This window comes from Artemia sp. Qi Xiang Cuo, chromosome 17 (genome assembly GCF_049724085.1).
Source record: "Artemia sp. Qi Xiang Cuo chromosome 17, ASM4972408v1, whole genome shotgun sequence".
NCBI lineage: Eukaryota > Metazoa > Arthropoda > Branchiopoda > Anostraca > Artemiidae > Artemia > Artemia sp. Qi Xiang Cuo.
The window spans coordinates 4,972,195-5,044,283 of NC_142810.1; the positions used below are offsets into that span (position 1 = coordinate 4,972,195).

The 72,089-nt window shown below is 35.8% G+C and overlaps 3 protein-coding genes across 4 annotated transcripts in view; 1 reads left to right on the forward strand and 2 right to left on the reverse strand.

Annotated features, from left to right (window-relative positions):
• sea (mitochondrial citrate transporter scheggia) overlaps positions 1-6,467 on the reverse strand; it is a 103,352-nt gene extending 96,885 nt beyond the window's left edge. The window contains exon 1 of the mRNA XM_089103707.1: positions 6,267-6,467. Coding sequence (XP_088959833.1) covers positions 6,267-6,378 — 112 coding nt within the window. The 5' untranslated portion in view covers positions 6,379-6,467. The remainder of the gene's footprint in view (positions 1-6,266) is intronic.
• Positions 6,468-18,543: 12,076 nt separating this feature from the next.
• On the reverse strand, positions 18,544-58,077 carry Ctf4 (Chromosome transmission fidelity 4). Its single transcript, XM_089103767.1, has 5 exons — positions 57,907-58,077; positions 35,844-36,020; positions 32,277-32,488; positions 25,954-26,459; positions 18,544-20,855 (listed from the first exon to the last, which is right to left on the reverse strand). The coding sequence occupies exons 1-5, from the start codon at positions 58,075-58,077 to the stop codon at positions 18,844-18,846; spliced, it is 3,078 nt and encodes a 1,025-aa protein (XP_088959893.1). The 3' UTR covers positions 18,544-18,843.
• Positions 58,078-69,268: 11,191 nt separating this feature from the next.
• LOC148941827 (uncharacterized) overlaps positions 69,269-72,089 on the forward strand; it is a 42,204-nt gene continuing 39,383 nt past the window's right edge. The window contains exon 1 of one of the 2 annotated variants that reach the window (XM_089102984.1): positions 69,269-69,525. In XM_089102984.1, the coding sequence (XP_088959110.1) occupies positions 69,376-69,525 (150 nt within the window). In that variant the 5' untranslated portion in view covers positions 69,269-69,375. The remainder of the gene's footprint in view (positions 69,526-72,089) is intronic. The other variant, XM_089102985.1, reaches the window with a different exon arrangement.

Consider the following 72,089-nt stretch of genomic DNA (forward strand, 5'->3'; position numbering starts at 1 on the left):
ATGTTGCCTTAAGATTAAATCAAAATTCACTGTGATAATGCTAATTCCCAATAAGGCATCTCAGCAGTATCCCAAGAACGACTGAGGGTCTTATGTTCGAACTTTCGAGGCTACTTCTGCTCTTAAAATTTAACCAAATCAAAACAGTGTAAGTGTAACCAAGCTATGTAAACAGATTTTTTTGCGATTGGTATCAAGTTTTCCATTTCAGGTCAAGAAAAGGAGGTATGAAACTAAATTAAAGAGTACTATTTGTGTCCAGATTTTTAAAAGGGTGTATGCTGTTAAAAATTGCTGAAAATTTTTCTCCAGTATACAAATAGCAGGCCAAACTATAAAGTCTTAAAAAACGAAAAGATTTAAAGTGTTATTTTCTTTTTCCCTGAAGAGACTATGTCAATACAAAACGAACAGAAATTAATTAAAAAAAACTTTTTCCACAAAATAAGTATTTTCTTATCAACACACTCAAAATAAATAGCTGGTCTATAGCATTATATTCCCGATAAATAACCGATTCAAACCCAAAACGAGCAGAAATTAACATAAGTTGGGCGCAAAACTCCTATGCCTTCCCAAGGCCAGAACAAAATTTGCACTTTACTGAAAAAATACAAATGAATGTGCATTGTCAATTTAATATATATATATATACTGATATTTAGTAATCAAAATGTTAAAATTATTTGATTTATTAAAGTTATAAAAGTAGAAACATTTATATTTTTTTCAGTAAAGGTTAAATTTTGTTCTGGCCTTGGGAAGGCATAGGGGTTTTGCGCCCAACTTATGTTAATTTCTGCTCGTTTTGAGTTTGACTCGGTTAATTATTGTAATTTCTGTTCGTTTTGAGTTTCATTTATCTATCGATGCTGATTTGTGGTAGTTTCACGCTTGGTAGATTATTTGATTTTATTTTTGCTCATTTTTTGTTTAATGGAATTCTTTACTTTTCTTTGAAAAACTTGTTTTGTGGAAAAAGTTTTTTTTAATTAATTCAAAGAAAAAAAAAGTAAGTTTAGGTTAGAAGAAGCTCATAGGATTAAGGAAGAGTTTAGTAAGACGGACTCTAGAGAATTTCAGAAGCTTGTGAAGACTTCCGTTGGAGGGACACGTGGTGTTGGTTAAGTCCCCCCAGCTGAGAGTTGGGCTGAATATTTGGAAGGTCAGTTTCAGGAAGTAGAGGAAGGTGAACCGCTAGATAAGAAGTTTTCAGATTTAGATAGTCTTATGGATTTACTATTGAGTGAAGATGATTCAAAGTTAGTTATTGAGGTGAAGGATAATGAACTGTGGGAAGAGATGAAGGAAATGAAGGGAGGATCAGCGCCGGGAATAGATGGAATTCTGCTGAAAGTGTGGAAGAGGAATAGAGTATGGATTATTTCGAATTTAATCCTTTTGTTTTTGGCATTTCTGAGTAAAGGGTGTTGGCCTATGGAATGGTCGACATCTATTCTGGTGCTGTGGCATAAGAAAGGAGAAAGGCCAGTCCATAGTAATTATAGATGTATCAGTATGGGGAATAGTATTAGTAAGCTTTTTTGTAAGGTATTATGTTCAAGGTTAGATAAATGGTTAGAATCACAGAAGAAGATGAAAGATATACAGGCAGGTTCCAGGAAGGAATATAGTGCTATAGACCCAATGTTTATTTTGAGTGGGGGAGTATCCTCCTCAAAAACATATTTTTATCTGTAAATCAACTACGCTGAACAAAATGGCTATCTAAAGATTTTTATTGGATGTGTTTGGGGGAATGATGGGCGGGGGGGCTAGTTGCCCTCCAATCACTTTTGACTATTAAAAAGGGCTCTAGCCCTTTGAATTTTCAATTGAATGAGCCGTTTTTAAGTTTCTTAAACAACACCTTATATAAAAACCTTATTTGTCCCCTGGGCATGACTTAAAAACCTTACCCTTAGTGCTGTGGGGGAGTTTCCTTCGCAAACACATATTTTATATATAAAAATCAACCATGTTGAACAAAATGGCTATCTTGATTGGATATGTTTTGGGGAATGATGGGCGTGGGGGGGGGGGGTTAGTTGCCCTCCAATCACTTTTGACTATTAAAAAGGGCACTAGCCTTTTTAATTTCCAATCAAATTAGCCTTTTTTGAAGTTTCTATGACAACGCCTTCAATAAAAACCTTATATACTCCCAGGGCATAACTTAAAACCATTGCCCTGAGGGTGTGGGGAAGTGTCCTTCTAAAAACATATTTTCTATCTGGAAATCAACTAGCCTATGCTAAAAAAAAATGGCTATCTCAAAATTTTGATTAGATGTGTTTGGGTGAATGATGGACGTGGGCGGGGGGGCTAGTTGCCCTCCAATTACTTTCAACTATTAAAAAGGGCACTAGCACTTTGAATTTCCAATTAAATGAGCCCCTTTTGAAGTTTCTATGACAACGCCTTCTATAAAAACTTTATATACCCCAGGACATAACTTAAAACCCTTGCCCTGAGGGTTGTTGGGAAGTGTCCTGTGTGTTGATAAGAAAATATGCTAGAGGAAGAGAAAATAGGTTATATGCAGCTTTCCTGGACTTGAGAGGAGCTTCGATGAAGTAGTTAGGAAGCACCTTATTGAGAATCTGCTACAATTAGGATTGCCCTGGAGATTCGTAAGGATATTAGTAGCTATGTATAGTGTAGTTAGGATCGTAGTTCGAGTTGGGAAACAGTTTTCTAGGGTAATTAAAAGTATTATGGGGGTTCAGCAAGGCTTTAGTTGATCTTCTAGGCTATTTTCTTTATTTATAAATGATATAGAGGATTATTTTAGGAGTAGGGCAGCACCATGTATTGAGTTATCGCGTAAATCTTTGTTTGCTCTCCTTTTTGCAGATGATATAGTGTTGGTTGCAAAAAATGGTAAAGAGCTGCAAAGATTGTTAGATCTGACCAATGATTATTTAGTTGAGAAGAAGTTAATTGTTAAATGTTGAGCGGGAGTTGTATTTGGAGAAAAAGGGGGACAAAGTAAAATTTTTAATCTGAAAATTTTTAATATTAAAATAAAAATATAGAGGAAACTTGGCTTTAAATGAAAAGGTGTTTGTGTAGACAACTGTAAAATATACAACAACCACTTGGAAAGTAAGGCCAAGAACACTCCTTCACATGTTCTGAGAAATCAGGCTGGCAATCTGAAAAATAAGAAACTGGAGAAGGTACAAGGGCATTTCAACACAGGTAAATTATGACAATTTTAAACTGATGCAAAATAAAGTCCAGCACCTTACAAGAGAACTTACAAGCAGTATGAGGATACCTTAGCATCAGCTTCAAAAATCAATTGAATGAAGTTTTAAAAACATGCCTCAATTCAAAAGCCTGGTAGACAAGCAGTAACAGAAATCTTAGTTAATAAGAATAGTATAGCCAGTCCTGGAGATATTGCCAAAGTCCTGAATAAGCAGTTCAAGTCAGTTTTCAAACATCCTGATAATGCTCCATTGTCAGAAATGCTGGATTACAATATTGACAAACCTATGCAAGTTATCACCATGAAACCTGTGGACATAGGACTGCAGCTCAAAATATTGAATCCAAATAAGTCTGTTGGCCCTGATGGAGTTCACCCTTGGACCTTGCCCCTCCCTTAACAAAACAGTTTCAAAAGTCTCTTGATACCAAAGCAGTTCCTCAAGATTGGCAAAATGCAAATATTATGCCTGTCCACAAGGGCGTAAGTAGGACTAATGTCACCAATAACCAACCCATTAGCATTACCTAAACAATTTGTAAAATTCTTGAAGGAAATGTATATACCACCATTACAAAACGTTCACTTGCCAACAAACAGCCAACATGGCTTCAGATCTGGGCACTAAGTTGAGACAAATCTTATAGATGCTTATGACTAAATCACTAAGTTGCTAGATCTAATACTCCAGTTGACATGATCTTTTTAGATTTTGCCAAAGCATTTGATAAAGTCAAAAATGCTTGAACCAGACCAATCAACAAGAACTAGCGGACATACCATGAAGCTGTACTGCAAACAATCAACACCAGACTACAGAACAACTTCTTCCCAAATAGAGTCATGGGGCTCTGGAGCTCCCTAAGTGGAAAAGCAGTCTCTGTCCCTAATGTGGAGGCTTTCAAGTGGAATGGAGTTAAAAGTGGAGCTGTGCACCTGCACCTGCAGGATAATACCTTATTTGCTGGACAATGGGATTTAAGGTAATCACCAGCTGAAGATAAAACTAATAGCTATTGGCATCCATCTGGAGGCTGTAGAATGGATGATGCAGTTTCTTTCAGCAAGAAAGCAGAGAGTCAAGGTACTTGGAGACAATGGGCAAGAATTCTTCTCCGAATTTGACAGTGGTGTGCCTCAGGAAACAATCCTAGGTCCAACATTGTTCAATGTTTCTATTAATGATGCTCCAGAAGCTGTAAGAAATAATAAGAGCCTTTATGCTGATAATTCTAAGTTTATTGGATCTGCCAAGTCATCAGTTACAAGAGCTTCCACATAAGAAGACCTGAATTTGATTTCACTATGGGCCAGTAAGTGGAAACTTGAATTTAACATTCAGAAGTGCAAGTCAATAAACTTTGGGAGAAAGAACATAAGGTGGCAGTACCATATGATAGGAGAGGATGGTTCAAGACAATTGATTGACTCTTCATAGAAAAATCTACACAGGGTAAAAAACCAGTATGCAACTGAGCAAAATCATGTAAAACCCTCACATCTTGTTACCAAATAGGTATTGAGAAGAATTGAATATGTCAAATGACTAGCTAAAAATCTAAGCTATGCAGCAATATGGTTATTATTAAAATTCATTAAGATTAAACACTTGAAATTATTAGTTTATTGACTTACATAGAAGGACTGCTTTTTGGAAATACCAATTATTCTATTTTAATGCATATATCCTTTTAGTGTTCCAGTTTTATTCATATATTAACAAAAAGCTGATTATTGTCTGATTCTAAGAATATAACTTTTATTGCTTAATCTGTATTCTATAAATCACAAATATTAAATACATTTTTTGCTTTTCAATTGCTTGTTAAAATAAGGATCACTTTTAGAATTTATGATGACAAATTACTCTCACTGGACTGGCTCCAGTGATAGGTGATTGGGTCTACACTTGCATTGTGTCAAGCTGTAGTATTATATGGGACAGGTCCAAAGACCTGTCTCTATTTTTTTAGAATGCCAAAGAAAAGTGGCCTTTCCCAAAAATTAACCAGTAAATTTTTACCAAATTATATTATTGACTTACAAATAAAGTGAATATACAACTTGATGCCTTTTTTTATGCTCTTTCCAAATATAATAATCATTTTTGTCAGAAATGTATTTCACCCCCACCCCTATATATAACAATTAAGGGTATATATTTGCACATTAGGGGGGGGGGCAAATTCTATTTCTGATGTAAATGGGATGTAAGTTTAAACTTTACCCCCACCCCCCTAATGTGCAAATATATACCCTGAATTGGTAGCCTATATAGGGGTGGGGGTAATATTCATTTCCTACAATAATAATTATTATATTTGGAAAAAGCATAAAAAAAGGCATTGAGTGGTATATTCACTTTATTTGTAAGTCAATAATATGATTTGGTAAAAATTTACCTTTTACCCTAGCCTATGTCCCTCACTCCTGAGAAAAAAAAAATAGATCTAGCTCTGGATACCTAGGCCTAGCCTGTATTCCAGTTTTAGCTAGCAAATCATAAAAAATCCCAAATTTAACTTTATTCCTCATCAATAACTGGCTTGTAGCCTAAATTTGTAAAAAAAAAAAAAAGGTAAAGTTATACCAAATCATATTATTGAGTTAGGACAAACGTGAATACACCATTTGATGCCTTTTTTTATGCTGATTACAAATATAATAATCATTTCTATCGGAAATGAATTTCAGCCCCCCTTTATATACCAGTTCAGGGTTAGGTTAGGTATATATAGGGGGAGGGGGACTGAAGTTCATTTCTGATAGAAATGATTACTATATTCATAATCAGCATAAAAAAAAGGCATCAAATGGTGTATTCACTTTATTTCTAACTCAATAATATGATTTGGTAGAACTTTACCAAAAAAATCAAAGTATATAGGCTAGCCAAGGCTATTTGGCAAGTGTTAAATGGGGAAATAGGCCTAACCTGAGCTTTTCAGTTATAATTATAGCCTAGTGTTTGTGAGAAATCTCACATAATGATTGCCCTATAAGATATTAGGTTTTTTTGTCAAAGCATAATCTAATTTACATATCTTACCTGCAATAACACCCTTAAGCCCCTTATTGCCACCTCCAGCACTGGCTGCTGCACCGTTCTGAGACATCCATTTTCTATGGCGGAAAGGAGAGCTGAAAATGTTGGTATCCATAGTAGAGCAGGTAGAAAATGTAAATGAGATAAAGGAAAGTGGTTAGGGGGAAATTTCCAAAATACAGATCTCTTATCTTAATTCTGGGATTTTTGAGAAATTCTATTGCTATACATAGAAGAGTCATCTATGAAATTAAGTGTCAAGAGTGTGCTAGATGCCGCATAAAATCTCTAAGGCCGATTCTCACGATGATGAGGGAGCCAATTTTCACAAAGATAAGATCTGGATAGAAGTTATCCATTAACGTGAACCGGCGTTTTGCTCCGAATTAGTTGAATAGGATTGTGTTTTGCATCAATTCTCCTCTAATTCATCTCTCGTTGACCATGACAAAGAGCTCTAAGGATTTTCATCAGGGTTGCCACCGAGGTTACGTTCGCACCGTTTTTGGTACGTTTTAATAAAACGGTACGTTTTACGTTACGGTCCTAAAAACGTTACATTTTTGTTATGTTTTGAATTTATGGTACAATTATGTTACGCTTTTAAATAATGAACAAGTTTCACATTTTCTGAGCAATCTATTTTTCCCCCCTTGAAAAAAATCCGCTGCACCCATTTTAATTATACTGACATGAGTATCGACATTCTTTCACATCGCGGTCATTTAGTCTTGTTACACAATCACTCGGCTATTCGAATGAGAAAATACCCTCTTCGCATACTAAGTTAAGAACATTCTCTCATGATGAGCATAAGATTATCATTTGCTTAGAGACAATCTGACAAGTGACAAAATTGAGTTAGTCACCAACTTTCATCAGTTGTTTTTGAACTTGAATCTTGTTGCGTAAGCAGTCATATTGAAATTATATTTAGAAGTAACAAACTGAAGCCAGGAAGGAAAATTTTTAATAAAAACAGGTAAATAATAGAAGAAGCTATTTTCTTTATAATTCCTTCTTGAATATGTGATAATATATGCATTATTATTTGGGTAACAACCTCACTCCCCCCCCCCCCCCAAGGCCGTACCCAGGAGTTTTTTTTCGGAATGGGGGTTTAATCAAATATTTTTTTCAGGGGGGGGGGGGGTTACACAAAAAAAAACTCAAAAAGCGCATACAAAATTTGTTTATATCCATTTTTGTTACGTTTTTACGAGTCAAACAAACATTTCGGTGGGGGGGGGGCAGTTTGTACCCCCCGACACCACCACCCCCCGCTGGGTACGGCCGTGTCTCCCCCCGTCTGGTTGGTTGGACATAATATCTGGTTATACACAAAATTTGGTCTTTTTATATGGGATTATGAACAGCTGATATTAACAAAATATATGAAACTGTAAAAATGAGGCTTTTTTTGGTTATAACCAAGGCTATATCTAAACATTGAAGAGGGTATGGGTTAGTTGAGCCAGAATTTTCGATTTCATGCTAGACTTTTTCCAAGTATCGTGGTCACTTTTTTGACACTATACCCCCCTCCCATTCTGAGGTCCCATATATAACTGTATAAATAAATTTCATCGTTGTGTCGAATCTTGTGATGACATTCTTACTTGCAATATTCTTTCATTTTCTTTTATATTGTAAAGTAAGAATTTGATTGGTTGATTTTTTTAATATATTCCTAGGGTTTCTACTCGTTTTTGAATAATTTGATTTTTTTACTTGTCTTCCTCAATTCATGGACTTTTTTCGTTTATGCAATTAAAACCTAGATAAATTTGTTGTTTATGTTATGTAAAACCCAACACTTTTTGTGCCCCTCGTGTTCATTTATATTCATATATTCTTGAGAAAAAAATTCTCTGATTTATAGTTCAATTTGAAAATTATTTTTTTTTTTTTTTTTTTTTGACCTCCTCCCCAAAAAATTATTTTTACGTACCTGAACTTTTTAAACCCATCAAAAAAGCTTTAGGCTAACATTGTTGGGGTTGAACTGTGTGGTTGAAGAAATAACCTTCTTTTATTTCTTGCTTTCTTTTGGTTGGGAGTTATGATTCAAATTACAAACAGAAAAAAGGCATTTTATGTAAAATAACTGCTGTTTCGTATAGGAACTGAAGACAACGATTGAAATACTTTTTGTTCGATAAAGTAAAAATTTTGTTCGAAGGGAGTGATTAAAATAATTTTTTGGGTCTTTTTAAGAAGCTGGATTTATTAAAATCGGTGTTTATTGAAGTTTAACAATAAAAAAAAACTAGTTGGTTATCTTCTTTTCCGAAAAACTCTAAGCTTCCTTGTGTTTATTGATTTACCCTTTATCCTGTATGTATTACTCATCAACTTTTGGTTTTAAACATCAATCCTTGCAATTAGAAAAAACAACAACAAAATAATTAAAACAGTAGCTTGGGGTTATATACACGCATCGAACAAGGGGAGGGGAGGTGTCTTTTTGTTGTGCAGGTAAACCGGAAGCAGAACTTGCAGTTGAATAAATAGGAATTCCTTAAAGGTAAAGAAGCATAAATTGTTATTATTGTATATTTTTAGTTCGGTAGGGGACATAAGCCAAGCCTAGACCGGTGTCAAAAACTGAATGGTAGCAAAGTAAATAAATCAGATCAGGAAAAAAAAATGATCTCTTAAAAACCAAAGCAAGCTTTAAACTTGGGTGGAATGCACTATAGTTGGGGTAAAATTAAAAAGAGGAGATCTCAAGCCTTTGAATGATTGAGAGTGGGGATGCTGAAGTCAAATAAAACATGACACATCACTATTTTATCCCTAATACATCACATTATTCAAGAAAATTCAAATGTAGTGTATGAAAGCCGAACTAACTGATCATTAACGGCTTAAATCTTGGAGAAGGGAGGTCCATATTTTTCGACCCGTGCTAAAGGACAGGCAAAGTATGAAAGAGAACGGGGGTCATTGTGAAAATAAATCGGTTTCCGGATGCCATTGGTCTGAGTAATCCACCCTTTTCGTGGTTGCTGTTGCGCTCTGAAAATGTCTGTTTACCATTCAGAGCAACTGTGAATTCTCAAATTAAATTGATTAACTTTACCGTTCACAAAACAAATAATACTTGTAATACGAGTAATATTACTCTTATTAGTAATGTAATGTAAGTAGTAGTAGTAGTAATGTAAATACTGCTTCGTATGTATTACTCCGAATCCGAAAAACGCGATCTTACCCTTTTTACCTAATATTACTTACAACTTAAGTGACCCATACAGAGAATCCTAATATTCATTCCAAATATTTCGGTCATTCCTAATATGAATGACCCGAAAAGTTATTTATTTTGCTGTGTATAAATATGCTAGTTTCAATTTTATTGAAACTTGTTTAAGATACCATTCTTAGAAGGAAAGGACATGAGCACTGTAAATCTTTATTTGGGTTTAGTGAATCCAAAAGTAAAATTGTTTTATTTGTTTCTTAAATACGTTTTACCCATTGTTAACAGACTTAACGTCGAATTTCAGAGCGTGGACGTAAAACTCTATAAATTAAAGTCTAGTGTTTCATCCCTTCTTCAAGAAATAGGATCGAATTTCATTAACGAGAGTCAGCTGAGGCCTGGAAAAACTTGTCCATTTACAATGGATTTTTCTGATCCTCGAAATTTTAGGAGTATACAAGATATGCATTTTGGTGCAGAATTTCAACTATACGAGCTTGAAAGCATTGAAAAGGGTGCGGCCGAGGTGCGCCAAGTGCAAGAGGCAAAAAAAGCTGTTTAGCATTTTATATCAAGCTACAGTCCGAGATACAATTGCGAATAAACCCAAAAGACCCTTTATTGGATCTAGTTCAAAGTCTATATCCAAGTGTAGCAAAGTCCGGGCAAGTGAAGTCAATTGTCCCTTTGTTTAAGATGTTTAAAGAATGCTTTCCTTATGTTGATCTTGAGACGCTAAACACAGAGTGGAGACGTCTTCCTGTTATAATAAGTGAGGCAAATTTAGATGTTAAACTGTTTGTAGTAAAGTTCTGGAAGTGTGTTGCCAATTTAAAAGATGGAGCTGACAATCCTTCCTTACAATTTTTACCAAATTTCATTCTCACATTGACGCGTCTATCCCATTCCAGTGCTAGACCAGAGTGACAATTTTCTGAGTCAAAAATGATAAAGACCTCACTTCGTAATAAACTCAATCCGAAAACTGTTTCTGATCTTATGCATATCAGAAGAGCAATTCCTGACCCAAGTTCTTGGGAGATCCCGGATACTCTTGTAGGGAAAGCAAGAAAGTGGAAAAAGTGAACTCCCACGTTAAGCATGTTTCCTAATTGATTTTGCTTGCTTCCTTGTATAAGTGTATAATATGTTGTGTCTTATATCTACATACAAAGTAAGCTTTAAATTAAGCCCTAAACGATTATCTGAGCTGTTTATCTAAATTTTGCTAAAAAACATGCAATCTTTGCTCGTCTCTTTCTTCAAAGTATCCTAAATTACATCCAAATCAAAGACAAATTGAGAACAAACTAAGGCACGCCTTGTCAGAAATTGAGTAAATGCACATTATGCATAATATAGCCTACGCATGATTTTTTTCATTTCTCCACATCCTCGAGGATTTTTTTTTTAAGTGAAAGAAGATCAATTTAATGGTTTATTTTAATTTTTCTTGCGTGAAAACAAAGCGTCATTCAAACTTGCTAGATAAAAAGGCCAAATTGCACCCGAATCAACTCAATTTTTTCATTGCATAGCTGTTTGTGATGCTAAAGTAAAAACGTGTCCAATTTATTAATATTTAGAAAGGAGGAGGGTGGTTTTATAAAAATTTTAATTAAGATACAAAAAAGGCACCTTTTAGAAGTTGGAGAGGGGATTAAATAGCGACGAAGACAGTGACGAAGACCACACTGCCTTTCCATCATAAACAATAAGTTGAACAATAGGAAATTTTTTATATAAAACAGTAAAACGCATGATAGAATTTTAATGTGAGTTTCTTTTATATTGTTTTTTTCTTCGTGTGCTTTTCTTAGGATAGCCCTTTGATATAGGGTCGAAATACTCATTTGAAGTTGCGTTCCAGCGTCTTATATAAAAATTTTCCTATTGTTAATGAGGGGGGATTTTTAATGAGATTACGGGAAAATATATTTTAAAAATTATACAGGCAGCAAGTGCCCCTCCCCCCTTTAAGTACTGCCTTTGATAACACAATTAGTGCACCCAGCCTTGAAAAGAGACTGTGCTATCAAAAGTTACGAAAAAGGTACGTTTTAAGAGTTTGGACGGTACGAAATTTTTTGGTCTGGTGGCAACCCTGATTTTCATAAGGATGAGAGCTGAAGGACAATTCAGGCTTTACGTGGATCTGTGTTTTCGCACTGTATTTGTTCAACAAACGTATGCTTATGCTTCCATCCTCTTCTCCTCCAACGAAGTAGATTTTAATTTTTGATGGATAAATATTGTTACTTTTTACTTACTTACTTACTTGCTTTTTAATTGTTTACTTTTTACTTACTTACTTAAATATTGAAACTTACTTTTTGATGGATAAATATTGTTTTCACTAGGATGGTCAACACGACTTCACCACAATCCTCGTGAAAATGGCCCCCAGAGTAGAACTGGAACGAAAAGTCCATCTTTAATTGAACAAATAGTTGTCTTCATGTGAACAGGAGGTGGACAAATTTTAACTATTATCCTCATTAAAATGGATCCCTGGATGAAAATCCAGGGATCTTAACAAAAGCTCTAGTTCAAAAAGCTTTAAGTCAACTATGCCTTGAAAATAGAATACAGCTGGATAAAGAAACCGACCTTTTAATTAATTAAATGTTCTTTTTCATTGAGAATTAGAGGAGAACAAAAGCTTAAATACCATCTTCCTAGAACTAGGCCCCTAGACAAACACTCTGCATGGCTCTTAAATTAGTCCTTTTGTTTTTTTTTTTACACTTTCGGGGCCTTTTTTACACTCCTGGGCCAAATTCTGGTGCTTTGTACTCAAAAGAATTTTTTTTAATGATTTTATTCAGATTCTAATTACATTCAGAGCTTGAAATTAAGCTGAAATTTAAATTTTGCCCTTAAAAAAATAAGAAAATAGTTTTTCTAACGGAAAAAGTAATCTATTCAAACTATTTGCCGTTAAGCGTAACATTTTGTATAAAATATTTAAATTTTCGGATGATGGTGATGAAATGGTGAACCGGCCCCATAGCAATTCACTAAATTCATTTAAGGTCCACATAAATTATACCTACTAAGTAGCCTACATGGATTTTTAAGGACTGTTTACGGTTTGACAGTCTGAGAGCTAGAATTAGAATTTTTTTAATTGAAAAAGCCGTCAGCCTGACAAGGAATTTAGACTGGCATTTGTTCTTGCCTGTTTTTATAAATTCAAGTAAAAACTGCATCAAAGTCAATGGGAGGCTACTTCCTACCTGGATCCTCAACAGCACAGAAAATTCATACAACTAAATTCAACTGTTTTGTAAAATTTTCGCCCTTGTAATAGGGATGAGGTAAGTCAATTTTGAAAGTCCCTTTCCACTGCTTGGTCCAATGTTGTGTTTTTTGTGTTTTTACATCTAGCAGTATGTATTTCAATCTTTCCTTCTGTTTTAAAGCACTTTCTAAGGTTTATAATAAATCTAGACTTAACAGCAAAATAACAGCAAGGCCTTTACACTAACAGCAAAATTTGAACCATATTGATATAATTGCAATTAATGAAGTCCAGGCACATAATCCAGATCTCCTTGAAATAACTGATTTTCAGGTGTTACCACCCACTAGGAAAAAAAAAAATAGGAGTAATGATTTTCGCAAAGAGATCATTGTTTCGCAATGATTTTCGCAAAGAGTAATGATTTTCCTACCCTTCTCCATGTGCCAGGACTAGGCGATTGTGAAGAAATCATTTGGATATCTACTAAGCCTGAATGCCTACTGCGGCCTTGCACTAATTTCATCATTTACTCATTTTGTTATTCACACGGACAGAATTCTCGTTCTTGTCGTAATTTTCAAGATAGGCTACAAGCAAGTCTTGTCTTTGTGAAGACAAAGTTTCCAAGTAATTGCAATTTTATAGCAGGAGACGAAAACGAACCAAGTCTTAATTATCTGTGCAAAGATCAGAAGCTTAAGTAAATTGTTGATTTCCTTACTACAAAAGGTGGAACCAGTTTGGATATTATTTGCACCAAGCTTTAGACCTTTTACAATACTACAACTAACCTTCCCCCCTCGGTGGTAGCTATCATTCATGCTGAAATTGAAACCGCTGCTATTTTTTAAAACAAATCACTCAGTTTCTGAATTTTCGTATCGGCAAATAAAAAGTCAAGGCCTTTTTGATTTTGGATCTTGAATTACGTCTGAGAGTTGAAATGATGTTATGTCATATCTAAATCTTGATACAAAGGTTAGTTTTTTTCTAACAAATCTAATGAAAAATTACCAAAATGTTTCCCGGAGGTTACCAAGAAGGTATGTTCCTTAGATAGACCTTACATTAATAAAAAACTGAAAAGACTAATCCATTTGAAACTAAAACTTTTTCGCCTTGGAAAGGAAGATGATGCCTTAACCCTCCCTAAACGTATAAAGAAAGAAAAACGTCGTGCTGCTTCTCGTTATGTAAGAATAAATTAAATTGCTTAAAAAAGAGCAAACCACAGCAATGGTATAAGAAAGTGAAAGAAATAGGGGGTCGGTCGTGCAAGAACCTTGATTTTCTTCTAGATGAACCGCCTGAAGAGACAGCCAAAGAGTTTAATAAACACCTAGCTAGCATTGTGCAAACGCCACCCCCTCTCTCAGAAAACCATCTAATCCCTGAAACTTCAAAAGGTTAAATCCCGAAAATTTCAGCGAAGCAAATAATAGAAAAAAAATACAAAAACTGAAAAAAAACTAAAAGGCTATTTGTCCCATTGATATCCTAATTGATCTAATAAAAGCATTCCCTGATAAACTATCAGCACCCCTTATTAGTATTTTTAATGATATTAGTAATTCCGGATGTTACCCGTCGTGCTGGAAGCTGGGATGTACTGCTCCAATCCAAAAGAAGGGAGGCCTGAACGATTTTACTTGAGTATGACCAATCACCATGGCCCCAGTTTTCTCAAAAATGTACGGTTGTTTCTTAGCTAATTGGTTAAAGGCAGAAATACTTGAACTTATTGACTTAAAACGGTTAGGAAATAAGAAGGAGACATCTACTTCGCACTACCTTGTTAGTCTTCTTGAGACCATTCTTAAAAACCTTGAAAACCCTGATACTTGGTTGAATTTTTTATTAATTTATCTCCAGAAAGTGTCCAACCTAATTGACCGCAATATCCTTGTAAGTAAACTTCTAACGGAGATTCAAGTGAGTCCTTATCTAGTTAAAATTGTTGCCTCTTTTTAAAAAACCGTTCTCAAGGGCTAAAATATAAAAATATTTAGTCCGATCCCCTTCCTATCTTTTGTGAGGTCCCCCAGGAAACCCTGTTCGGTCCCATTTTATTCCTTATAATGGTTAATAGCCTCATGACTGACAACACAGAGCGATGGAAGTATGTGAACGACATGTCTGCACTTGAGGTTAGTCGACGAAATATTAAAAGCTCAATTATGACATTTCTTGACGATGTCGCACAGGAGGCTTCTTTGTCGAAGCACAAAGAACTATTTTAACGCTAATAAATAGTCAGTTATGATAGTTAATTTTCTAAAATCACCCCTTTCTTTCACAAACCCCATTCCTCCCAAAATCTCTGTCACATGCATTAAACTACTTTGGGGGGACAATTACAAATGACTTGAAGTGGGATGCCCATGTTCAAAACATCCTCAAAAAAGCTTTTTTGATAAAATTCTCTTGCCCCCCTAAGGATCTTCTCCAACTTTTTGTTCTTTTATTCGGCCAATACTGGAGTTTGCTTGTCCAGTGTGGCATTTAGATCTTTCTTCAGAGCATATTTATAAGATTGAAAATGTCCAAAAACGAGCACTTAGAATCACAAATGATGAAGGGAAGGTTCCATATCATTATCCTCTAGGTAAGGTCATGCTCACAGCGTTGGCCGTAAGAAGGAACCTCCTTCTCAGCGTTTTGGTACCAAGACCCTGTCTTTTCCCCGATTACGCTCCATCACACCCGAACCCTACCTTCTCGCCCGCAGCAGACCGTCCCGCATAAAATCCCAAAAAGTCCCAGAACTGACTCCCATTCTCGCTAAACATGAAAGATATCGGAAGTGTTTTGTTGAGTTGTATAATAGTCAGAAAACTAGTCATTAATTTTATTGTTGTCTATTTATTTTTCTTTTTGACTTTTCAACTAAGTTTTGACTCATCTTTTTTATTTATTTTGTACAATGGATTATGTTTGACGTGGAGGTCAAATTCTTTCGATAATTCGGCAACCATGCTGTGAAAAAAAATTTTAAATTAAATTTTATTCCCTCTTCTCTCTCTAATAGTTCAGGACTTATCACTTTACTCGATCGTGAATTCTTTCGAGTGCATGCTTCACTTTTCACTCAGCTGGTGACCTCCTCAAAACCTGAATGTTCCGCCTCCTCTTAAAACCGGTCCAATTATTCATTATCTTCGTGTTACAAATCACAAATTACTTCCTCTGTAAGGTTAGACTTCAATTCTCAATAGTTAGTCATGTTGTATGGAATTAGATGCCTGAATCAGCTCGAAAGTTTCATTTGCTTTAGATGAGTTTTTTTTGTTTGATTGATCGGAGTGTATTTAAATTTTATCTTCTATTTTTTATTCGCTGGGTTATTTCATAAACTTAAAAATACAATTTTTTCTCTTTCTCTAATTTAGTACTTAATGATTCTTATGTCTTCTCCTCCTTTGCAGGCCTGGAAAAACATTTCTTGAATAATATCGTATATATGTATCTATAATGTATGTTTAGTTAATTATGAATTATTTGTATTTTATATTATAAAATCTTAATATTTCTGCTGGGTAAATTTTTGCATTGTATCTTAAAATTAGCGCAAAATTGAATTTAGTAAGCTCTTCTATTGGTGTACAAGAGTTTACCAAAAAAATTATCTCTTTTACCTCGTTTTTTTTTTTCTATTTTCATTTCTTTTGTTTCGTCTCTTACCTTTGCCTTATTTATGTTTGGCCTGGTTTTCTAATGTTTCTCTTTGTTTTGACTCAAAACATAAATTCAGCCCGTCAGGACTTATGACAGGTCATTTAATTCAATAAATCATACCTTATGTAAACAACTGAAAGACCTCCAAAAGGCCCTGATTCCCCCATGTAATCAGTCATGCCATCTAGGTGATGCAGAGCAAAAACTTTTCAGATACATTACTCGAATGTTCGAAACTTTCAACATCTTATGATTCCGCATAACGGATGCATCATAAGGGATCCCTAAGGAGCCCAGGTGGCATTATTGCTTATGAAGAAAAAGAATATATAATTTGCTTATATATATTTGAATATTATATTCTAGATATATTTTAGTCAATGCTAAAAAATTCTCATAAATTGACCAGCCCAGTGGGACGATGGAGATTATCAGAGGTCCGTCTGACAAACAATAAATCAAATTAAACCCCCTTTTCCAACAAATGTCCTCCAAAATTTACCACAGAATCCAAGCAGGCTCAAAAGGGTTAAACCTGCAGGTTTTCTCCTATTAAACTCCAAATTCAAATGTTCTAATCCCCTCCCTGTTTTTCCCTCCTGAAAACCTCCCTATTTTTCAGGTATTGCAATATAAGGAGTGAAACAATTGACCAATGCCTATTTGAACGTAATATGCTAACGCATGCACATCATATCATTCAAAGTAAACTGTTGAAGTACTTCAAATATCACAAAATCCCACCATCAGTCAAAAGTCTCGCAGACATAAACTGCATAAGGAGTGCTGAACTCAAAATATAAACATTGATTATCCAGGTATATTAGGTTGGGATACCTACATGATGACAGGAGATTAAAACAGGACTGATTAAAACGTTTTTTTTTTCTCCTTCTTTCCAGATAATAAAGTGTAGCTACGCAATATAACAGAAATTTCACGTTTAGTTCTTTTTTTAATTCATGGTTTCCATTTAGCATGATGTAATTTACTAAATTGTTATGTGCTAAAAATTAAGGCTGCTAAGCAACATTAATTACACGTCCAATTATCCAGTTCCTGGAATCGGAAGAGCTACTGCAAGACATATAATTAAACCCGAGCCATTTCAAGACAGAAAACTAGCAGTAATCCGTAATAGTTTCTACAAAAAAGCACACTTCTCACCTAGCAGAAGAAGAAGATATGCGTAAGCCTCATGAACGATTTTCTGTTTCAGAATACTAAATATTTAAAACAACTGTTTTCTCTTTAAATATCAAGAAGTTTTAACTCAGACAGAATAAGAGGATTTAGCAAAAACTAAGTTTTTTTTTATAACCATGAAAATTGCAATTTTTTTTAAATTTTACCCATTAATAATTTTCAGTTTTCAACCTAGAAAAGCACAACTCAATAGCCCACAAGGTGGTCAGAAAAAGAATAAACATTCCCGATAAGAGTAAGAAGAGACTATAAGAATCTCAGTCCGTTTCTCTGAAGGCACCAAAGTGTGGAGGGGGAGTTATTGCTAGCATATGGCCTAAAGCCACCAGTATAAACAGTATTAATATCGATTATTAGATTAACCAGGGTTTTGGCACAAGACCTTATCACAAGGCCTTGTTACTGAAATTGTTTACAAATTTTTTATCAGTATTTTCTTAATGAAGAAAACACTAATTAAAATCAAGTAGTTGCGGGCATCAAACCATGGGCTAATTGTAGGAAGAGCCAAGACAGATAGTCTGAGTGAGTGAGAGGCAAATCTGGCATGAGCCATTTTACGATTGTATAAAAATAATGTTATTTCACTAGCTGATAGATAACATGAATAAATATAACTGTAAAATAAAGAGAATTGACTGAAATTGTCACTTAGGTTTTCTATCTTCTATCAAGTACCTAGTATCGTAAGTTGTGAAGTCTCAAAGTATTTAACCTATTTGAAAGTATTCGAAAGTACCCGCAAAATTCTAAAGTTTTAAATTTCCTGCCTTTTATTCAATTTCTGTGCAGGCAACTTAGTTTGGTAATTTAAGGCATATGCAACCAATACCATCAAGTGAGTTCTTGCGTCCTTGCTGGTTCAATACAAGTAACACAGTTATCGGCCTCATTCCCTAAATAATACACGACAGAGAAGTCATTCAATTCAAATAATCTAGAATTAAGGATTTTTATTGATGAAGTAATCACTCGCTTCACTAAATATACAAATTAGTAAATAAAAGGAAATAAAAAAGGGAGAACTGAAAAAAAAGAAGAACAAATGAAAAAAAAAATAAGTTCAAGGGCAGTCCAAAGGTCAAGAGTCAGCACAAAGTCTGCGGTTCGTAACTGTAATGTCTGAATTATTTGAAAATTTGACTTCTCGACACATCGATTTAATTTCTACAAGGCAGAAGAAAAAATTGACGACTTTTATTAGCAGGGACAATCAACTATTATACAAATCGAGATATTTTTCCTCAATCTTCATCTTCTCGAGCAAATGATTTTAAGCCACTAAACCCTTTTGTACGTTTTTGATCACTGCAATCATCTGATTCTAGCGTTTTTCGTTTCTTATTGGTGTTTAAATATTTTGCCTTTTCTTCGGAAGGTAATTTACGGAATCTCTGAACGGCAACTTTTGTTATTTCTTCTTCAAGGGAGTCTGGAAGTTCTTCCATTAGTGAAGCCCGATTCTCGTTCAAAAATAGTGCAAATCCACTAAGTTTCGGTTGCTCAGCATTTCCTTCTCCATTTTTAATCGTTTCGGTTGCTACTTCACTGTTCCCACTTTCCACGTTTATCGTTTGCTCCATTGTTACTGTTTCTGTACCGTTTGTTTTAGATTTATCCAAAAAACGATCTTTCAGTGTCATCTGCTTTGGCTTTTGCGTCTTTTTTGATGTTTGTAACTCTGTTGGCAAAGTTCCAAACTCTTTGGGCTTATTTTGCTTTACAGTTAAAGTATCTAGTAAGTTCATGCTGGGTTCAACAGTTTTTTCTTGCTTTTTAGCAAATGGGTTCTTTTTCCCCAAGCTTAAAGGGGTCATTAAAGAGGGAACGGTTGACGGGGTTTCCTCTATCGACTTAGCTTTAAGTAGAGGATTTTCAGCTATTGATCTTCTGACAGGAGTAACATCTTCAGAGATACTAGACTCTTGTTCAGTTGTTAAACTTTCCAAGTCAGCATGCGCTTCTTCATCTAATTTTTGATTAGCAAGTTGATGGAGTTTATCTGCTAACTTTCGATGTTGTGTTCGTAACGCATATTTGGCCGCAAGCTGCACTTGATGCGCCGTGTTCATCAGAGATGCCACAGAATACGCTCTCGTATCTCTATCAGCAGCAGTTGAAAGGGCAAACAATTTCATCAAGCCTTCTCGAATTTTCTTCACTGCTTCAGTTGCTTCTCTGCAGTCTTGTGGAACAAGTTGCTCCACAAGTGACCATCGCAATAAAGCCTCTTCTTGCACCCCTTTGTCAGTATCCATGTCACACAATGGCATTTGCCAACTGATGAGCTGCACAACTGGAGTGATATGTGCAGCAGGATATCTGCTGCCTTTGCAGAGTATAGCTCTTATGTTCTGTTCCCTTTCACTAATACCAACAATAAAATAGTTATCACCTTTGTTTGATAGTTTTCTTCGAGTTTCAAAAATAGGAATCCAAGAGTTTCTATAAAGGATATTCACAACTCCTGTGGAGTCCATTATAACTGGATTACCGTCATCACTAAAACCTATCCACTGTAAAACTGACTCTGGCTTTAATGGCAGTGGTTGAGGGGTTTCACACCAAAATGGAGGTACGAAATTATACGGAATTTCACCAATACAAAAGCCCAAAGCTGAGTCATCTTTAACTCCTAGCGCCATATGAAAAACAATAAACAATTTATTTCCTCTTGCACTTGCACAGACGACGCGACCTGGAGCTGTAAGTAAACCTCTTTGCACACCAGTCACCGTAAAAAGTCTAATCAAGTTTGTATCCGTAGCAACAGCAGCAAAATTATCTCCTGTAGCAACACAAACCGGTTCTTCATCAACAAAATCAACACTCCACTCCTGATGCTGATCCCAAGAATTTAACTGCAGCACAACAACTTTTCCCGGGGTTTCCCCAGACCTTTCAGCACCCAGAATACAACACTGTTCACTCAAGTCTGCCATTATGTGTCCATAAGTATTAGACATGTGAATATTATGGTGGACTGTCACATCGTGAAACGCTATGTCAATGATCGAGTCTTCGAATTCCTGTGACCGGACATAACCAATATAGTTGTAAATCATGTAACGGTCGTTTAGGTGAACAGGAGTTGAGCCAGGTTGAAATGGCGCTTGGATCGATTTCTCTGGCAACGATGTTTTACTAACTTCTCGTTTCACTGAAACTATTGACTCAGTCTCAATTTCGTCCTCGTTTACCATAGCCAAAATATCATCAACATCAACTTCGTTCCTTGATGATGCCATTCTTTTTCCTGGAATGAAAAAAAAAAAGGTGTTTAGAGCCAAAGCCTTTGTACATCATTTAGAGCCAAAGACCCTTAAGAGCTCTTAACAAACAGATCCTTTAGAGCCAAAGCCCTTGTACATCATTTAGAGCCAAAGGCCCTTAAGAGCTCTTAACAAAGATCCTTTAGAGCCAAAGCCCTTGTACATCATTTAGAGTCAAAGACTCTTAACAAAGATCCTTTAGAGCCAAAGCCCCTGTACATCATTTAGAGCCAAAGACCCTTAAGAGCTCTTAACAAACAAAGATCCTTTAGAGCCGAAGCCCTTGTACATCATCTAGAGCCAAAGCCCTTTTACATCATTTAGAGCCAAAGACCCTTAAGAGCTCTTAACAAATAAAGATCATTTAGAGCCAAAGCCCTTTTACATCATCTAGAGCCAAAGACCCTTAAGAGCTCTTAACAAATAAAGATCCTTTAGAGCCGAAGCCCTTGTACATCATCTAGAGCCAAAGACCCTTAAGAGCTCTTAACAAACAAAGATCCTTTAGAGCCGAAGCCCTTGCACAACATTTAGAGCAAAGACCCTTAAGAACTCTTAACAAACGAAGATCCTTTAGAGTCAGACGGCATTTAACTGCTACATTTTATAGTTAATGCACGTATATAGTTAGTGCATTAGTACATTTTATCCTAAACACACCAATAAAGTATCGATTAATACTAAATACTATGGAGACATTAAAGCATGTGCTTTCAGCCTGTTTCAACATATTGCCTCTTTGTTCGGCCCTTAACGGAGATTATTCTGGAGGGGAGGGGGTTGAATTCTATCAAGGCAAAAAGCCTGTTAGACAAAAATGTCGGAGGGGGAAAGGTTCAAATCAGGTAACCCCTTCCCTGAATACGGCCCTACCAAAATACTTCAAAAATCGTGCCGAACTGAAAAGAAAGACTGTACCATCGGAAACTGAAACCACAATAACGAAAAAAAAACCCATATGGGAGAATTATAGCCCCCCCCCCCCCTTTGAGAAAAAAAGAAAATCCCCTTTTCGCATGCGAACAAGTTACATGTCTCCTTTTTTCACCAGGGGTACTCGTGCCGAACCCGTGGTCGTTGAATGTTGGGAGAGGGCTCATTTAACACATAAGAGGTAATCATGTTTTGAATAACATATATTCCTTGTTCAAAACAGATTTATTTCATGTAGACTCCAAAATTAGTATGATAGTTAAACCAATTAGGTTTTAAGAAGACAAGGCCGTCTCCAAAAAATAAACCAATGGAATAAAACCACTTGATATGGAAGTATAGGGCTGTGATCTCTCTTTCTTTTATCGTGACAACGCAGATTTAAGACTAAAACGGTGTTGTCTGACTCAACTACTAAAACTACTCACCGCAGCACCAAGCCGCCTGAGGCCAATACAGCCACACACCCTTCTCCTTCATCCTGATCTTTTCAAAGCCTCCCTCTTTACACTCTATCAGGAAGTTCTCATTTCTCTTAAATCTATCTTCGTGACATCCTCCCACCCCAACTGCGGACGACCTGCTTTCTGATTAGCCCTAGAAGGAGGGCCGAAAAGGACAATCTTCGGCAATCTGTCATCGTTCATCCGCAGAACGCTCCCTAGCCATCTAAGCTTAATGCTAAGATAACTTAAGCATTAACAAAACCTTATATATATAAAACTTTTTTTACATTCAATTTTTTATTATTTATGTAATTAATACTATTTATAGTTAATTTTTTATTTTAATTATTAATAATGATATTTATTTGCTTATAATAAATTATTTATACTAATTATTTATTTTCTTATCCCACTATTTAGGTTAACTTATCATTTGTTAGTGGTTGGACTACTACTACTACTATTAACAACGCACTGCAGCACCAAGTCCCCTGAGGCCAACACAGCTGTGCACGCTCCTCCTCCATCTCCATCTATTCAATTCTTTACCGCCTCCCAAGAACTTCCAATTTCCTTTAAATCCTTTCTTATGACCTCTCCTCACCCCATACGAGAACGACTTGCTTTTCGTTTAGCCGTAGATGGATGGCCAGAAAGGACGACTCTTGGCAATATGTCGTCCTTTATCTGTAAGGCGTGACCAAGCCATATTCACCTTTCTTTCATTATAGCCATAGAAAGTGCAAATGAACCAGAATGGTTAATGGTCTAATTGTTCCTAAATTTTTAAAATTTTACAAATTTTTAAAATTTTTAAAGTCAAATTTAGTTTTATTATTTTGTTTTGATTTTAATTTCTCTAATAAAAAAACCACATCTTCGGTGGATTTTTCCCACCGCATCCGTCCGTATCTTTTCGAACGATGAAAACGCTACGTTTTCATCGTTTATCTTTTAAAACACTTATCGTTAAATGCTTGTTTTTGGAACACTTTATCTTTAAACACTTATCGTTATTTAACGATAACGATGGTTTATCTTTTAGAACGCTTAGCGTTAAACGCTTATCTTTAGAACGCTTTATCTTTAAACGGTTATCGTCTATCGTTATTTAAAGATATAATTTATCTTTAAATGCTTATCGTTATTTTTCAAACGCTTATCTTTTAGAAAACGCTACGTTTTAAGGCACAATTTTGAAATAAATGCATCGGCTTGATCCTCCACTGAAAGCTCTTGAACAATAGAAAGCCAAATGACACCATTTTTCTTAGTTTTCTTATAGCCTGGGTGAGCAGTACCACACAAGCTGGGGTAGCCTTGAACCAATGCAATAACATCATGAAGTTTTTGATGATTCATAGTCATGGTTTTACTCATTTAAAAACCATGCCAAGAATCTGTTCTGATTTTACCAAATCTTTGCGGAAAGCTAGAGTTTTTCAAGCACGAAAACTGACGGAATCTCCGCACAGATTGCTAAATCTGGATAGATTCCCGTTATGTGTAAATACACAATTAATGCTGATGTGATTTGTGATCTTCAGCTCAAATTGGTACAGAGATCATCTCATTTAAAAACGATAATATTAAACAGGAAACAGTGTGGTATTGCCTAATAATCTAAATACGATAAATCTATGAATAAGGCATAAGAAAAGGAAAGGGACCAGTGCCTTCCTTCTGATCCAAAACAAGGAACTGACTCAGATGCTTTCATGCATGCTGCTTGCTTGTGTACGAAAGCTTGGAAAGGTAAAAGATGCGAGAGGCAAAAATTAAACTACATCATCAGAAAAAAACTGACGAGCCGGAGGGCTGAGAACTGGGGCAACAGGGACGATCTGCTTTTTGTTTGGCCCCAGATGAATGGCTAAAAGAACAGTCTTTGGTGGAGAACCAGGACAACAGGGACAATCTACTTTTCGTTAGGCCCCAGATGAATGGCTAAAAGAACAGTCTTTAGCTGAGAACTGGGGCAACAGGGACGATCTGCTTTTCGTTTGGCCCCAGATGAATGGCTAAGACAACAGTCTTTGCCTGAGAACCTGGGCAACAGGGACGATCTGCTTTTCGTTTGGCCCCAGATGAATGGCTACAAGAAGTCTTTGGCTGAAAACTGGGGCAAGAGGGACGATCTGCTTTTCATTTCGCCCCAGATGAATGGCTAAAAGAAGTCTTTGGCTGAAAACTGGGGCAAGAGGGACGATCTACTTTTCGTTTGGCCCCAGATGACTGGCTAAAAGAACAGTCTTAGGCTGAGAACCGGGGCAACAGGGACGATCTGATTTTCGTTTGGCCCCGGATGAATGACTAAAAGAACAGTCTTTGGCTAAGAACCGAGGCAACAGGGACGATCTGCTTTTCGTTTGGCATCAGATGAATGGCTAAAAGAACAGTCTTTGGCTGAGAAATGGGGCAACAGGGACAAACTGCTTTTCGTTTGGCCCCAGATGAATGGCTAAAAAAAAGTTTTTGGCTAAAAACTGGGGCAACAGGGACGATCTGCTTTTCGTTTGGCCCCAGACGAATGGCTAAAAGAAGTCTTTGGCTGAGAACTGGGGCAACAGGGACGATCTACTTTTTGCTTGGCCCCAGATAAATTGCTAAAAGAATAGTCTTTGACTGAGAACTGGGGCAAGGCCAGGACTAGCCTGAGATTATTTTAAGAAGTGCATAAGGAGCAACTAGGATATATTCTGTATATTCTCTGCACAAAGTAAATATACTACTCAAACTGATAAATCGTCAAAAAGTTTAGTTCAAATCACAAAAAAATATTTAGCTTTTTATTTCAAACACAGCAAACATGACTTTGAGGATAGTTCTAAAACTGTAACAAGAGGAGAAAGAGATGACAACCCTTACATTAGGTCCAAAAGCTGAACTCTTTACATCACTCCTCCCTAACAAGGCAAGGTATGGAAAGATAGGCATACACAGTGGCAAATTACATGGTGAGAAGCTGCGTGGCAGTGCAATATAACTGCAGAATTATAGAGACTCAGTTGAATAATAGAGAGATGTAAATGGCTTGGTTATGTGCAAGTACAATTAAGCTTCAGCAATTACCAGGGAAATTAAGGCTTTTATCTGCACTAATGTACATGGTATGGCACAAGTCACTTTACGATTTTAAAATGAAATACCCTTTTTTCAATGAATTAATTTTCCTTTTGCTGATTATAAAGTTAAATCATTGGAAATTTGAATAAGAATCATTTCACAACCGAAGAAAGGGTCAGGATAATCGAATTTTATTTTGAAAAATGCTCAATTATTGGAACGTAGAGATTTTAATTGCACACTTTCAATGTTAGCCCCCCCCCCCTAATAAGCCTAAAATAATTGACCTGGAGAAGCGTTTTCAAGAACTTGCTTCCTTTGGTGATAGGTCTCAACCTGGATGAGACCGTTCAGTATGTACGCCTGAAAATATGCGGCCTAGCATTGAGGATGACCAAAGCACATCCATATTTTTCATGCATAAAACAAAATAATATTCCGATAGTTAAACGTTGTAACAAAAAATAATTGATTAAGTACAATCATTGGCAAAAAAAAAATTCTAAAGTAACATATGCGCCACCCTGTATAATTCACAAGAAAACCCGTCGTGTCCAACTTACAAAGACATATTCCATCAATCATAAAACATGATTAGTCTTTCGAGAAAAGAAATAAAAAAGAAGTAAAAAAAAACCTGTGAATGTGTCACCATCTTCAGTCATTGAAAATCCTACTTCTGCTTTCAATTTAGATATTGAAATTGCACCATCATCATCATCATCATCAGCAACCATTGGCTTTCGCGCAGGAGTTATAGGCAAGCTCTTGTTTTCTTCTACTACTTTCAGGCTTCCAAAAACAACTTCAACAGACCCCAAATTCCCCTTAATATCAGTATATATTAATTCCTTTTCATCTGTCCCCCAAATGAATCCACATATCTTCAGCTTTTTACTTGTCTGACAATAAAACTCGGAAGAGCCGTCTAAAGAAAAAATGACAAATTCACCGTGGTTAGTAGCGCAGGCAATATATGAACCGCCAGGACTGAATTTTACTATAGATGGAAGGCCCTTCCAATTTTTGAAGGCAAAAGAATTTGATGACTCAAACGGATTTACTTGGTTTGTTGTTTCATAAACTAAGACAGATTTCATGGTTGGTACGGCTAATAAAGTCCCATCTTTAGACCAGTCAAGCCTAAAAGAGAGAGATAAATTAACGTTATACCTAAACATTGACATAACATAGACATAATACCGTAATACTGACGTAATGACGCCTAAATATTGACAAGACATAAAATCGCGAAGAAAGGAAGAAAACGAGACAATTAACAGCCAGTGAAAAAATTTTTAAAAATTATGCAAATATTTCGGCCAAGACCTCCGCTTGACCGTCCTCAGTGCAGAATAAAACTGATAAAAATATAAAAACCAAACCTTAAAATAAAAACACCAAACTAAAATTGGATGACCCTTTCTTAGTAACGGTGAAAGGGTAAATGAATAAAAAACATAAGTCTAAATGGTATTTCACAATTTAATTTTACGTAAAGCACTCTTAAAAGCTAATCGCTTTCCAGTTTGATTATTATCGGAGAATCTGTTTGATTGCAAAATATAATTTTGTGGATGTATGTAAAAACGATCAGAATTAATAATTTCATCATAAATGGGACTTAGAAAAGTTTTTCCAGTGTCTCAATTGAGGGCGACCTTTAGTTGAATGTGCTTCTTTATTTCAGCTTCCTCCCTGAAAACTTGCGTGAGACCTTTAACGGGGGCAACAATGGAGGTTTCGTCAAACAAAATGAAATGGTGTGGACTCTCATACACATGTTTCGCCAAGGCGGAATCAAAAATGTCAGGCCTTTGGCGCAACCTCATGGCCTTGTCGATTGACAACCTATGTTCAGATAACCTCTCCCCCAATTGCTGTTGGGTTCTACCAGCATAAAAACAGCCACAAGAACAAGGAATTCTATAAACACCAATACCCAGACGTAATAAAATCCTATCTTTAGTCCAGTCAAGCCTGAAACAGAAAGGTGAATCAACGTTATACCCAAACATCGACGTATTTATGTAATATAGATGTAATAACGTAATATTGAGACTCATAGACATTGACGTAATAAAGTCCAATCTTTTGCTCAGTCAAGCCTGAAAGAGAAAGGTCATACCCATGTATTGACGTACAATATACAACGTATCTACAACATACACGAGCACCATAAAGAACAGGGAATAATGAAAACAAAATGAAAATATTCAAAACGGGTAAATTTTTTCCATAAGATAATGGCAAAACAAAAACTTGTTCATACAAACTAATGTGTATTAAATTTAGACTAAGATATTTGGTCCTAATTGCCATTCAATTTTAGACCAAGTTCGAAAAAGAGATATATAAATTGGTCCTAGGTTTGACCCTACCGATGATCAATTTTTTTGAGAATTGGATTTTCGTCACTAAAATGAAGTTTGCAACTTATTTGCACATTTTGTATACATTCTGGACTCAGTTATGTAGTAACATATCTTAGCATATTTGTATATACCGTTTCCTTGGTAAATACAATACTTGCGTGCGTTTATTTTAAATTAAGATATATGGTCTTAATTTCCCAACGATTTTAGGCCAAGTTCAAAAAGAGATGCATAAATTGGTCCTAGGTTTTACCCTACTGATAATATATTTTTTTTTTTTAATTGAAGTTTTGTCACTAAAAGGAAGTTTACAACTTATTTGCACGTTTTTAAATTTTTCTTGGTAGATAAGAAATTTGTATGTATTAAATTTAAACCAAGACATTTGGTATTAATTAACCAATTAATTTTAGACCAAGTTCCGAAAAAGAGATACATAAATTGGTTCTAGGGTTGACCCTACCGATGATCGATTTTTTTTTAAACTGAAGTTTCGTCAGTAAAACTACAAACTATCGATAACGAATTTTTTAAAACTTGAAGTTTCATCAGAGGCAACACTGTAGCGGTGCCTATAGTAAAGGCCATACGGCTCCAATGTTTTATTATTTACTTTTTATTATTATTTTTTTTCCCAGAGACAATTCATATGGAAGGGGTCGTCTTAGAAACTTCAAAGGGGGCTCATTCGATTGCAAAATCGAGAGTTCTAGTGCCCTTTTTAATAGTCGAAAATGATTGGAGGGCAACTAGCCTCCCCCCACGCCAATAATTCCCCCAAACACATCCAATCAAAATTTTTAGATAGGCATTTTGTTTAGCGTAGTTGATTTCCAGATCCAGTGCCGCTTCGGTTTTCTAAAGCAATACAATTCAGTCACATTTCTAGCGGACACTGAAAAACCAAAGTATCGACGTCGTTATTATTCCAAATTAGACGAAATGAATAGAAGAATTTTATGACCATGCTGTTTATCGAAAAGATCCTAATAATCGCCGAATTACTCGTGACAGTCGTCATGTTGCCACATATAAACCTCATATACTTAAAAAGTACTAGAATCATATAAATGTCGAATATGTAGGAAATATAGGTCCAGTGAAGTATTTATATAGATACACCTACCAGGGAAATGATTTTGCTTCAATAAAGATTGTCGAAAATAAACAGTGCATGGTTTACAATGTAGCAGAAACCTATGTAGAAGGACGCTGCATTACACTCACTGAAGCATGTTGGCGACTATTTAGTTACGATATCCAGAAAAAGAGCCATGTCGTTCATCGTTTAAATGTTCTCTTGCCACGAAGTTATCTGATGCAAAATAACGTCTGAGCCCGAGAAGATTTGGTAGATATTGGACAACAAGGCTCAATGTTGGAAGCGTTTTTTCAACTCTACAAGGCGCTGCAACAAGCGAAAAATAAGGAACCTCTCTATTATTGGGAAATGCCCGAACATTATAAATGGGATGGCAATACCAGTGCATGGGAACAAAGAATCCATAGATTACGCGTCATTGGACGAATTCACAATGTAAATTTTGCAGCATTTCCCGAGTGGTTCTATCTCGAGTACTTTTGTATCGTGTGAAGAATGCAACAAATTTTGAAGATCTTAAAACAGTTGATAACGTTGTATATTCCACATACAAAAAAGCATGCCTGGCTCATGGCCTTGAATTCGACGAGAAACAGTGGTTCAACGCCCTAGAAGAATCGGCACTGTCCAAAATGCCTTCTGTAATGCGAATAGTCTTCACACAAATTCTTGTTTTTAATAATCCTGTAGATCCAAAAGCTCTTTGGGAAAGATTCGAAAATCAGTTAGCAGAGGATTTTATTTTGCCTGCAAGACGAAATAATTTATCTAAAGAATTAGCAGTAAAGCGTGCTTTTCGTATTATTGCATCGAAGTTAAACACGATGGCAATAGAAGGTCGAGATTTTTGGGTGAAACGATACGGCATGGTCAACATTGAGACCTATGAAAATGACCAAAGCTTGGAATTTCCAAATTCTAGTGAGTCAGCTGTTGCTGGAGATAGTATGTATCGGTTTCCGCAAGGAAAACAGCTTGAAATTTTTGACAATATTTTACTGGCTGTCAATAATCCTAATTATTTTGGGCAAAAATGTTTTTTCATAGATGAACCAGGTGGTACTGGTAAAACATTTGTTTATAAGATCTTGTATCACATTGTGCGTGGAAAAAATTACAAAGTACAACGTATGGCTTATACAGGAATAGAAGCAACATCATTGCCATTTGGATTAACAACAAGACCTTCGGCTTGAAAGTTCCACTTTCTTCAGATTCTGTTTCGTGTATAAGACCTGGTTCAAGCAAAGGTTTAGAATTACCTCAAGCAGATTTTTTCCTACTTAACGAAGCACCCATGCTTCCCAAGTATGGCTTACAAAATATGGATCAGTTCTTGCAGTCCATTGCAAATCCAAACCTACTATTTGGTGGAAAAATTTTAGTTGCTGGAGGTTATTTCCGACAGTGTTTACCAGTTCAACCCTGAAGCAACCGCTGCGAAACACTCGATTTATCAATGAGAAAAAAAGTCATCTTTGGAAGAATTTCAAACATGTTTCCTTTGAGAAAAATATGCGGGTCGATCCTGAACACGAAGCATTTGCAAAGTACAGTCTCGAGCTGGGAAATGTAAATCTTTCTAATTTATATGGAAATCCTCTAATTTAAGGTCCATTTGGACATCATGACCTGAGGAAATGGCTCATATTGTCTGCGTTTAGAAAACAAGGGACAGTGAGAATCTATATATATAAGCCTGCCGCGTGCCGGTTTCTATATAAATATATATATATATATATATATATATATATATATATATATATATATATATATATATATATATATATATATATATATATATATATATATATATAGAAACCGGCACGCGGCAGGCTTATATATATAGATTCTCACTGTCCCTTGTTTTATATATTTCTATATATATATATATATATATATATATATATATATATATATATATATATATATATAGAAATATGTATAAACAGAATTAGTTGTCTATATAAATGTGTATATAAATTGTTGAACTACTCCGCTACAGATTTAAAATTCAGATAATCTTTCACCAGCCTCTGAAACAATCGTTTATTAGAATGCTCCAGAATCTTAGGTGGAGTAGAGTTCCAGATTTTTGGTCCAGCATTGACTAACACTGAAAAATGCTCTTGATGTTCGACCAATTGCACAAGAAACGTCTAAGTTGTCGCGCAATCATTGTGACAGGAATTAGTTGGGAATATCCCAGAAAAAATTCAAAGACAAGACACCCATAATTATGGTAATTATTAGAAATCATAAATAAAATGTAGTAAATCCAAAGTAGAAATCCTGTTAGCTCCGTAAAGGTGTTTAATTGATGAATTATAATCAATATGATATATCAATATCAATATAATATAATCAAACGTGATTATAGGGGAGTAAAGAAAAGTAAAGATTATAGGGGAGTAAAGAGAAGTCAAAATCAAATATCAATATGATATATCAACTGATATAATCAATATCAATATGAAAAAGAACAGTCATCGATTTATTTTGAAGTATTTGAAGAGACTTAAAAACACGTAAGAACAGAACAAAATGTTTCAAATAATACGATAAAATATAAACAAATATAAAAATTTAGATTTCTAAAATTAAGTAGCGACATAAGAGTTTACAAACAAAGAAACATAAGAGTTTATAAACAAAGAGTTTACTTTTAAAAAATGTTTTTTACTTGTTTTGTTTCTAAAAGCACATATAAGCGTAATTTACGAATAATTCCACTGGCTTAGTTTTCTGATGTTATTTTCTTTTCAAGACAATTAAATACCACCAGTTCCATTGTATTTGGGCTAATTACATTGGCTTATTTTTTCTGACGCGACATTTCTTTTGAGCCAATCACCCACTATGTAGATTATGAAGCAAAAGGGAAAGAGAGCACACAGTCCTTTACTTCTGTGTAAAAAAATTGTTTTAATTTCATTGGTTTCTTTTCACATTTCTACATTTCTACTGAGCCAATCAAATACTCTTAGCTTTGCCTTTTTTATACTAGCTCAGAGTTTCCTGTCGGTGAACCATAAGGTGAAACTTAACTGTTCATCCTTTTCGCTTGCTTAAAGATTCACACAACTGTTAAAACCAGGTTTCTTTATTTCTCTAAGAATAAGAACTCTAGGAGTAAGAAATAACTTGATTGGCTTACAAATATATCTCACAAATGAAAAATAATGAAATTAAAGTACACCTTTTACCGCGGTATTATAGGAAAGTAACCTTTCTTTTTACATTTGGTATGTATAATACGTATTTGCTTTTTGTATTACAGCTTTTTAAATATTAAATCGGCTGGAGAAGCGAATTTTTTAGTTCTGATCCAAAATAGAGAACAAAATCAATTATATACAGCAATATGAAGACACTTCCTCATTAGGTGAACTTGAAATCAAGTAGCCAAACAGAAATTAGACTCCTATCAAGAAATAGCTTAATAGTTTAGCCTACTGTAGGTTTTGGTAGATAAGCAGGTACCTGCAGAATATGGGTGAATTCATGAAATCATTACTGACTGGCAAAACGGATGCTGTGCTCAAACATTTGCCACTTGCCACCTCCCAAGCTTTTAAAGTTCCGTCACAGCTTGCTGAGGCTAATAATGTTGAACTAGGATCAAGACAAACTGACAATATTGGAGCCCGATGACCCTCCAACGTAATGTCTCTGACTTCGTCCACAAAATGAAGCTGAAACAAACTTATAAAATTCAAAGTTGTTTATAAAATTCAAAGTTGTTATGTATATATAAAACAGAATTCATGTCCGTGTATCCTGTATGTATTGTTACACCAAGCAGGGAGGGGGGTCCCACCGGGGTGGGAATTTTCCGGGGGAATTGTCCGTGATGGAAATTTTTAAATACAATTAAGTTTAAAAATACGATCGTTATTAAAACGAGACGGAGGGGGTACGCTTGAGTTTTTTTTTTTTGGGGGGGGGATTTTCCGTGGAAAGGGAGTCCTCTTGGGGAGATTTGACAAAACTAGAGTCCAGCGACGTTTTAGCGAGATGAACTGAAGGCAAACACAATAATAAAATTCTAAAATACGTTAGGCTAATTATAACATCTAATAACATACACCTTTATTTTATAAGTAATATTATTATAGCCTATATTGTTATAAATTGAACACTAAATTATATACAAGTAATGTTAATTAATGAATTGTCTTGACTATTATAGCAGCTATTTACATTGAATATTAAGCTACAATAATTGAATATACACGAGCGCACTTAATATCAGAGTCAACACACCAGTGTTCATTTAGTAAAGAGCAAAGGGTCTCCCAAGCATATTTTCCCCTGCCACTTTGTATAGAAGGGGTGGTTGTAGAAAGTTGGAACGTTGCTTATAGTTGGAACGTTGGTGATTGTAGAAAGTTGGAATGTTGCTTATTCGATTGAAAACTTAAAATTTCAGGTATCTTTTTAGAAAATAATTGCAGTGTAATCCTCCTCCTCATGTCGCCTTCTTTTGCCCCGGGCACTCGTATCCATCGAATCAGGGCATCCTTAGACGTTCCTCAAGTTTATCCTTAAATAGTGTTTACCTGAAAATAGGGCCAGCAAACAGGAAAAAAAATGTGTTAATCTAAACGGATGGATACTTCTGTCATTAAGTCTGTAGGCTAAGGGGTGTATTATTAGATTTATATTTTTAGGGTCCCCTATATATTAACGGACCCTAATATACAGAACCAAACTAGGCTGGGGCATGGAACCACAGAAACGGGTTCAAAAACTGTTTTTTCTTTGACTGACTTTAAGTTTTTACATATAAAACCAATACAAAAAAAAAAAAAAAAATGAAGAATAATTGGTTTCCCAAAAGAATCTTTCTTTCCGAAAAGCACGGAAACTTAATCCATACACCCATGACACTTACAACCTTAAACCCCTGGGTCAAGAGTGCCCGATCACACACACAAACACAAAAGTTTTTGAGCACACACCCCAAAAAACAACCAAGAGACATTTTTCACTAATTGGCTTGAAACTTATTCCATCAAGTCCAAAAAGAGTAACAAATACTTTTTCAAAGCAACAAATACTTCAAGTATTTAAATTAGGTAGGAAACCTGTCAAAATGATTGAATCCTTCAATATTTTGAAAGACACATTCCTAGCATGCTGGTAATCCTGGCATTGTGCACTGCTACGAGACGTTCGGGGGTGGGGGGGGGGAGTGAAGGAGAGAGAGGGCTACAAGTAGCTTTGTCAACACCAATAAATACACGGTTGTATTTCAAATTTTCCTATTTTTATGCTTTTGATGCCTTCTTATTTCACCGGATGGGGAGGGGGAGCACTGCCCCCCCCCCTGAAGGCATCTATCATCACTTCAAAGTTTTCAGATCAGCAATTGGCTGATAAGTGTTACAAATACTGCCAATTATATACAGTTGGTACAACTACCCTATAGAACAGTGGTTCTGAAACTGTGGTACACATACCCCCTTGAGGGTACGCAAAAATTTTTAGAGGGTACGTGGCCGGCCAAGAAAAAAATTAAAGAGCCCCTTAACTCTATGACTGAAGGGGCATTATGCTATGCGGACACTATCAACTGAAAACGGCGTACCACACTTTTATTCGACCCATCCTCGAATATACGCGTCCCGTTTGGGGCCCGCAAGTTCATCACATAGATTATTTAAGTGATGATTTGGAGAGGATCCAGAAACGAGCCGTAAAGGTCATTCTTTGTGACAAATATGTAGATTACAGCTCTGCTCTGAAGTCACTTAAAATACCAAGCCTTCGTGATCGCCGTTTTCAGCTGATGATTCATTTTGCCCGGTTTTTATTGTCTAGTCCCGTACATCGGACAATATTACCCTCTGAAATGCCTGTCCGCGCAAATGCCAGAAGCAAGAGAAAGCTTATGCTCGTCTCGTGCCGCACAAACAGACTCAGTAACTCCTTTGTTCCTTTCTTTACAAGTGCTTTTAATAAAATGTAATGAAGTGTTTTTCATGTAAAAAAACAGCGCCTTTTAGTGCATTTTTTAAAAATATGTCTATGACAGCTATTTCCATTAAACTGATTCTGTTTCAATTTTATTTATATTTTTAGCTAGAATTTACTTAGTACCGGTAACTGAGAAGGGGTACCTAAAATGTTTTTTGGGTAAAAAGGGGTACAGTGTCTAAGTAAGTATGAGAACCTCTGCTATAGAAGAAACCCATGATTCAAACAGTTAATAGCAGCGGACTCGGGTAGGTTGGACCTCAGATGTTCTTTTAATGTATTTGGTAATAATTACATCTTTATTGTCATTTGTATATAAGATTTGTGTTGTTATTTTACCCCGAAGTATTTCTTTCTAATTGGCCCAATATCGCGATGCAATTTTTTTGAACATTGAAATAATTACTCCAGTATAAATATTATGACTGTGAAATAATGATTGCAAATAATCGCAAACATTAACAACAATGTGGCAGATAAGCCCATACTTTTCCAAAAGGTCATGTCTTTGGACATTTTTGAAAAACAAAACAAAATCCTCCGACAAATTATTGGTGCTTTCAACTACCTTCATTTCCGTAAATAAACCCATTTGGTACTTGTGTAATATACCCCCTATCGAATATTCTTCTAATATGTTTTTCTGATGCTCAATCCTAATGAAATATACCTAAGTATGATAAAAATACAATATTTTAGAAACAAATTTGGGCTATATATTTGCACATTATGGAAGGGGGGGGGGGTAAAGTATAGCGGGTCTTTTACTCTGACGCTCAATCCTAATGAAATATAACACAATATGATTTTATCACAGTATAAAGTCATGTGTTTTGAGCAACAATCCCTTATCCCGGAAAAATCTAATTGCCTCTTCTTCAGTCTTTGGCAAACCTCAAATCTTCATTTTAACGTCCATTCTCTTTCAATGCAGATCGGAAACTAAATAAATTTCGCAAACTCAATGAATTTCGTAAATGGACAAAAAAAACGGTTTTACTTCAGTTCTACTAAGATGAAGAATATTAGGTAGGGGGTATATCATACAAGTGCCAAACATTTTCTTACCTGTATTGTCATATCACAAGAGCCCCCGACAATAATTTTTCCATCTTGACTAGTGGCAATACAGGTAACAGGTGCAGTAAATCTAAAGATGACCCCATCAGGATCTCCATCTGGGTAAGTTAAGGCCTGCAATCTACTTTCAACACCAACCAAAATTTTTTCTCCAACACAAGATACCTTTAAAGAGAAGATGGCATGAAAACTAAAACTTTTATTTTAAACTCAAGGGGTCGCTAACTTGTTGCCATCTGGGTACAACTCAGAACGCCACGGGTGCCACGATGGGCACAGTTCTGCCAAGCTTATCAAATTCCCCAAAATAATTGACATAGTTACGCCGCGCTTGGCAAGCACCACCAGATACACATGATTCCTTAGAGAGAGAGTGACCCCTTGCACAAACTAATTTTTCACAAGACTGAACACTACATACATTAATAAAAAAAAAAACTTTGAGTAAGAAAAAAGGCATCATTCTTGCCTATGACCTGTTCTAAGATAATTTCAAATAAAACAAAATATAGTGGAAAAGCATGAATTAAAGTGGAAGCAACCAAGGAAATCCGTTTAATGTAATTTTTCTGCATATTAACATGTACGGTAAGAATTTTGTTGACAGAGTGTTTGCTTCAAAAGAGGTCATAGAACCCCTAGGGGAGGGGGGTAGTTCCTGCCAATTTAACCCTCTTCTCCATCTGAAAAGACAAGCTGTCTAATATGATCCTTCATTTTTAAAGTTACAGAAACTCAGATAAGGGTTCATTTGTTTATTTAATATGACAATATAATATTAATTATATTTAATAAAACTAGTAATAATTATAATAAATATACATTATAATATATGAATAATATTAATCTAATTGTGTCATTATCAATAATAATAATAAGTAATTTAATATAATTGGTAGGCTAATAATGGTAAGCTGGAGATTGTTAGAACTATCCAAAACATAAAATAGAAACATAAATATAACCATATTAATTAAGAACAAAAAAGGAGAATAAGAAAACACTGTTCATCCAATTTACTTGAATACTAAACGAAATGAATAGCTTGCACACATTTTTATATTCTGATGGTTTTAGCTAAAGTTGCTATGATAACTTTCTCATCTTTTTTGGCACCATATACTCCCACTACTAGTAGTAGTCCTAATAATGGTACCACAGCGATGTATATAATTGACAACTCTAACTGTAGACATACTTCTCTTAACAGTTGGAGACGAAACCAAATATTTCACAAACTTTTTTTTTGCTACTACTGTCATAAGCAATAACAATTTTGTCATAATTTTATTTTTACAGCTCTACTCCAACCATCACAAGGATAAAACTATAAAAAACAAGATCAGCTACAACATTGTACTAAATTTCTAATAATATATAATCTTATATCTTTAAACGAGCAACTGTGTGAGTATTTATAAACGATTTCTTGAAAACATTCATTTTTGAAAATTGACACTCTGAGATTTTCTGGCCTAAAAAAAAAACTATCTAGACAGGTTACGGTTTTGAGGAAATTCGTTTAGAACCTCAATTATGGAAAAAAAATTCAACGGAGAGATATCATATTTATATACATTTCAAGAGCATAAATTATTTCATTTTCTCCCAAAGAGTTGTTGTATCATTTTTAGTATCTATCACGCATTCAAAATCAGACAAGATAACAAATTACTTTGAACAGCTTAAGAAGAAAGCATGCAACAAGGAACAGTAAAAATTATAACAAAATCTGCTATTAGAAGACAAAGCAAAATTAAAACGGAATGAAGCAACGTGCTAGTCTAGCATGAGTAAGTCTGTAAAGGATATACAGGAAGGAGGAATTGAATTCACTTCAGAATTACTTAATTCAATTCAAATTGCTGATTTTTCACCCTAGCAAAATATACAACAGCTGGGGAAAAGCTGGGAAACAAGTTTTCTGCTAACTCAAAAACAAGAAGAACAATAGGGAATTATTTTCGTAAGACAGTAGAGTTCTAATTTGAATGAATGAATATTTCGACCCTCTGTCCAAGGGCCGTCCTCAGCAATACAAAAATATATAAAAGGAGAAAGACTTACAACAACATGCAACCAATAAAACTAAAATAAATTTCTTTTTAAAACAGTCCCAGCACCCTGACTTCAGTGAAGTTCAACCAGGACTGATAAATAAAGTGAGAAAAAACAAGGCGATTCATTGAAATGAAAAAAGAATAATTAAAAATACTTTTTCATTGCTAATCTTGCCTTTTTGGCAGCTAACCTCAAAGATCTTTTTGTGACTGGTTCTGTGTTAATGTCTACTGGTTTTTTAGAATATTTTGTAAAATATTTTTTAAATATTGGTTTTTGAAATATTCCACCCTCTCCAAGATAGATATATCTGATATATCTATAGTATCTATCAACGAGATAGTATCTATCTGACGAGATAGTATCTAACTGAGATATATACTATCTCAGAAAATAAAATTGTAAGTAGTTTTGACATTTTTTTCTATGTATAAAAATATTGATGTAGCAGTATCTGAGCAATTATTAGAAAATAAAATAACAGAAAATGATCATTTAATAGAAGTTTCAGCAGCAGGAATAGATTGCGAGGTCTTAATGACCATGGTTAAACTCTGTAAGGAGTATTCAATACATTTCCAATTCCGTAATTCTTTTTACCAGCAAATGAATGGTTTACTGATGGGCGCACCCCTCTCCGGATTACTGGCGAATATTTGGATAGAACATATTGAAAATTGGGCGTTAAATTCATATTTCTTGAAACCTATTTTTGGGGAGATTACATGGATGAACGTAATTTCACTTTGGAATTATGGTGAAAATGAACTTAGGTTTTTTTATATCACCTTAATAAATATGATAGAAATTTACAGTTTACCATAGAAATTTCCATTGCAAACGAAATTTCATTCCTAGATGTGTTAAGTACTCGTAGCTTAGATAAACTCAATTTTACTATTAACAGAAAACCAACACAAAACAATAGATATTTACATTTTAAATCAAACCACTCCCCACAAGTTACAAGAGCTGTCGTAATCTCTCTCGTCGATCGTGCCCTAAACATTTGTTGTGATTCCCACATCACAGCAGAACTAAACTTTATCAGGAATATACTTTTTGGAAATGGGTATCCTATTTTATTTATTAATAATACAATTAACTTTAGACTGAAAAGACACTTCCGTAAAACCAATAGTAGTTTAACATGTGAAAATCCCAATGAGCCCTCAAACAAAATTCACTTCCCTTACAACCCAAAAATCACTACGAATCTTAATGGTAAAACACCAATTACTTGGCAAAGAGGGGTCTATCAGATACCATGCGACTGTGGCAAATACTATGTAGGGAGAACTCACCAAAATTTACCAAAACACCTACAACAGCATAAAGATGATATTACCAAAGCTCTAAATTCTAATATTGCAACTGTTTCTTTTGGTTCTGCTTTAAGCAGCCATGTATTTGAAAATCCTAGCCACAAAATAGTTTTTGAAGAATCCACACTTATTAGCAATGACCTAGCCATTAAGAAGGTAGTTTGAGAAGCAATTGAAATCAGATTTAAGATTAATATTAATATTTCCTTAAATAGGAACTTAGGGGAATATTCACTAAATGCTCTATACACAAATTTAATATAAACAATCTTACAAAATATTTTAAAAAATCAGTAGACATTAACACAGAACCAGTCAAAAAATACCTTTGAGGTTAGGTGCCAAAAATGCAAGATTAGCAATAATAACGTGTTTTTAATTATTCTTCTTTCATTTCAATAAATCGCCTTGTTTTACCTCACTGTATTTATGAGTCCTGGTTGAACTTCACTGAAGTAAGGATGCTGGGACTGTTAAAAAAAATCATTTTAGTTTTATTGGTTGCATGTTGTTGTAAGTCTTTCTTCTCTTCTGTCTTTATATATTTTTGTTTTGCTGAGGATGGACCATGGACATAGGGCTAAAATATTCATTCATTCAAATTAGAATTCCACTGTCTTACGAAAAGAATTCCCTATTGTTCTTCTTGTTTTTGATGTTTGTGATGGAAAGGCAGTGTGATCTTAGTCACTATTTATGTTTTGTGCTGGGCACAAAAAAAAAGCACAAACAAGATCTGGGGCTAGAATACATGTGACAACAAGCATAACAACGACAACAAAATCAAGCATAAATAATGGACAACAAAATCTGCGTTTAGCAGAAAAGCAACAGGGATTATTACAATGAATCATAAATAAAAATCTGCGGTTAAAAGAGAAGCAACAGTGAGAATCACAATAACCTCAACGAGAAAAAAATCCTATAAAATGGATGATTCTTTGATGCATTAACAGAAAGGAGGAATTTAATTCACGCCAGAATTTCCTAATTCAATTGAAATTGCTGATATCACACCTCCTGACTTAAAATTAAAGGATAACTAAATGATTATGCTAATATGTAATTAGAGAATCAAATATATACAATCCTGCCATGTGCCAATTGCTAGGAGCAGGTGAAACCTGGGCTCCTGGTACTATTATTCAAGCACATTTAGCTCTCCTCCTTATTATATACTTAGCTGTCCTTGTTATTATAAAATTATTTAGTTTACTATTACATACCTACTATCATAAGGAGTAGAGGTGTGCTTTTTTTTCTTATAGCTCTATTTCTACTGTCATAACAGTTAGGACTATGAAACAAAAAATCATCTACATACAGCTTTAAGCCAAAGTGATCATAATATTTAATAGCTTGTAGACACTTTTTGTAAACCACACATACAATTTTGTCACAAGATGTAGTACCAGTTGCAAGCTGTCTTGGTCAGAAATAGCCATTGTTGCAGCCGCAGCCAGCCACAGTAGTTGTAGTAATTGCCCTGAGAGTTCAAGCTAGTACCCTAAACCTGCTTCTAAGATATTGCAGATATGTCTTTTTGATAGCTTGGATGTAGGCTAGCTAGTGTCTTTTGATTTAGCCCAACATTCTATGAAATTTCACCTCAATACCTTTAGTCGTTTTGGACACACCCAGGATCTCACACTCACCCATTTCTCAATGATAAATCCTGTATATAAAAAATGAACAAATTATGTATTTAACAATCCTTGCTCTGGGAGCTACAGGGGCATGGCATCCCTAGAGACATAGCTATTAGACCATGGGACTATTTTTAATAAAATGACTTTTTAAGATTTCTATCAGTGATAAAGGGGGGAGGGCATCTAAAAGGGCAAGAAGGGAGAATGGCTGGTTGCCCTCCATTTCTTTCTCAATGTCCCTTAAAGTTTCAGCTTAATACCCATTGTCGTTCCTTAGATATTATAACTTTGCCCTCATGACAACCTGTCTGCATATAGTGTGTACAAAATCAAAAGACATTATGTACATCCAGGCTATCAAAAGGGCACATCTGCAATATCTTAGGAACAACTTAGAGTATTACCTTGAAATTTTGAGGGCCACTACTACTACAACTACTGCACTAGCAACTGCAATATGACTAAAAATGTTGGCAACTGTGACTACTAGTAACTGACTACACCTACATTCAGTGAATGTTGAATAAAACCAACACACTATGTGCATGCTGGATGTGAAAAGGGTCTATCAGTAATATCTCAGGAACCTTCCTTAGACCTTAGTCCTCTGGCGCCATTATTGTCGCATAGAGCGCCGACAAAGCCTCTCCACTCGTCCCAGAGTTATGCTGCAGCAGTAACATCTTCCCATTCAGGTACTAATGAAGCTTCAGCCATCCTCAGATCTTGGTCCCAAGTTTGCTGCAAAGTGTTATTTGAACAGCCCTGTCTTCTGTCGCCTGGTTTCCAATTGTAGGCTGTACAAGGAAGGCAGCTTTCTTTTGCGCAGAGTACACGTCCTAAATATATTCAGCTCTTCTTCCTTAGAACAGCAGTAATGAGAGGCTGACCAAAACTATTGCAAACTTCAGAATTACTAACTCTCTGTTGCAAGCTTATATTTAAAATTCTCCTTAGGCACATATTTTTGAATGGAAGAATTCTCTTTTCAAGCCGTTGATTCGTTTTCTATCACTTACTAGCGTAGAGGAGTAGGGAGAGCACATTGCTATTGAAGAGACGTAACTTCAGTCAAAAAGTATATTTGCTGCTCCTCCAAATGGGCTTTAGTCTATTAAAAGCTCCAGTTGACTGACCGATTCTGCATTTAATCTTGGACATTATTTAGCCATCACAATCAATCCAGCTACTTAGGTATTTGAAATCTTTCATTTGTTCTATATTTGTGTTCTTGTAATGCTGAACAAGCAATGAGTTTGGGATGGACAAGCTCTTTGATTTGTCAACGTTAATGATTAGCCTGACTTTTTCTGAATTTTCTATAATTGCATAAGTAGCTGCAGTAACCTCTGTTTAGAATCATCTAGCAAGACCACGTGATTCGCGATATCCAAATCAGATAGTTGTTTACTGCTTAATTTTACCCATATCCTGGGTTTAGTCTTAATATGTAGTCCATTATAATTACAAAAAGAAATGGGGAAAATACACATCCCTGAGACACACCAGACATGATCTTGAGAAATCTGGTTGTGAAATTCATGGTCTTGACACAGCAATCAGTCTCTTTGTATAGGGAGATAATCATGTTCACTAGTTTTTCTGGTACCCCATAATGCTTGAAGACTCTCCACAAACATTCTTGGTCAACCAAGTTAAACGTTTTTTTTAAGTAAATAAATAGTAGATACAGCTTGTTGTTCCATTCTTTTGATTCCTCGACAAGCTTTCAGTACAAAATCAAGTCAGAGAATGATCTGCCACTTCTAAAACCATGCTACTCTTCTTTCAGATGTGTGTCTAATGAATCTCGAATCCAGTACAATATAATAGAATCCAAAAGTTTGCATGATACCAGCAGAAGGTTGACTCCTCTCCAATTATCACACAACATTGTCTCCCTCTTTGAAGATTTTCACCAATATCCCCTTGGTCCATTCACTGAGAACCTTCCCTATATTCCATATATTACTGAAAAGGGCAAGCCACACTGAGGAACATGTTCTTATTATATACTTTAGCATTTCTGCTGAGACTCCATCTATGCCAGGAGCTCACCTGTTTTTTAGTTTTTTAGCTGCATACATGACCTTGGCAGAGCTTGGCGGGTCTGTATTGATGGTGATACCCCATTGAAAATGGGGTATCAGGTACGTTTTGTCAGTTGCTGGGTCTCAGTCAATTGAATAGTTTCTCAAAGTGGGCGGCCTTTTGTCAATTTTATCTGTATCTGATAAAATCACTCCATTCTAGTCTTTGACCAGGGCTTCCCCCTTTTTAGCGGCTTCCTCTGCTAAAGCAGCTTTGTTTTTAATGACAAGTCTTTTATCTTTCCTAACACTCTTTTTATTTATTTTTTTTGTCCTTTTCCTTGTAAACTATCTGTGAAGCTGACTGTCCACTCTGTGTGGCAGAAGCCAGTAAGGTCTGTTTAAGTCCCTTATACTTGTCAATTAACTTCCACCAGGTGTTGGAGGTCCACCTTTCCATTGGTTTCTTCCTGAAACCCAGATTTTCTTCAGAAGCTTTAGTGTATACACTTTTCATGGTGTTCCACTTCCTTTCAATACTTTCTGGTTTGCTGGCTTCCACTGCTAGGGCATCAAAATTATTTTTAAAGTAATGCAAAACTCTCTTCAAACCTTGTAGTCCTGCAGTTTTTCTGTATCATATGGTTTCTTTAGGTTTGAGCTGGGTTTCTGATGAGCATAAAGTTTTATGTGCATGTGAGCATCAATAAGCATATGATCAGACTGTGCATCAGCTCCTCTGTACCCATGCACATTAAAAGGCTTGTGCACCACCTGGGGGAGATCAGATAATGACATATCTGGTTACGAGTTGAGCCGTCTTGTGATGTCAATGTGTATTTATGCACTGTGTTGTGATAAAAAAAAGTTCCTGCAACAGCAAGATCATTAATTATCACATAATTTACAACTAATGTGCCATTTTCATTAATGTCACCAAGTCCATGCTGTCCTAGAACTTCAGGACAATACTGTCTATCACTTTCTACTTTTGCATTTAAATCACCTAGAAAACACTACATCATGCTTGGGGATGTCTTTAGTAACAGCCTGTAATGTTTCGTAGAAACTGTCCTTTACATCCTCATCTGCTTCATTTGTAGGCGCATAGCACACTATCAATAAGAACTTAGAGAGTTCTGCAACAAATTGAGCTAACATTATCCTGTCATTAACAGGTGTCCATTTGAGAACAGATCTATGATCTTTGGGGGACATCATTATTCCTACCCCTGACCTATCATTAGTGTCATCACCACTATAAAATAACACATATAGTTCTCTTGGCCATACCTTTCCACCAAATTTTACTTAGGACCAGTATTTCAATATTGTACTGTTTCATCTCTCTGAGCACATGCTCAGTCTTTGATAACTGACTCATAGTTCTCACATTCTAGAAACCAGTTTTTGTAGGTTGTTTCACAGTCAAGAATTGTGTCTGGGGCGTGCTTGGTTTGCTATCAGAGAAAAAGATAATTCATCCAAGGGTGTTGTCAACATTTCTGGTGCTGGATCCTTTTTACTGGGACAGGTAGCAAACCTGTTGTTGAAACCTCTCTCAGCCTGGCTTAGGATAGGCTGTCATGTCAATGAAGCTGATGGCAGGCTTCATTGTTCCTCAGGTTCCTCTGTCTCAGGAAGAGCTGAGGGTATTAAGCTTAAAATTGTTGGGCATATTGAGGGGGAGGTTGAATTGTGACTGGAGGTGATTGGCCCACCCCTCGCTATTTTTAATTCCCTTTTCAACATTGATCAACATTTTTTTTTGGGTTCAAAATAACCAAAAGGTCTAATAGCTATGCCTCTAGGGATGCTGTACTTCCACACCCCAGGACAAGGACCATAAATAATGCAATTTTTTTTGTTCACATACATGATTTATCATTGGAAATCAAGAGAATGTTTTATCCTGGGTTTTGTCCAAAAAGGCTAAGAGTATTAAAGTGACCCTTCAGGGAATGTTTAGGGGAATTTTGAACTAAATCAAAAGACATAATGTGAATTCAGGTTATCAAAAGGGCGTATCTGCTATATCTGAGGGACATTTATTAGAACTACCTTGAAACTTTCAGGGTCACCACTTCTAGTAGTGACCCATTGCTAAAATCAAAGCAAAGTGCTAAAAATTAAGTCATATTACCCAGATATTGGGACACACTAGACTTGAAATCCTGTGTCTGTAAGGACAGGTGTTTCAGTCCTGGTGTTGCTGATTATTTGGTTTGGAACAGGGATCTGCTGTATGACTCTGTAAGCTCAGCCAGTGTCAACCCAGCTCAAATAGATACCTAGAGAAACCTGGGGAGAAACACAGAAAGTTGTTGATGATTTGCCCCAAAAATACATTGCTCTCCTGGCTAAAGGCAAAGAATCAGGAAATTGGTACCTGCACTATGGAGACCATTGGTCAGCATGCAAAAAAAAAATGTATATGTATGTTAAAAATCCATAGGCTATAGTTTTCAATAAAACACAATAGACTTTAGAAGGCTTACAATTAGGGGGAGGAGACAGTAGCCGAATCCTTGTTTGTAGTGATTTCTCTTTGCTGTAAGTCAGACTTGAGCATTCATATTAATTTTTATTTGTTATAAGATTGGATTATTCACAAATATCAGTAGGCTACATGAAAACTGTATATTTTATGTGATGACCTATTTTAATTTCTGTTTGTTTTGAGTTTCAATTATTCTATGACAGAAATTACTAGTCCTTTTAAGTTTTAATATGGCTCTTTACTTTTCTTCTAAAAACTTGTGTGAGTGCTATTATTTCTTGATTCCCTCAACACTGTTTCTAAATATGTTTGCTATTGTGATAATGCACCCCATATATCCCCTACAGAGGTCCAATACAGCCTCAAGCTATATACAGAACTACAAGAAAACACTATAGCAATAAAATTCTTACTTTATAATATCCATGAAGTTTCAACTAATCAGAGTTTTTTTTAATCCTTATTTTTTATTAATATTTTATTCCAACTATTTTCATCCTTTATAATAGGTTCATATTATTGACTAGGGAGATAATTCGTAATACCATTTTAATAAAGAGATACAAAATTCAAAAAAGGGATATATATATATATATTATTTAGGACCATATCCAGTACCATAGGGGGGGATGGGGTATATTGGCATGGTAGTGACCATTATAATTAGAGAGAGCACATTGAGGAATCAAATGGTAATACTCTTCTGTATATAATGGGAGCTGAATGTTTCTCCATCAGGGTCAAAGGGGAGAGTGGGCAAAGGGAAAGTGGCCATCAGGACCAAAGGGTAAGTGAGGCAATACACTTTCAGGAATGAGATAAATAGACTAAGTGTTTTTGTTGGCGATGTTTTTGTGAATCTGTGATCCCAGGAATAGTAAGGAAACATAGTTTTCAATTCTTCTCATATAATTTGTGTTGAAGAATAAATTTATTTAATTGGAGTTGCCTTATAACATTATTACTAATTTATGCTCTTTGCTTGGAAGCAAAACAGCGTCATCTATAATAATTCTTAATAGCGGATTTAAGAGTGCGTTCATATTATGATATATATATATATATATATACAGAGTCTTTGAATAGCGAATTTTACCTACAATTAAGTGAAGATCTGATGCTAGAGTTAAGAAACGTCTTCGGGACACGATTCTCTGTTGTTCAAAATTAAAATACCCACCATTAACCAAAATTTCCAGTATCTCTACAACACCAAACAATAACAACTTTAAGCACTTTTCTTCCGCATCGAAATCATTCCTGTTTCATTCACCTAAGGTACACCGCTCCTACAAAGGCCTACATCGGAGCGTCATCTGGAGGTCAAAGCACAAATCAATATTTTAGTGTATTCGCGGGATTTGTTTTTTTTTGGGGAGGAAAACGAGCAGAAGAGGGGAGAGCACCTGTTGTAACGGTCGTAGAGGTACCTGCCGGGTCCTTTGACTCTTAAATTGCGGGGAATAGGTAGCGGGGCTCGACGCTTCCCTCGTTTTCCTTGACGTAAAAGCTCCAAAGAATTTCTCCCGTGCGCAGGGTTGCCGGTGACCATTTTGAAATTTTTGCCGAGTGACGTTGCCGGTGAATATTTTACAAGCGACTTCTTCCTTGGCCAAGATGACCACTCCAAAAAAATTGGTCTGGAATGCTGTACTGAACTATGCTCAGTCAATGCTCAGTGGTGTACCGAAAGATGAGATAGCTAAGACGTGCACCGACTTCTTTGGGAAAGAATTGATCAAGGAGGCTAAAATCCTCATCTACTCTATTGTTCATCCAAACGTACGCCCCTCCATAAAACATATTGAAAGTGAAAATGTTCTTGACATAATGAAAATCTTAAAAGAATGTGATCTGAAAAGTGTGGAGCTACCGACGTTTGTTATTGCCGAGCCCCAAGAAGTCTCTTGCGGTAGCCAAATCAGCGCATTTGTTACCAGAAACATTAACGAGATGAATACGAAGTTAAATTCACTGATTGCCCGAAATAAGGACTCAACAACACATAGCCTGCCAACACAAGCACCGACAAGTTCCACCTATACTGTCATTCTGAAAAAGCCGGTAAACCCGCTACATTCCACTGCTGTGAGAAAAGCTTTTATTAACAAACTATATAACAACGATTCAAGCATTACCGATCTTTCTGATAAGTTGAAGACAGCCCAAACTGATTGGCGTATAAACCTGAAAGACAAAGAAGCGGCCAAAAAACTGAGTGTTGCTATTCTAAACGATGATAATGCGACTTTGGACCCCAAAATGAAAACTCCTACCTTTTCTGGTATAGCTAGACTTGTACCCACAGAAATTGATGCTGATGCTCTATTAGCCGTGGTCCCAAATTGTGTTAAAGCAGAGCAAATCTGAGCAACCAGGTCCTTCAAACTGGAGTTTTCCCTTAAAAGTGATCTGCAACATGCAATGCCGAACCCGCCCTTGATAGGATAAGAAAGAATTCATATTGATGAGTTTATTAATGTCCCACGCCGGTGCTTCAACTGTCTTTCTTCTTCTATTTAACAGCAGGCGGGCTTTTCAGTATAACTATTTAGCCCTTTTCCTTTTGCTTCACTCTGAGGGCTACAGAGCTACTGGCTTGATTGCCTCATATTTATTAGATATAATCAGATATCTTTCAGCAGATCTTTCGACTCTAGGAGTTCAAATATAAGATGATAGATGTCGATTTCTATGCTCTGTGTGCAGGTATAGTTGGCTAGGCTCTTGGCTGATAGTGGGATTTTGTGGTGTTTGAAGTATTTTAACAGTTTACAAAGCAAGGTACGTTGTGCAGACGTCAGCATATTACATTCAAATAGGCAATGGTCAATTGTTTCATTATTCATATTAGAATGCCTGCAAAGAGGGGACAGGGGAATTGAACCACTTGAATTAGAAAGCTTATATGAGAATGCAAGGAACTTTAGTCCATTTGTTTCAGAACGAATTCTATGATAAATTTTAGAGAGATACGTATTGGGAAAGGGGGAAAGGATAGGATTAATCTTATTAAAATTAATATTTGATAGCCTCCATCGGTAAATATCTCTAATTGGGATTGGTCTCCCACTTGGCTGGTCAATATCTATAGCATTTTTTGCTATTTCATCAACCTGATGATTACCACTTATGCCAGAGTGGCTAGGAATGTACTGAAAGTAAGTTTTTATGCCACTTGAAGCAAGATTATCAATAATACTGAGACAATGATAAGTGTCAATGTCCAACTTATATTGAGGAGCTGAGGCCAGCAACTCAAGGCTTGATAAAGAGTCGGAATAGATGATAATATTATTCGAATTATCAATCAAAGGTTGGTTCTTAAGGTGTTCTAATGCCATGATTATGGCATTTAACTCAGCAGACATTATAGATAAATTATTAAATAATCTCTCTCCCATTGCAATTTTCAGGTGAGGAAGGAAAACACCACTTACAACCTTCTCATCCATTTTTGACCCATCAACAAATATTTGGAAGTGATTTTTATAGGTAATTGTATTAAGTTCTGCAAATTTTTTCTGGACAAAAGCAATGGGGGTTAAATCTTTATTCCATTTTAAAAATTCAGTATTTATTATGGGAAATGACCAATTCCATGGGGGGGATTGGGGGAAAGTAGGTGCAATAGAATTTGCTGGTACAGGGAACTTCTTTTGAATATTGGCATACTCATCTGCAATACCTCTATACATGGCTGGATTTCTTAAACAATTATGTAATCTGTTTGAGCTATTTGATTAAATTTTTTTAAGATGTTTTATCAAGAGAAAGCTACGTCTATCCCTTATTGTTGTTAATCCACTCTCCATAAGCAGAAACTTGGTGCTTGTGGGTTTCCTAAGACCAAATATGAGACGTATTATATCATTTTGTGTTGTTTCAATTTTTTGCATCTGGGTCTTTGCACATGCACCATAGACAATGAGCCCATAGTCAATATGGGGTCTTATATGTGATTTATAAAAGTGGAGTAAGGTTTTCCCCTTACAACCCCAGGGTGTGGAAAGAAGTCTTTTTAGTATATTTGCTTTTCTATAACATTTTTTTATTGTGTTTGAAATGTGGAGGTGGAAATTAAGTTTTTGGTCAAGCATGAGACCTAGGTAATTAATATTATTATCTTCTGGAATAGTTGTTTTATTTAGAGTTAGTTTTGCATTAACATGGTTTCTCTTCCGGTGAAATTGGATTATTTTTGACTTGGTGGGTGCAATGGGTAAATCTGAATGTTGAGAGAATTTTTCAAACTGGAAAAGTGACTTTTGCAGATTTGACTGTGCTATCTGAAAGGTGTTGCCAGATGACCATAGCACCAGATCATCAGCATATTGTAGATTCGTGTGGGGTAGGTTGATGTCCCAGAGATATAGGGCAAATAGGAGGCAACTGAGGACTGCTCCCTGAGGTAGGCCTTTGGATATTGTCTTTTGGGGTGAAGAGGCTGAACCAACACAAACAATGAAACTTTGCACTTCTATGAAGGATTTAATAAAGGATACTAGCTTAGGAGGTACTCCAAGGTTTGCACGACTTTGGACCCCAAAATGAAAACTCCTACCTTTTCTGGTATAGCTAGACTTGTACCCACAGAAATTGATGCTGATGCTCTATTAGCCGTGGTCCCAAATTGTGTTAAAGCAGAGCAAATCCGAGCAACCAGGTCCTTCAAACTGCAGTTTTCCCTTAAAAGTGATCTGCAACATGCAATGCGGAACCCGCCCTTGATAGGATAAGAAAGAATTCATATTGATGAGTTTATTAATGTCCCACGCCGGTGCTTCAACTGTCAAAACTATGGACACCTAGCGTCGAAATGTGAAAACTCTAAACGTTGCGCTAGATGCGGCGAAGAAGGGCATGCTTCAAAAAAGGAGAATCCTTGCGAAAATCCTATTCGGTGCGCGCTTTGCAAATCCGATAAGCACCCCTGTTATAGCATCCGTTGTCCCGAAGTCCTGAAAGCAATGAAGAAACCGCAATGACAAGAGCCACCATTTCATCTCTTAAAGTAACATCCTGGAATATGAACGGAAATCTGCGTGATAAGGTACCAATTATTGAGCAATTAGCCAAGGATCATGACATAGTTTGCATACAAGAACACTTCTTAAGCAAGGATAGCTTGGATTGTATCAAGTTCTCTGACAAGCATTGGTTCTTTATTAGAGAAGCGAAATCAAGCTGTAGAGGAAGGCCATCTGGAGGCATTGCTATTGTAATTAAAGATCACATCTCCGCCAAACTTGTCGAGCAGCAAGACAGTTTTATCGCAGTGGACGTCTATGGTATTGTTCTGATTTGTGTTTACCTTCCTACTAATTACAAGAATGATTGATCAGAGAGAAAATTCAACCTATCCTGTGAGAAACTTGCTAAATGTGTGTTGAGAATAAAGCAGTCGCGTCATGACTATTTAATTACTGGCGACTTCAACTGTGACCTTACTGACACTGACAGTCCCAGAACACAAATAGCTTTAGGAGTCTTACCAGATGGCTTCAAGGTTGTGGATAAAGATATAAACTTCAGTTATTGTCATAACAGTGGCTCTGTATCTAATCTCGACCATGTTGTTACATCATTCAATGTCCAGAACAAATCTGTGTTGGTACTAATGGGTGGTACACTTAGCAATCACTTACCTATATCCTTGAGTTTCGCTTGCCCATTCTCTGAAGTAAAAAAAAGCACAGCTCCAAAGCTCAAAGCTGTGCAAGATTGGAAGCTGCAATCCAACAGTATCAACAAGTGTGTAATAGCATTCTTAAAAAGATCCAAGTCCCTTTCCTGCTACTGATGTCCAACAGTGACATCCCGGCCGAAGAGCAGAAACTTCTGTTGAACATTTACTCTGCCTCAATATGCCATGCCCTTTGGTGTGCCGAATCAGCAGCCGTACCATCTCGAAAAGTTCGAGTAAACACTGAAATTAGAGGATGGTCCGCTAACCTAAATTTAACAGAAGCATACCAGACAGCAAAGTTCTGGTTTCGCCTATGGTGTGATAGTAGTAAGCCAAGATTTGGGCGAGTCTGGAAAGTGAAGGATCATACTAAACGTGCCTTTGCCAAAGCGTTGTCTAAGCACCGTAGAGACATAAGTGATAAATACAGCAAGAAAAGCAAGTCCGATCCCAAAATCCTTTGGCGGAATTTAGTGAAGCCCAAAGAATCGACTTCTGAGGTCCCCCTTCCAACAAAAGAGGCCTGGAATACTTACTTCACCAATCAGTTCAAAAGTCCTGACCAAGCACTACGAAATTCTTACCGGAGTGAGCTAGATGAAATGCTAAAACTGCCAAAAGAGAACATGGTAGTTAATAGAAGTATAATACGTGAATGCCTGAAAAAGCTAAAAAAGAAATTTTCGAGAGGCTTTGATAAAATTTGTGGCCAGCATTTACTCTATGGTAGTGAACAACTTCTTGAACATGTATCATTATTATTCCAAATTATCATTACCAGAGGTATCGTCCCGGATACCTTTTGCATTGGTGTAATAACACCTATTCTCAAACCAGGGAAGCCTCCCTCCCAGTGCTCTTCATATAGGCCCATTACTGTGTCGACTACACTATGTAAACTATTTGAGCTTCTTATTTGTGATAAAATTAGAAGTAAGTGCTCGGTTCCCCCACACCAGTTTGGGTTCCAGCAATCTTGGATGTGATCATGCCCTTTACTCGCTGGTGTCTATACTGACTGACGCTGAGAAGGACAATGATTCTTTAGTTTTAGCAGCCCATGATCTTGCCCGTGCTTTCGATTCGTCTATCCACGAACATATTTTACTCTCTGCAGCAGAGAGAGGCGTAGAAAATTCGGTAATCGGACCCCTTGATTCAATGTATAGTAATCTTCATGTTAGGATAAAGTGTCCTGGTTGGGATTGTGATATGCTTTTAGAAATTGATATACCAGTGAATAAGGATATTAGGCAAGGAGCAGTAAATTCACCAGATTTATTCAATAATTCCGTAATCAAAGTGCAACATGAAGCACCAACAACATGTATTTTATGTGGGATTGATGTGTCGCTCATAGGTTATGCTGACGACATTTTAAACATTAGTAGAACCCTGAATCGAATAAAGAGTTGTTTTAGTGCATTAAAGGTAGAATATGCTCGTGTCGGCCATACATTTAATTCATCGAAAACCGAATTGTTATTTTTCAATTATAAAGTGTCGACTGAGGACATATGCGTTATGCTAGATGATATGGAGATCAAACCTGTTCCATCACTTACTTACCTTGGAGTCCCGATCGGTACGTCACTCAAGGCCAAACGCGTACTTATTATCACTGATACCCTTAGAAAAGTTCGTTCTGCATATGGAAAGCTTGTCCTGAGCAAGGCAAGATTTAGTCGTGATATTTTAGCCCAATTGTATAATGCATTTGCTTTACCAAGTTTTTCTCTACATCTCTCCGTTTTGGAGTTGCTTCACACAGACAGAGAAGAAAAAGTTGCGCATGATTTATTTTAAATATGCTAAGTATCTGCTTGGACTACCACCATGGTCCAAAAACCGGTATTTGATCAGTAGATTTGGATTGATAGACCCTGCCTTGGCAGTTCCTGCCAGAGTAGCGAGTTTTCATAAAAAGTTCATGACTCTAGGTCATCCTTGGGTAACGCTTCAGGGACAGACTTGAGTTGAATGTGTTATTTGAATGTTAATGTTGAGGGCCCATTTCATTGTATATATTTGTGTTAAACCGTACTTTGTTGTTTGTCTTTTTTTTCTTTTTTTTTGCATTTTTTTCACTTTTTTATACTCTGCTGCCCATTGTATCTTTTACAGTTTTGGCAGGTAATAAATCTATATTATTATATTATTAACCTATCATAAAAAAATGGACACTCTAAAAAAAAGAAGATGGAGAATAAACCAGAAAAACAAAGAGAAAATCTACACTTCAACGAATATAAACACAGGACAAATAGAAATGACCAAAGATTGGAAGACTCCTGGCATTCAGCAGAAAAATCATTAATATGCTTCTCAATTATTCCACCTGAGTTTACCAATTGATACTTTCTCTGCAGGAATGAGTTACTTGTCTATGCTGGGAGTTCCACCAAATACTTTGCAAATTTAAAATAAAGGAAGTGAACTTGCTTCCCCTTACCATAATAAAAACAAACAAGACAGAAGCAAGAATGAGTAGGCAAGGAACTGTTAGGCTACTACATAACTAAGATTGGTGTGCTCTACTCAATAAGAAATATTTGAAGCCAGGGCTGCATACACAGCACAAGTCTTACAAGAATTTTTTTTCTATTCTAGATAAAACATGTTAAACATCTATTCCCTTTATGGTTAAATGGTAAAACTATTCTCTTAAGCATCTACAAGTCAAAGAGCATCCTTAGGAAATGCAAGAAAAGTTCCCTTTTGAAGCTAAATGCACAATATAACTTATCCTGAGCATCACTAACACTACTGTTGAGCAAAACTGGAAGTGTCAAAGATCCTTGGTGCACACCTTTCACAATTTGAAATAGCAGACCATCATCATTAATTTTAGCTTTAAGATTTCTGTACATATATCCCAGACAAATAACTATCACAGCATTGACTCCTTTCATATAATGCTCAAGCACAAATATACACAATTCAAGTGCTCTTGCAACATCAATTGCACATGAAGTCATAAATTCATCTTAGTCTTCAATAGAACCATTAAATTCTGAATTTTTTACTTTTATCAAGTTCCAAATTTCAGTTTTTGACAGTGCACCCCACCCCCCTCCTGGTGGTCCATATATACCCCTAAGATGTATATAAAACTAAAATAAAACCCTAAAACAATCGAATGTTAGTAAATATTAGGCAGCATGTTCCTATTGGTCAGATGAGCAGATGATCATGTTGCCATATTTTAAATGTCAACTTTCACTGTTACTCACAAATTAAAGTATATTTTTATCTAAGAATTTTATTGCAATCACCCAGACGGAGATTCTTTTTACCAGGTAAAGAATACAAGAGAATGTTTAACACAGAAGATGACACATCATGAGATGCAAAACAGCAGAGACATATATTATTTAGGGCTATATCTGGGACCATTTGGAGAGGGAGGGATGAAATGGGCTTTCAAAAACACAAATATGGTATTAGAAAAGAACATTGAATAAGGAATTTAATAGTACTACTTTTATTTTATCAAGATATTTCTTTCTCTGGAGTCACTAATCAAGGGTGTTACTAAATTTCTTGGCATTTCCTTCAAATGGTCCCAGTCCTTAATTATTAGGTCACAACAATAGTGTCCAATCTCCCCCTTCTCATTATAGCTGGAAATAGCCCTAGGCTAGCCTATTTAGATTACACAACTTTACTAATTTTATTATTTTTTGTATACTAAATATTTTATGGTACTCCTATGTTAAACCTACTCTTTTATATACTGCTAGTTTGGTTAATGCTAATGAAATAAAATAAAATAGGATGAATATAGAATAGTTTGGAAACAAATTTGGGCTATATATTTGCACATTAGGGGGTGGGGTTGGGGGTTAAGCATAGCATATATTATTATGTTACCTAACCTAGGTACCCCCCCCCCCCCTAAACCCTAAAAAAAAACAGCTTAAATATTGTAGACGCAACGAAAACCAGGCTGTAGATTGCATAATCCTATAGAGGTGTCTTCAATTAAGTTGTCAAAAACAGGTTTTTGGTGACTGGTTTCCATTGCAGTATATAAACGAGAAGGTTTAACATAGGAGTACCAATTTGTTTTTATTTTTTATTAACAGTTGGTTCAGAAGGTCCAACATTACAATAAAAAAAGAAGAAAGAAGCTACACAGTAGTGGCTCTCCAGAATGAAACAAAAACAGTATTAAAAAAAACATATTTTTAAATTGCTAATCTTGTGCTCTTTCTTAATGGCTAAATTTTTATTTGCAACAACTCACTCTTATGCCCCCTGATTGTCTCATATGTAGCCTGATGATACATACCAAGCTTAAAGAAAATACTAAAACAATGAAATTCTTACTTTTTAATATGCAAAATATTAATATTAATCAGATTATCATGCTTCCTAGTTATTCTTCAAATTTTCAACTATTAGAAATAGTATTTTTTATCTAGTATAAGAAATACTTTATGAAGGCTACATAAGGGCTCAGCAGGGGGAGCAGGTGTGTTAGCACATTGTTGGGGTAATGACTATTATGTTGAAAAAGAAACATCAAATAAAAAATCATTTGATACTATTTTATTAAGATTTGGACAGCTGCTACTCTGCAACTTTACAAAAAACCAAAATCTTTTTTTTACCAAATGTTTACCATGTTTTTTTAAACAAAAGTTATTTTTATCAACTTTACCAAAATGTTTTGTACACAGGCTAGAGTGTTAACTCTAGAGTTTTAGCCTAATAGCTCTAATCGCTAAGTAATTGTGCCTTAGAGTAACAATTATATTTTGGAAGTGTTGAATGAAAAATCAAATGATATGCTTATAATTTAGATACTAAATAAGTGCAACAAATTTAACAGGAAATTTACAAATTCAAGTAAGAACTTGGGTAATTATTTAGCAGTGAGCCTTTTCTGAAAAGAAAATGCTAAAGAAATAAAAGCAGTACCATTAGCTTCTTATTTTATGCTCTATTTCAAATGCCATAGTCAATTTGCTTACAATGCACCCTACTCTCTTAATCATCCCATATGTAGACATAGTGAAATATTTTGGTTAATTTATAGGTGGCCCTATAATTTAGCTAGGATGAAAGTGAAAACATCATTTGATGCCCTTTTTATGCTCTTTCATAATTCAACAATTGCTTTTTTTGCAAATCACATCTTGAGCCCTTAAAGGGACTCCAAAGGTATTTTATATGACTTATGAAAGGGCATAAAAATGCATCAAATGAAGTTTTCACTTTCATCCTAGCTAAATTATACTGCCCACTGCAAATTTACCATGAACTTTACTCCTCCCCCCACCTCCTAATGGGTAAATATATACCCTGAATTGTCAATGGCAAAGTTTTGAATCACAAAATTCAGAGCTATTTTTGTTGACAGCATTTGAAAACTTGAAACAGTAGGAGAACAGTTTGAAATGAAAGTCAAGTATTTTACAGGTTATGTTATGAATGTTTCTCTCTTGTGTTGAAACTTGTCATGGTGCCATTCTTCTTTGTTCAAATAGTTCAAATACATTCACAACTTGATGAAATTTAGTTTTGCCTGAGTTGAATAGATTAGGACAGAGGAGGAGCATAACTGTTTTGGCCTCAGGTAGCTTGATGCTGGAAAAAGTTGTTACTGGCAGTAGCCTTGCACTGAATAGTAATTTGAATGTGAATATAAATAGGCTAACCTATTTGAAATGATTTTAAAAAGTTGAGAACAATGGAAGGAAACATGATAATCTGATTAATGGGAACATGCTGCATATTACAGAGCAGACTAAGAGTTTCACTCTTTTCATTTAGCCTAGACTTTTTTTTTATAAATATGCCTATTCTTAGGCTGGGGGTATGCTATAAATGGTATCATTAGAGGGGGGAGGGTGCATTGTAAGAAAAGTGACCATGATATTTAAAAAAAAGAATAATATAAGGAATGAGATAATGGTCAACCACTCTTAGTTGGGTAATTTTTTGCAAATCATATTATTGGCTTACAAATAAAATGAATATATCACTCAATGGCTTTTTTATGCTCTTTAAAAATATAGTAATCACTTCTATGAGAAAGTCAAATTGAAGCCCTTTTTTAGATCTTGAAAATGACAAAAATATAAAAACCTAACCTAACCTAGGTACCTTTCTCCCCCCCCCCCAAAAAAAAAAACTTTAAATATTGTATACACTATTAAAACCAAGCTATACATTGTATTTCTCTACAGTGGTGTCTTGCATCATCCTGTCAAAATGGGTTTTTCATTTAATCTTCAGTTTGAGGTATTAAAGAGTGGGTATATTGAAGGAGTATCTGCAAAATTTGTTGTTACAATTTTCATTTATCCAACTTAATTGTGGAAAGTCAGTTCTTGTGGATTAAAAAAGGATTTATTATGAAACAGAAAGTTTAAAACAGATATTTTAAGCCTTTTTATACCCTATATATTTTTATATGCTTGTCATTTTCAAGAGCTCAAAAAGGGCTTAAATCTGAATTTCCAATAGAAGCGACTATTATATTTGCAAAGAGCATAAAAAAAGGCATCAAGTGATATATTCACTTTATTTATAAGTCAATAATATGATTTGTGAAAAATTACCCTTTTCTGTTTAGCATATTTCCTTCACAAGTGGCAAACCACCAGCCTATATAGGCCTAGGCCTATTTAGGCTATATTCACCAAAACTCATCCAAGATATGGAGAGCATATTAATCCTTCATTGTCACATCTGCTAGAGTAGTGATCTTGCCACTAAATATCATTATAGCAACACATATACTATTTATAGCAGCACCAGAACATTTTGGAGGATAGCCTACTTACTGAAGACACATCATCGTTCAAGACATGAGATATAGGATCCTGATCTTGAATGCCAGACCAAATTCTTAATTCACGGCCAATACCTGCAGTTAAAAAGGATTGCTTATCAGCGGACTGACAAATATCAGTATACCCAGGCTCATGAGCAATTCTTGTCAAATTGCCGCTCATTTTAATCACATTCGATGGATTCAAAATTTTACAAAATGGCTAGTTAATAAATTCTACAGTTTTGCCGCTTGACCGATACCAAAAAGAGGTACCGGAAGATGAAAAAAGCGGTGTTTTTACGGTATCCTTTCTACCGAAACACGGTATAATTTATGATAGATTTTGATACCTGTAATGCGAATACGTCGTTACTAGTTTCAACAAAAAACTTATTTTTTAAATGCAATTAATTCCTTGCTACTTTTCTGTCAAATGGATACTATTCTTTATTATTTTTTTAGGTGGTGGATTTTGCCATGGACTTTGAACAAGATAGGTAGAATAAAATGAAAAGAGACATCCCCCAGATACACACCCCATATACAAAAAGGGAAAAACAGTCCCCAATAATATATTCACATCTTTTTCCCACTTTCTGGCGCTCTCACCCATTCTCCATCAATAATAGCTCGTCCAGACCATCCGTTCTCTAGAAAATTGAAAGCAGAATAATCTACTCTTTTTTGTTTTAAACTAGATTAAAAGTTTTGTTTTTATCAACATTTATTTCATTTTCGGCGCATTCTCCAGACATACTGTGTATACTGTCGTTTTTGTTTCATTTTTCTATTTTTGGATCCACTGATATACCGGCCATGAAAACGAAAAAAAGAAAAAAATGTGCCAACCTACACTTCCAGTCTTCCGCCACATTTTTTTTTTAAGAAAGGAGACAGTTTAACGCACTCCAGAAGACAAGAATAGTAGATTGAAATGTTTTTACTGGGTCAGCAAATATGCAAAATGACATTCTCGAACCAGATGCTCATTTTTTCCCCTTTTTAATTTCCATTTTTAGTTTTAGGTGCTTTGCGCTAAAGAATCAGTTTTTACACAACTTACTTTCTTAAAATATATTTCAAAAAAATTAATGTAAAGAATAATACAATTTTTAGTGATGCTTTTCTACAATTTTCAACTTTTCGAGAGAGCATATAATTTACTTGTTTTAAAATCCTCAGCATGGTTCGGTTTTTGGTTTGTCAGCATATTTTCATTCCTTCTCTCGCTCCAAAGCAAAGAAAGTAGTGAAACCCTTGTCTATATAAGTGCCAAAGACACAATTGTTTGAAACTTTATTTTTTGAACCCCCTTTCTTTACCGAAGCTTGACTGCGTCACCGGGACAAACCCTAGTTAAATTAATTGATCGAAATCAAATGTTGAAGGTATTTGGAGACATGGAAACTAGGCTTTAAAAGATTGCATCTAGCTTCATGTGCACTTACAGGGTTCCCGGTTACCTTAAGGCCATTTTTTTATGCCAAAAGTAACTCTTGCAGCTTTTATGGGACAAATAATGTATAATGACCCTGAGATGTGGCATTGTTTGAAAAAAGAGATGGAAAAATAGAAAACAAAATGGCTGGTAAAAGAGCGTTACTATGATCACGACTAAATTTTAATGACAATTATCATATAAAAGATACTAAAACGTTAAAAGGAATCATTCACATAGACAGACAAAGGTCACTCTGTATCAGACAGCGTGGTAATGCTCGTCAAGACCTACATTGACCGCACTATACAAAGATTTTGATTACAGCAGTGCACGTTTAACAAGTTTCAGTTCTAGCCCCCCCTTGTCATGGCTTGACCTACCTTTTTGCTGACGGTTTAGACCATATTCCGCTTTTAAAGTCAACGAGAAGGAGTTAGCAAATGAATCTGCTGACGTTTCAATGAATTAAGCTGATTTTGCTGACGTTTTATTGAACTAAGATGATTTTACATGTCAGTTTCGACTTCTTTTAAAAAAGCAGAAAAAGGCACACAGTAAAGAAATTTGATATTGGCAATGAAAAAAGTATTGCATCAACTTTGAAAAGTTTGGAAACATTACTGCTCCAGTTGCAGATGTTCGTGAAAGGATATGGCACCGATACACCACTATGGCAGAGTCGTCCAAATTTTCAAGATTCGAACATTCGATAAAGTTACTCTCGATATGAACTGCCATTCCTTGTCCATTTTTGCCTTATTCCGTATTCCAGAGGTATAGTACTAAAAGAATTACTGACGACTAGGAACTTTTAGCTTGCAATTAAAGGGGTCAGAAAATAGAGACAGGCATTTATCTTTTCAGAGAAGCAAAAACGATCTAGAATTGGTTCGATGTTCTCATGTGAGGGATCTCTATTAACAAGAGTCCCAATACAACATGTGAGCAAGGCCGTACCCAGGGGGGGGGGGGGTTAAGGGGGTTTGATCCCACCCCACCGAAATGTTTGTCTGACTCGTAAAAACCTAACAAAAATGGATATAAACAAATTTTGAAAGCGTTTTTTGAGGTTTTTTTTGTAAAAACCCCCGAATTTTTTTTTTAAGTAAAACCACTCCGAAAAAAATCCTGGGTACGGCCTTACATGTGAGTATCCCACAGCTCAAGAGTACGCCTTGTCGAGTTTTCAAATGAAAGCCAATAGGTGGAAGGGAAAGCAAAGAATACGTGTTGTTCCAATTGAGTGAGGACTCAGATATATTTATTCTTATATGTATTTTGTCATTTAACACTGTGTTTAAAGTTATTGCAAAATTTTTTGCATAAATCTTTGAGACTCTTAGATTTTTTTTACAATTATGACTTGCAATCAGGGCATATTAACGGCAGTTAAATTTTACAACTGTAACCCATGGTTATTTTCCTTCAACAAACCTCTTGAATAAGCGATTTATTCCCATTGGTAGTGCAATCTCCAAGCTATTTCAGTATGGAAACGCAAATCTTCTTAACATAGTCCGTCCCTCCAACCAACTGACTGAATATAACTAATACTGATCCATGATTACACTCTAACAGAGCAAGTAAATCTACAAGTAAATCCATTATGACATTTTGGAGTTGTTTGGCTACAGACTGATCTATTGTCTAGTCAATATCCACTGAGAAAAGGTTAGTTTTTAGGTTGACAAGAAGCTTTTCATGAAAATGAAATGCCAGAACATATTGAGCATTGTTCGTTGCTTTTATTTTAGTAAGACTACTATGGCTCAGCGAATTCGGCCATGGCATACTTTTCACGAACTTCAGTAAGTTGTCAGTGACCGAATAGAGTATATCATTTTCAACAAGAAATAAGACAAGTATTTGCTTCAATAATGGTAATCTTTTAGTTGTTGAAAAAATAATGAACAAGTGGCAGAGCGTGAGAAGACAAAGCAATCCTAGTATTTTCATTAACCCCTGGCAATAAAGGTTACAGATGGGCTGCGCAATGGAACCATGAAACAGCCTAGGGTACAAGAAGGAATAAGTAGTTTATAACTTGCTTCCTCTGGACAGCAACTCTGCAACTTTAATAATCATAATAATAATACTTTATTTATCACCCACAATGAACAAAAAGAAGTGGAGTACATAAAAAAAAATAAAGCAAACTTTAACAGTTAATAATTATTTACATAAGACGACGTAAATTAAGGTGCGCAGTAAGACCTGCAGATTCCGACAACTTTCCCGCAAGCAAAGTCACCTTTTCCTGTAAATCAGGGAGGCCAAATTGCGATATTAGATTCTGGTTCCGGAACCACGGAGGAAGGCACAGAAGGTACCGAGAAAATTTAAAATAATAAATCCGTAGAGTTTTGAGATATTTAGGCTTCAGAATTGGAAGAAACTCAGATAAAAAAAAAGAATAAAATGATCACAAAATGAAGAACTTAATTTCCCAAGTGCTTTTCTATTGTACCTCCCTCTGTTTGAAATTTTTTTTTGAATATCCAATCTAAATTTTTTTCTTAGCATTAGAAACTGTCAGAGCCTGAAGTGATTTGAGATTATTAGTAATGAGAAGACCAAGCCACCGAAAACAAGGGACACAGGGAATAGAGGAATTATCACAGTTAAGAGGGGGACTCGCACTCGATTTAAATGAAATATATTCGCACATATCAATGTTCAGCATAAGCACAATCTGTCTGAACTGGTCTTAGATCCAGCTGACAGAGTGTGAGAGCCCAGCCCTAAAACGACTGACAAGGAGCACATCGTCCACATAAGCGAGATACGAGACATCAATTCCATCAAAAATGAAAGTCGAAGGCAAAGATGAAAGAATAGGAGCAATACATAACTTAAAAATAGTTGGAAAAAGCCCACCACCTTGACGGAACCCACACCGAAAAAATACCTTTGAATCAGATACTACTCTATTACATTTTACCCGAATAAAAGAGTCAAAATACCAGTACAGTAACAAAACAACTATAGAAATGTTAATATTATTACAAAAAAGCGAATAGAGTGCGTGTGAGTGGACTATACTACCGAAAGCTTTCGAGAGATCAAGAGTAAAGATATGAAAAGGAGATTCATTGTTAGCATATTGCAATAGGAGGGAAGCTAGAATACGATGGGCGTGCTGACATCACAGCCTTATTCGAAAGCCAAATTGGGTTTCACCAAAAGTAACATGTTCTGAAATGAAACGGAGGAGTATATATTTAAAAATTTGGCTAAGATTACACGAAACAGTAATTGGTCGATATGAACTACACTCTGACGAAGTTTTTCCACGCTTCAAAACCGAGGTAGTTATGCCACAAATAAAACTGTCGGGAACCATAGAAGTAGATAAACACATCTCAAACAGGAGCTGAAGGTGAGCTATCAAACTCGGGCAAACTACTTTCAACTGATAAGAAGAAATTCCGTTTTGATCAACACAACTAGATTGCATGTTCTCAATTGCTTGACCAATATCAACAGTAGAAACCAGTAACACGTCAAACTCGGGTAAAGGCTAGGCAAACACGACTCAAGAAGATTACTAAGAAGCATTTCAACTTCTCGGTTCACCTTGCCAAAAATATCATTATAATACGACACCCAAATATGAAAAACTATAGGACTTTCAGAAAACTCACTACTAAGCTTATCCGAATTCAGAACATGACACCACTCCTTTCTCAACGCAGGAAAAATCAAAACCAGAAACCCTAGACTGCCGTAAACGTTTTTTGTATGCACGCTTGGTACTTTACTTCAGATCGAAGACAAATCCTCGATTTGGCCAACCGCAAGACATACATATTCGTAGCCAAAACTTAGCTTTATTCTTTACAACTTTTAAATCTGGGTCCAAAACCCATTCTGTTTTTTTTTGTTTTAACTTTGATCTTTTCTAGAGGAATAGCAGTCGCCTCTGCTTGTTTCAAGCACCAAATTATTTTATCATAATATTCATTAAGAAACTGCTCATCATTTGAAAAACGTTCAGTAACGTAAAGCAAATGGTAAGGAACTCTTATAGAACCCAACGTTACGTGGACAACTTAATAATATAAAGTTGAAAATGAGCTCTCCTCCAGTTATTCCTGTAAAACCACTTAGAATTTTGTGTAAATGGTCTAGTAGAATGAAGAGCGACTAGGGAAGCAGAGAACAAAATCGAGAGGTGGTCAATATCACGATTGTCTTCATGAACAAGAACAGTTGATACATTAATATTTCGGGAGGAAATTGCATGATCTATGTTAGACAAACTTCCAGTGTGGTGAATATCTGAATAATCAACACTTTTCTCGACTATTTTATAAGCAGAAAAAGCATCAAGTACTATATCGGATCGAACTGACTGACTAGTGATATCTGTGTTGAAGCCACAGACCACTATGAAATCATAACAAGCCAGTACAACAGACGCAAGAATAGCCATAAGATTTATATATAGCCGCGGCTTTCATATACGCGTTTAAAGCGGAAATAGTTTTTTTTTTTTTACACGGGAGATACACATTTATCAAAAGAGTATTACCAAACCGTATAGATAGAATTATCAGTATGAAAACACACTGGAGAGAGTAAACTCAGGTTATTCTTAACAATGCATGCGAGGCCTCCAGAAGGTCTACCAAAAGTGACCCTAGCATTAGTTGTATAAACGGAAAGATTACGACATCTTTTTAACACGTTAATGCTGGTAGAAGTCAGGAGGTGTTCTTGAAGTCATACTATATCAAACCGGTCACACAATTCATCAATCACATGCTCCTTTAAACGAGTGCCATTTATATTAAACGAAACAATCGAAACGGGCACAATCATTTCTTCTTGGCAATGATATCTCTCAGCACTGTGCATCTAAGACTAAAGAAGGCAGGATTTTCACCACAATTGGCACATTTTGCATCAAGCTGGGAAGGAGAATCTTTAGTGGAAATATGAAGAACCGCCCAGCGTGCACATACTTCTGACTCTTAAAAATTGAACTAGAGCTTTTAATTTCCATTCAAATCAGCCCTCTCTGAACTTTTTACGAGCCACCCTTCCATAAGAACCATATATGTCCCAAGAGCATAACTTACAACGCCTGCCCCCGGGCCCTGGGTGGTTTTGTCAACACTGGAGTTTTTATTATCTGACATTTGAACTACTTTAACAAAATGGCTATCTCTAAATTTTTATCGGATACATTTTGAGGAAAAGGTGAGGGGGGGGGGGGGGTATTTGCCCTCTGATCTCTTTTGACTCTTAAAAACTGAACTAGAACTTTCAATTTTCCGACCAAATGAGCCCTCCCTGAAGCTCAAACAAGCATACCTTCCACAATAGCTATATATGCCCCCCAGAACAAAACTTACAACGCCTACCCCGGACCCTGAAGGATTTTGTCGACCCCAGAGTTTTTGTTATTTAATATTTGAACCATTTTGAAAAAATGGCTCTCTCAAAGTTCTTATTGGATTGGTTTGAGGAAAATTGGATGTAGAGAGGGAGGGCTAGTTGCCCTCCGATCTCTTTTGACTTTTAAAAAGTGAACGAAAACTTTCAATTTCCAATCATTTGAGCCCTCTCCGAAGTTTACATGAGCATCCCTTTCATAAGATCTATATGTGCCCCCAGAGCATTACTTACAACGCCTGATCTGGGCCCTTGGTGGTTTTGTCAATCCTGGAGTTTAATTTTTTTTGATAATGGCTATTTCAAAGTTCTTATCGGATGGGTTTGAGAAAAAACGGGCATGGAGGGGGGGGGGGCAGTTTCCCACCGATATCTTTTGACTCTTCAAAAGTGAACTAGAACTTTCAATTTCCAATCAAATGAGCCCTCTCCGAAGTTTATACGAGCATTCCTTCCATAAGAACCATATTTGCCCCCAGAGCAACACTTACAACGCCTTTCCCGGGCCCTTGGGGGTTGCATCGACACAGGAGTTTTTCTTTTCTGACCTTTGAACTATTTTAAACGAAATGGCCATACGTAAAGGAGATTTTGTTATATGATCTTTGAACTATTTTTAACAAAATGGCTATCTCAAAATTTTTATCAGATACATTTGGGGAAAAAGGGCATGAGGGGGGGGGGGCTAGTTGCCCTTTAATCACTTTTGACTCTCAAAAGCTGAACTAGAACTTTCAATTTCCAATCAAATGAGCCCTCTCTGAAGTTTTTTACGAGTATCCCTTCCATAAGAACATTATATTCCCCCAGGGCAAAACTTACGACGCCTGCCCTTGGGCCCTGGGGGCTGTGTCGACCCCGGATTTTTAGTTGTATGGTCTTTGAACTATTTCTTCAAAAATGGCTATCTCAAAGTTCTTATCGGATGGGTCGGAGCAAATAAGGGTGTAGAGGGGGGGGGCTAGGTGCCCAATCTCTTTTGACTCTTACAAAGTGAACTAGAACTTTCAAGTTCCAATCAAATGAGCCCTCTTTGAAGTTTATACGATCGTCCCTTCCATAAGAACCATATATGCTCCCTGGACATAACTTATAACGCCTGCCCCCGGGCCCTGAGGGATTGTGTCGACACCAGAGTTTTTGTTATATGATCGTTGAACTATTTTAAACAAAATAGCTATCTAAAAATTTTTATCGGATGCATCTGAGAAAAAAGGAAGGGGGGAATGTTTACAGTCTGATATCTTTTGACGCTTAGAAAGTGAACTAGAACTTTCAATTTCCAATCAAATGAGCCCTCTCTGAAGTTTTTACGAGCATTCCTTTCATAAGAACCATATATGCCCCCAGTGTATAGCTTATAAACCTTGCCCTGAAGACTGTGGGGGGGGGGGGTGTTCTGCTCAAAGATATAATTTCCAGAACTTTTAACTACGTTGAACAAAATGGCTATCTCAAAATTTTGATTGGATGTGTTTGGGGAATTTGTGGGCTTGAAAAGGGTGTTAGTTACCTTCCAGTCAATTTCGAATATTAAAAAGGGCACTAGCAATTAAAATTTCCAATCGAATGAGCCCTTTTTGAAGTTTCTGCGACAACGCTTCCTATAAAGACCTTATATGCCCCCAGGTCATAACTTACAACCCTTGCCCTGAGGACTAGGGGGGGGTCTCATCCTTTAAGACCTAATTTCTAGAATTTCCAACTACGTTGAAAAAAATGGCTATCCTCAAAATTTTGATTGGATGTGTTTGGAGAAAAAGTTGGGCGTGAGAGGGGGGTTAGTTGCTCTCCAATCACTTTTGAGTATTGAAAAAGCCACTAGCCCTTAGAATTTCTAATCGAATTGGCCAAGTTAAGTTTCTACGACACAGCTTTTGATAAGAACCTTATATGCCCCCAGGGCATAACTTACAACCCTTGCCCTGAGGGCTGTGGGGGGAGTTTTCTCATCAAAAACATAATTTATATCTGTAAATGAACGACGTAGAACAAAATGGCTATCTCAAAATTTTGATTGGACTTGTTTGGGGAAATGGTGGGCGTGGAAGAGGTGTTAGTTGTCTTCCAATCACTTTTGACCCTTAAAAAGGGCACTAGAACTCTTGACTTCCAATTGAATTAGGTTCCTTTGAAGTTTATACGGCAACCCTTTCCATATGAAATACCTCTGGGGGGAAAAAATAATAAACAATATTAAAACATTGGAGCCGTATGGCCTTTACTATAGGCAGCGCTATAGCATTGCCTTTGATTCACTGTACAGTGCGCGGATACGCATATCATTACTTCAGAAATATTCAGCCTTAAATTCAACACAGATTAATTTAGGCATCTAAATTTTCAAGAAAAGTCAATTGCACAACAAATTTCACCTGTATTTTAATCCATTTAGTTGAAGAAGCCAGTTCTTTATTGTTCAGAGACTATAAAATATTCATTTTCAAGCTAGGTGTTCACTGAATGAATGCTAGTGAAATACTGCATTCACATTTGATTTGGATGAAAGAAATGCTATAAGAAATCAGGTAAAAATTAAAAAATAGAAAATTTTCGAATGTATGTTCTGTAGGAAATGAATGTCAATCTGTATTTGAATACATTTTAAGTTCTAAATGAAATAGCATTTTAATTTCTTAACCAATGTTCTGCATTCAGAATTTCCTATACTTACAAAAACTTCTTTTACTGTATATTGTTTAGTCTATTTGGCTATAAAACTGGATTACTTAGTATAAAATTAAATTAAAAAAAACAAGTTTTTTAAGCTGAAAGTAAGGAGCGACATTAAAACTTAAAACGAACAGAAATAATTCTGTATATGAAAGGGGCTGTCCCCTCCTCAATTCCTCGCTCTTTAAGCTAAAGTTTGACTATGTCTCACAACTCTACTTTTTAAAACAATAAAAAACTTTAGCGTAAAGAGCAAGGCGTTGAAGAGGGACAGTCCCTTTCATATACGGAATAATTTCTGTTCGTTTTAAGTTTCAATGTCGCTCCTTACTTTCAGTTGAAAAAACTTATTTTTTTTTATATTTAATTTCTGATCGTTTTTTAGTTAATGCAGCTTTTATTTTGGCTCACCGTCGTTGGATAAGTAAACAAAATTTACATAAATAATTACTTTTCTTTTGCTAAATGGCTGTCTCTAAATTTGGTTCTGACGTAATTTACAAATTAACTTACGTAACAAACTTCTATATTCGTATATTTTTCTTCTGGAAAAAAATACAAAGTTGCAGACATTTGCAGATATGAGCTTGAAACCTATTTAATAGCGTTTTCTGATACGCTGAATCTGACGGTGGGATTTTCATTAAAATTCATTCACTTGTAGGGGATATTTCCCCCCTCTTTAAAAAATCGGGTAAATTTTCTCAGGCTCTTAGCCTTTGATGAGTAGTACTAAAACTTAATAAAATTTATATATTTAGAATCAGAATTAAAAGCCCATTCTTTTGATACATTTATTTACATCGAAATTCCGTTTTTAAAAGTTTCGATTATTATTGAGCCGTATCGCTTGTTTTTTTTTATTGTTTTTTTATTACGTATATGTGGGGGTTCTCCCTTTAGTCAATACCATGCTCTTTACGTTAAAAGTTAAAAAAAAAAATTAATTCACAAACCCCTGAATCACAAAGGCCGTTTATGGTTTGTTTACACATTGCGGAAATCCATGCGGAAATCCGTCCGTATCTGTTCGAACTAGGGCTAAAGTAACGCTGCGTTTTAAGGCGAAGAATTCAAATTATTACAACAGCATGACCTATGTTCTTACCCTCTTCTGAAAACTGTTGAACAATAGAGATCCAAATGACACCGTTTTTCTTAGTTTTCTTATAGCCTGGGTGCGTAGGATCATAGAAGCTGGGCGTAGCCTTGAACCAAAGTTATAAGATCGTGTAGTTTTTGATAATCCATACTCATGATTTTACTCATTTAAAAATCTTGCCAAGATTCCGTCCTGATTTGACCAAAACGTTGCGGAAAGCTAGAGATTTTTTCTAGCACAAAAACGGACGGTATTTCCGCACGGATTGCTAAATCCGCATGAATTTCCGCAATGTGTAAACGAACCATTAATTAGAATAGATAGCTTTTTTGAAAGCACTAAAAAAAACTGTTGCGTAAAGAGCGAGGTATTGACTTGGGGGAGAACCCCCTCATATACGTAATAATTACTGTTCCTTTTAATTTCTAATGTTGCTTCTTACTTTCAGTTGAAAAAACTTGTTTTTTTAATTTAATTTCTGATCGTTTTTTAAATAATGCTTGGAAATCTGGCGCCCCCTTCATAGAAATATCCCTTACCCCAAAGAATCATCCTCCACGGAAAGATTCTCCCGAGTAACCATTGAGTCGGGTCGCTCCTTACTTACAGTTCGTTACCACGAACTGTTTGATCATTGATAAAAGTCATGTCGCGGTATAAATACACTGATCAGAGTCTTTTCGCGGTATAATTGCGGTATAATCCGACATCCTAGATAGCTCTGATTAAAAACTTATAAAATATTCATCATTTGCGGAAGAAATATACTAAAAATTAAATTGAAATAGTCCATTTGCAAAGTATTTCTAGATAAATGAATAATTGAGTGTAAAAACTTGTAAATAGCTTAATATTGATCTGAAATGGCTCCAACTCGAAAAGTAAAAGATGCTAGAGAAATCATAAGTGGCCGTAGGCATACTGGTTTCAAAGATGCAAGGGACAGACTGGTCCACCTGTCAAAAAAGAAGGATGCCAGGCTTGTCCTGCAGGAAAAAAGATTAAATAAATCAGTAAGTTATTTTGATTATATATTACAGAAATTCAAGTCTTGAGGATGTTTTAAATGAGAAGTTCAAGTAATGTCAATAAATCCTAGGCTAGGCTAAATTAATGATGTTTTGATTAAGGGCTGGGCACATGTTGCTGATTTTTGCAACTGATTTACAATATCAGCACTGATTTTGATCATGATTATCACAAAAGTAGGGGTAAGGTTTACATTAACAGACCAATCAGCTAGATAAAAAAAACAAAAAAACATGGCCTACCACTAGCATCAGAATTTCATCCTGAGTACAAATATAAAACTCATTTCTGTCATAAATTATTTTCAAAATTACTTTTAAGCTTCTTTAAGTTTCTTCAATTGTCCTGATTTTTTTTCACAAAAATGTCATGGTGGTGATTCAATTTGAAAAATACTAAATTTTGCTGAAAGCTGTGAGTTGAATTCAAATATACTAAATGATTTTATTTGAGAAATACTAAACAGTTTGAATTTTTCATTTTTTTTGGGGAAAAACTTACCACTAGCTTCAGAATTTCATCATGAATCCAAATATGACATTAGGCTAATTTTTATTGCAAATTATTTTCAAATTGCTTCTAAGCTTCTTTAAAATCAGCAAAACTTCTTTCATCCAAACAAACATTTTATGACAGCTACATATACAGTTTTATAAATATCAGATAAATTACCTTAATTACCTTAATTCACACTTCGGAGCAAAATAGCACAATGTAAACAAACTAATCACTCATATCTAACTCTTCATCATCAATTTCTGATGAACTAGGGGTGTTGCTGCCTGGTGCTCTAGGGGCCCTATTGATTCCAGGAGGATAGAGCTTTGCAGCTTCAATCAAAAAATTATGAAGTTGGTCTTTTTGCTCAAAATTTTGCACAATGCAACACATAATACTGCTCCATGTATGCTGTTTGCATCTCTGGTCTTTTAGAGTGCTTTTTGAAGCATCTCCACAGACTTTCTATATTTTGAGTATGAATAGAACAGTCCTGTGGATCAACAAAATTAGCTGAATGATTGATTTGGTAATGAGTATATCCATGGCTGGACAATGTACTATAAGCTCCCCATTTATCACTGTAAATAACACTTCCAGGCTTAATATATTTTTTTATTACAGGATTTATAGTTTCCTTGTTTCTTTGGAGGCCTTCTTGGCCAACAGTCAGGGGTACAATAATTTTTCTTTTGCTCTCTCTCTCTATTCCACCAAAAACCCAAACTTGCCATGACATTCTTCCCCTGTTGTACTTTCTTCTTGCCATTAAAGTTTCATTGATTTCAACTTCAACACCCTGCCCTCCTATAGGTTCTTGGTTTCCTTTCAGAACTTCTGAACTTCTTCAGAACCTCAGAACTTCTGAGCAAAATGAGCTCCAGTCAATGCTTGTTTTTTTACTTATCTGGAGTTCCTTAATAACTGTTTGATGTTCCCAATGATCCAACAGAAAGTGATTTATAAATATTAGGATTTGATGAGGCTTAATCCGTGCCTGATGCAAGACACTCCCTTTTCTATCAGATACTGAATAGCTGCAAAATCTTCTCTTTTTGGTCTTTAGGATGACATAGCTCTTGAAGTCCAAATTCTAAACTGTATCTTAGTTCTGAATCAAGAACAAACTAAACAGGGAAGACCTATTTTGTACAGCTTCACCCAAAACTAGGTTAAGTTATGATTAGGTCACTAGGATAAAAATCTGATTCTGTTGATGTTCCATTGGTATCAAATTTCAGTTTTTTAGAGTTTTGATTACTATTGAGCCAAGTCGCTTCTTACTTACAGTTTGCTACCATGAACTGTTTGAAACTGGATGCTCAGTACCACACACACCACATGTGGCATGCCAGTGGTGTTGTCCCACTTTAGTAGTGGTACCGTGATTGATTGATTTTTGGGGGTTTGGGGAACCAAATTTTTCAATTGGCAGGGGCTGAAAAACATATTCCTAGTTAAGTTATCTCTTATGGGCTGCTTCCTTGTAGAAGCATAATATTTGTAGGTATGAATACACAATGAGTTGGAGATAATAGGTTGTGATTGTCTGTGCAGGAATTTTGTCTCTTACTGATAAAAGAGCATCGCCAAATACTAAAAACTATTTTGCAACTAAGATGGGCTCATAATTGAAATATGAATGAAGGAAGTGTGAAGTGAAGGCAATGAATAAAGTTGTTGAAAGGACCTGGAAGATGCCACTAGACAACATAATAGCAAAATATTGTTCTGGTATGTTAGTAAATTTAAAAGGAATAGTCAACCTGGACATGTCCCTGTTAAATGTAGGAATGGGGCTACAATTAGTAACAAGTGAAGAGGTTATGAGAAATGGGATGACCAACTATGAAAATTTGGAAAACTGTCATAGGGAATATATAATAAAACTGTGATAGAAAATATGTAGAAAAGAACAGAAAAGTTTGTGACACTTTGGATGTGAAGGATGATTTGGCCTGATGCAATGTCTTGCATCAGGACAGGACTAAGCCTCATCAAATCCTGATATTTATAAATCACTTTCTGTCAGATCAATGGGACCATCAAA

Bases quoted from the DNA above. Each gene is read 5' to 3' on its own strand.
- Ctf4 (XM_089103767.1), bottom strand. From the start codon at position 58,077: ATGAGCGGCAATTTGACAAGAATTGCTCATGAGCCTGGGTATACTGAT. The intron at 36,021-57,906 runs GTAAGTAGGCTA...TTCTCTTTAAAG, and splicing joins TGAACGATGATGTGTCTTCA to GTATCTTGTGTTGGAGAAAA. The intron at 32,489-35,843 runs GTAAGAAAATGT...AGTTTGTTTCAG, and splicing joins CTTGTGATATGACAATACAG to CTTCATTTTGTGGACGAAGT.